This window comes from Fringilla coelebs (assembly GCF_963513975.1).
Source record: "Fringilla coelebs genome assembly, chromosome: 1".
NCBI lineage: Eukaryota > Metazoa > Chordata > Aves > Passeriformes > Fringillidae > Fringilla > Fringilla coelebs.
Genome location: NC_140028.1, coordinates 48,425,275 through 48,496,573, shown reverse-complemented (window position 1 = coordinate 48,496,573; position 71,299 = coordinate 48,425,275). Strand labels below are relative to the sequence as shown.

At 45.2% G+C, this 71,299-nt stretch overlaps 1 protein-coding gene and 1 long non-coding RNA gene across 2 annotated transcripts; one reads left to right on the top strand and one right to left on the bottom strand.

Moving 5' to 3' along the window:
* Positions 1 to 23,032: 23,032 nt before the first annotated feature.
* Positions 23,033 to 32,313, bottom strand: LOC311153399. Its single transcript, XR_014616145.1, has 2 exons — positions 32,202 to 32,313; positions 23,033 to 25,207 (listed from the first exon to the last, which is right to left on the bottom strand). It is a non-coding gene; the product is annotated as an uncharacterized lncRNA (long non-coding RNA).
* Positions 32,314 to 33,185: 872 nt separating this feature from the next.
* GATA6 (GATA binding protein 6) lies at positions 33,186 to 54,135 on the top strand. The gene is made up of 7 exons (XM_084205236.1): positions 33,186 to 33,310; positions 34,627 to 35,549; positions 38,916 to 39,082; positions 42,347 to 42,472; positions 43,781 to 43,868; positions 43,997 to 44,103; positions 52,515 to 54,135. The coding sequence occupies exons 2-7, from the start codon at positions 34,646 to 34,648 to the stop codon at positions 52,680 to 52,682; spliced, it is 1,560 nt and encodes a 519-aa protein (XP_084061362.1). The 5' UTR covers positions 33,186 to 33,310; positions 34,627 to 34,645; the 3' UTR covers positions 52,683 to 54,135.
* The last annotated feature ends 17,164 nt before the right edge of the window (positions 54,136 to 71,299 follow it).

Here is a 71,299-nt window from a genome sequence, read left to right as displayed (position 1 = left end):
CTGCTGGGATCCCAGCCCCAGCATCATCTGCAGGGTGCCTGATCTGCTTCCACAGGGCTGCTTGTACAATCCCAATATTGCCCAGCTCAGTGAGAGCCATCCTACAGCCCAGCAGCCTGAGCAATCTGGAAGATGCTTCTACAAGTATGAACCTTGGCCATAAAAGCTGACATGTGATTTACAGCCTGTTTTATGGCATCAGCTCCCTTATTCCCCCTCGGGAGCCCCTCCTCCCAAGAAACCATAAGCCACAAACCACAACTGAGGGAAGCCTGGAGTTTTGAGCTGCCATTTCAGCCAAGTAGGCCAGGAGGTGCAGCATCTTCCAGCCATCCTCCCTGCAGACCACTCCACCAGCTCCAGGCACAAGGGCACCTCTCCATGTCTCTTCCTCAGGAGCCTTCTCCTCGCTTTAAACCAGTGGAGAATAAATTAAAGGAGAAGATGCCTTCTTATGTGTCACCCTACAACCAAGTGTGCCCCCATGGTAGTTCTGTCCCAGGGCTCTGGGTGCTGACAGTGAGGTTGGTGTTATTTCTGCTGCTCCCAGGTTTCAGGACACAGCTCATCTGTCAGGGCTCCCACGTGCTATGCATTTGCTTTCTGGAGACGCGTTTAGGATGTAATTTGCATTGCAGATGTGTGGCTCTGTTGCACTCAGCTTCTGTCCCCATGAAAAGCTATTGACAGAGTGAGATCAAGTCCACTGCCATTGCAAGAGACATATGTTTTGAACAAGTGTGAATGTGAGGGATGAAGGGAAGCCCTCTTTTGGAAGCAACAATTACAATGCCTTGCTTAATTGGAGTGGTTAGGCAGAATGTTATAACAGTTGAAAACCTTTGCAGACACATTTCTTGTCTATAATGGCAGTGTGACACCTGCCAGCTCTCCAGCTGTTTCCCTCTCCTGCAGAATGCATGCCTTCAAGTGAGTGAAGAAGAGAAGGTATGCAGCAGAGCAGACCAAGGTTCAGATTTTCACAGGTACAATTGTCAATTAAAATAAACCCAAACAAAGCACATAAAAAATTCTGAGAATGAGGAAAACTGTGATGATGGCACTCAGAGATTCAGAAAGAGCCTCTCTAGGTAAACACTTCAACACCATAGTGACCAGCTTTGTGTTTGTCTATCCCTTTCCATTCACTCCTTTTTTATGCAGACTTATTTCCTTTTGCACTTAGAATTATGTGACTCCTTTGCCTGACAGCTTTGTATCTTCTAATACTTTTCCATAATAAGGCTCTGTTTCTCTTCTGGTGAGAACTGTTTTCTTTTCTCTTAAAAAAAAAAAAAAAATTCACTTAAAAAATGGCACCAGGATTTTGCACCTTTCTTATTTCAGGGAATATCTGTGGCCAGATCAGCTATTACTTTCCAAAACTGTTTTCACAGGCATTTCCTGAAGACAGACTATCAGATAAAATGCTGACTTTAGCCTTTTCTTTATCCCTTGCCTAGGGTATTATTTTGTTGCTCTTGTTTTTGCAGTTTCCCTCTCTGGGTTTTGCTGAAAGCCCTTTTGCCAGTACATGTTCTCCTGCCAGTAAAGGAGTTCTGGTGCCACTGTCAAAGATGCTGTGCACATCTCTGCTGGATAGATGCCTGAAATTTCTTTATGAGTTACAGCCAAAATAAATGAAACCACTCATCAAAATTAAGGAATGAATTTGTTGGGTTTTTTGGGGTTTTTGTTTTGTTTTGTGGGGGTTTTTTGGTGTTTTGCTTGTTTGTTTGGGGGTTTTTGTTTGTTTTTCGTTTGCTTGTTTGTGGTTTTTTTGTTGTTTTTTAAGACAGTCTTTGCAAGGATTCCTCTGCTTGGACATGTCTCTGATGGACAAAGGCTGCTGCAATGTCTCTTATTCCACCTTCAGTCTGCAGGAATGCAAGTGGAGAGTGGAAATAACTAATTCTTGGTGCTGTGCTGGGATCATCTCCACTGGCTTGCCAGCCTTGGAATGTCAGAAATATTGTCACTCTACCTCTGAGCAGGTCCAGTCAATATTTAACTATTTGGTTGCTCCTGAGGCTGCAGGTCTGCAGCTTTTCCACAATGGTCATCATCAACTGAATGCAAGAGGATGTACAAAATTACTCCTTAAACACAGTGCTGCTTGGTGTGGAGTAAAACACCTGACAAAATGACTCAAACCATGTGAAAGAGAGGATATAGAATAATATATTATAATATTAAATATTTTAGAAACAGTACAGTTTCTCACCTCCCCAGTAGCCTTCTCTTATTCTTTCTCCACACCCTGTTCGGTTGATAAGCAAATTTTTTTGCATTTCCTGAGGAGAAGACCAAACATAATCCTTGTGCTGGGCTACTGGTTCAGTCAGCAATAATTGCTTGATTTGCATGAAGATAAAAGCATTGCTAAAGGGAAGGGTGCACATGAGGTTGACAGTCCCAAAATGCAGCCTCTCCAAGGAGCTCCTCTTTTTCTTGGACAAATGACTGCTGCATTGTGCCTCTGAGCTACAAGCTAACAGAAAATGTGCTATGTGGGACATGAGAACTTTTGAACCACATCTGAGCATCTGGATCCCAAGGGAGAGATTCATTCCACTTGCTTGAAATCTGGATGTTTCATTTCAGCTAATTGTGTCGCTGTAGGACACGAAAGAACACGCACACACACACCGCTCTCCAGGTGAGAGAAAAAAGAGAGCGTTTATTTTCTGACTGCATCATTTATAGTTTTACAAAGGTGACAGTGGATTGGAGGGTGACAGTGCCACCTCTCCACAGACACTGGTTTAGCCAACAGTCCATCAACTCTCTCCTCCTCCATAGAGGAATGTAAACAATGAGTTGTTTACAGAAAAGTGTGTGAGAAAGTTCTTCACAAAAAATGTCAATATCAGAACGCTTAGAAAGTCTCAAAAACCCAGGGTGACAAATTGTCCTAATTAGTTGATGGCCACAGAGATTAAATAGGAGGAGTGATTTGAACTAGTTCAGTCTGGACACTTATAAGAGGCAGAAAAGGACAGTGAGGAATGCAATGAGAGGAAGAGTATCAGCATCTCCCTGAAGATGAGCCTCTGAGGTGCTTGTGCTCTGCACGTGTGCATTACTGCTTCTACTTAGCACTGGCACTTGTTACCTCCTCCACAGCCAAACTGGCATCCCAACACTTCAGATTCAGTCCTGATTTCCTAATTATGGCTGTGCTGTTACTTGTGTAAGTTCTGTAAGTGCCTGTGGGGGTGGACCCCTCCACAGAGAAGGGCTAGGTTGTTGGTGTATGAGAAGAATTCCTATGCCTCTATGTGGTTATTTTTCTCCTCTGGGTCCTCTATTTCAGCCCAAGCACAGCCCTGCTTGGTGGGGAGATTCCCAGCCTCAGGCAGAGCCTAACCCAGGGGACAATGTCAGCTGTGGCCACCACAGAGGACCCCTGAGGCTGGGCTCACATTCCCTGGCTCTTCTAGACACTGTGCAAGATGGGGAAAGCCTGTCTTGGGCTTTTGTGCTTGCAGAAGCGTGAGTGGCTTTTTGCCTTGGCACAAGCAGAGCCAGGAAGCCTCCAGGGAGGATGGAATAGCAAGAAGAAAAGTCTGTGCAGCAGTTTTTACAATGGAAAGTTTTATAAGTTGAGGTGGTTCAGCGTTGTTATAACGCCTGTCAAGGGTAGGAAGCAATACCTTGACCCTTCCCTAGTGCTGCTCACTCAGGTGCTGATACAGTGATGGATGTTACTTACTCAGGGATAAGGGGGAGGCAGGAGGAGGGGCTCGTTCTTTCCAGAGAAACATGTTACGAAAAAGGTGCAGATTTAGCAAGTCTGGAAATTCTGGGCAAGAATAAGAAAGGATAAGCATGTTAAGAGGACAAAAATGAGTACAGCTCAAAAATAAGCAAGTAAGCAGAGTTAATCTAAAAGCCCAGACTTGAACCAAGCTTCAGTTTGTTTGGTTTTGTTTGGTTGGTTTTTTTTTTAACTTGAAGTTAGCGTGTGCATAGATATCTTATATAAAATATTTTCCATTTTAAGGAAGGAGGTCATTGCTGGATCTGACCAGGACTGGCTTGCAAGGTGAAGCACCGTGAAATGTTCAGGCAGGATTGGTAACCTGCCTCGAGATGGGAAATACTGGAAATCCCATGAGAACTTGTGATTTTTAGTTCCATTTAGTTCCATTTTGGAGATGCAAGAAATTGTATCTTGATCCAGCAAGATAAAACGTGTCTGATTTTTACATGCATGAGTAGCCATTTTATTTTTGTGTAACTAGTGCAGAGGCTCAGAGTTACAATAAGTGTTACACAGGTGGAGAGATACCCCACAAAATCCTTCCTTCCTGAGATTCAATTAGGTACCCAGGTGTTTGTGAAACATGCAGAGTGAGGTGAATGTCACCATCTTGTGAAGTCTGTTCTCACCTCACACTGCCTGGGTTCAACCTTTTGCCCAGTAAGGTGTCACTAATATAAGTTATGCAGGTAAAACAAATAATTTCAATTTAATACCAGCCTCTCTTGTAAAGCCTGTTATTGCCCTCATGCAATTAGCTGGTAGCCAGCAGGGCTGTCTGAACCTCGTGCATTATTTGAGGTACCTGCATATTAGCATTAATCATACGCTGCTCAAGACAAATCTTTAAAGGGATGGGGAAAGGTGTAATCTTCTGCCTGTCCCTTCTGATATTAAGAGTTTATCTTTCTGCTTGATGTCAAAGACAGGAGGCTTGCTGTGCATTGTTTTCCCCCACAGATGACTGACATAGGCAGTGTCCATCATCAGCACAGCCATCTATTATGCTCTTGCCCTTCCTGAAATGTGCCTAAGTGGTGGCATGCAGGAGGGAAGTCAGCTGCTGCACTCACAAAGTGGAGTTGTGGTGGGCCCTGGCATTTCTCTTTGCTCCCTCATCTTCCATTTGCTGGTTTCTGTTGCATTTGGAGCCAAGCAGCTCAAATCACCTTCACTTCCCCAGTCTGAGTTTTAAAACTTACCTCTTCCAGTTGGCTGCTCTTCAGAAATAAGCAAACCAGTTCTGCCAAAGAGCCAGTGGTGGAGGCTGTAAGTGGAGGTCCTAGGTAATCTGTGCCTTTTATCCAAGGCTCCTGTAACCCCCATCAGGAAAATGGTCATCATGGCCTTTATTTTGGTCACTAGTGTGGCCATAGACAAAATCCAGTTTGCCACAGACCTTTGTGCTTTGGGCATGAGCTCTGGGAGCCTGGTATTCTGCCTTGCTTGGCTCTCCTGTGAGCTTAAACAACAACATAACATTTCAAGAAAAAACAGAGGGCTTTTTTCTTTACTTCCCCCAGGATAAATGGCCTTCCATGAAACCCATCTGAAAATTCCCAGGAGGCCCTGTGGATTTTAATCCATCACACCCTGTAGACCCAGAGTTTTTCTACTGAGAGCAGCTAAGGAGGTTTTCTGTCTGCTTTGCTTCTCTCCTGCCTTCCCCCACATCCTCCATTTTCCCTCTTGTATTATTACCTTAAACAATGCCTTTTTGGAAAGCATACCCTTTTGAGAGGTGCTTTGTTAAAAAGCAAAACAAAAACACAAACCCAACAGCAAATAACAAACTTCCCCGAAATTCCCACAGAAACAAGTAAGACAGCTTTGAAATTGGAAAGCACTGGCACACGGTGGGTGCCACTGAGCCCAGATGTTACAGCCCTAGCAAACCACAGTTGCCCTCCAGTTGCCCTGCTGACTTATTTTTCAACTTCCATTTGATGCTCTTCCATCGAGCCCCAAGGTTTCCAGGCTCAAGTACCAACATCCACAGAGACCCTCTGCTCCTTCCCTCCCTCCCTCCATGTCTGGCATCCAGAAGGGTTCCTGAGGGCTGTGGCTACAATGGGAAAGGTGCATTAGACACTATGTGCTCGTACCTGTGTGGACAAAGGAGCGCTCAGAAAGGCCCTGCTGAGCTGGAGCAGCTGGCACATAGGAGGACTGAAGGATTTTTTCTGTAAACCAGGAGCTGCTGTTCTTCCTCCCTCAACCCTCACGACCTTCCTGGGAAGAAACAGAGTAGGTGCCCCACCTGCACAGTGCCACATGCCCTTAGCTAACCCTCAAAACTTTTTACAGGCAGAGAAGAGCTGAGCTCTTCCATTCCGGGTAGGAACCTGGAACCCCCTCTCTCCCTGTGTCTTGACTACCACATAAGTATTTTGTGGTGGGTGCATCAAACTAACCACGCCAGGAAAAAGTGTCCTCTTTGCACTGCTCAGTGTTTGTGAAGAGCAGAGAGATGAGGGGCAGGGAAAAACAACACCCATTAAGTTGTTTCTCATTTCCTTTTAAAATTGTTCCTGACCCTTAATGTTACAACCTCACCAATTGTTTGGAGACCGTGTTTATAATCTAACTTTTGGAAGGACCTTAAGACTACTGGATTCGTTATATCACTGCTTCTAGAGGAATTTCTGTATTTTAAGCTATCCTCTGGGCCCAGGGCTGTATAAAGAGTTCACACACTTTCATTGTGTTCAGTCAGTACAAGCCTGTGTTGGGGTTTTTTCATGTCCTGCCACATCTGCGGTGTTGATATCACAGGACTGATTTCTCCTGCCAGATACTCCTGGGCAGAGCAGCTTGTGTGAGTATCCTGCAGCACACGCAATTTGTGTGGAGGGAATTGTTTGTGACCTTCTTTGCATTGTCCTACTAATGACCCCTTCTGTAATCAGGCAGAAATCTTGCTCCTGAAGAGTGGGAGGTAGGACTGCTTCCATGCTGGTCTGTTCCTGGGCCCCCTCTGCACACACATTGCCAACAGTAACAAATTGCTCTGAGTTATGTGCAGGGCTTTAGTGATGTGGACCAGTTATTTATTAGAGAGGGAGCTGAGACATCAGCAAAGGGCAAAAGAGTGAATAGAAGAAAAATCCCAATCAAATGAAACGAAGCTGCTTTGTCAGGCAGGCTTCTTGCAAAACTGCTCTCTCTTCTGGATCACACCTTCGTTATCTAACGGGGGATCACATGAGGAGTTTTGAAAGTAAACCCCTTAAAATAAAGGAACGTCCCCAAAGGCTGTGGATAAAGGTGACAGAGTTGGACAAAACTGCATTTCCAGAGGTGGCAAATCAGTGATTTATTGCTTCATTAGTCACAGTTTCCTAAGCACAAACCTGTCTGTGATACTGATTGCCTTGCTCAGAGGCACCTTTTGAAGATATATGATAAAGATAAGGGACCTCCTCCCATGCACTTGGAAAGAAAAGGCAGCTCCAAAAGAGTGAGGGCCCTGTCTGGTAAAAGCCAGACCAATGGAAGTCACTGAAGCAGCGTTCATTGCCAAGAAAGTCCTGTGTTTGTTTTGACTTGGAAAAGAAACTTCCAAGTTTAACACCATGGGTCTATAATGTGGGCATTCCAAAAATGGGAGGAGAGGTCTTTAAGGTGATTCTTTATGGCTTGGTATTCCAACAATTCTTTAATGTTGATGTGCAAAAGTGATGTCATTAGACTACTAGTCTGCAAACATAATTAAGTTTCACCCTCATCAGCTGAATTCAGTTTGCCCAGTGTAAGTTTCTTGCTCTTTTCCTTCCCTTCAGTTACTTAATGGTCACCTATATCAATACTCAGTACATTTTCCTGGTGCAGAGTCTTGAAGGGCTGGAGGTGTTCTGGGGAGGACACTGTCAGCTCCTGGGAAGCAAAGGACTTCACAGTCAGAATGGGATGTGACAGCCACAATACCCAGACCTGGGAAGATCTGGATCAGAAGAACTGGTGGGAAGAGGTGTTGATGCAACCTCCAGTGCAAAAAGGCAGGTTATGCTGAATTAGGGCTCTCACTTGCTGGGCCTCTGCCTCCTCACCAGAGAGGGTTGTGCTTGCCTGATGCACCAGAGAAGTTAAGTGTGTGTTTCAGCAAGTGTGGCACATGTCCCTGGGAACAGAGACCCAGGGAACTGGTGCTATTTGCTGAAGTTATCCCTCCAAAATCCCCCAGCACATTGGGGAAGTGACTTTCCCCAGGCTTTTTCCATGAAGAGAGAGAACTAAAGTGGACAGTTACATTTATAAATAGATGGTGATCTGTGAATTCTACTGGGGAAAAAATAAATCTGACTTTAATTATGGCTGCAATCCAGATTTGGGTCTACCTAATCACTGAATTGTATCTTCAGGATAAGCGTTTGAATTAAAAAAGGAGATTGGCTCAGCTCAGGTCTGATCAGCTCCTTCTCAACAAAAGCATTGTGACAATACCCTGGGAATCAGTGAGGCTTTCAGTTTTGAGCTTCAGAGGGGCTGAGGGCTGTACCTGCAGGGATTTGCTGCTAAGAATGCAAAGCCATGTTGGCCACCTGTATGCAAGGCAGGGGTTGTGCATGCTTTCCACAGGAGCAGTCACTAGCAGACCTCTTATTTGTGAAATTGTTCATTCTGTAAAAATAGAAATAAATTTTTAAAAATTTGCTTTTTTAAATTATGGACTTCTGAAATACTGGATTAACTTTCTTTTCCTCTTTCCTTTTTTTTTTCCATTATCTTTTTCGTTGATTAGTGTAATAAGTGGACCCTCTTGATTTCCCTCCTTTTGCGCTTCCTGATATTTCAACATTTCTTCAGCTTTGGAGGCTTACCAACCAGTTAAAGTAAAACTAGGTGGATCCTGGATATGTTTCACTCACCAGAAAAGAAATGGCTGGGGAGGAGGGCAGAAAACTTTTCCAAGTGATTTAGGACAGCTCCCAAATTCAGATGAAATTAAAATCTACTGAGACCTGAAAACTAAAAACAACATTGAAAGTCCAGCTCGCCCGAGACAGTACTTCTGCTATTTGGCTACCTAGAGCAGCAATGCTTAAGATGCTTTTCACCACCTTGCAAGCATGTGGTGAAAATTTATGGGAAGCTGCAGCATTTCCAGTCTGACATAATGGACATTAATGCTTTTTTTATAGACATCAGTAACAATGTGTCTAGATCCACCCAAAACCCTAAAACCAAATCAGCTTCAAGATGGAAAAAAGGAATTTCATTTTTCCTCACTTTCACTGCTGGGACAGACAGCCTTCCTCCCTTATGAGGTAATTTAATTTTCACATTATGCTTTATGGGATATCCTTTATTTACCTAATGTTTTCCTGTCAAGTCTTTTCAGACTATGAATCTTGTATATTTTATATAGACAAAGGTGACTTTTCCTTCCTTTAATGACCGTGGCTTATCAGCGCAGGCAACCGATACTGGACTCATAAATATGTCACTCTTGGGTTTGCTGCAGCCCCTTCTCTGCCGTAGGGCTGCTCCTTGCTGCTCGCTCCTCCCTTCGGCTCCCTGCACATCCCTGGTCCGCTCAGCCCCTCGGTGCTGTTGGGCTCACCATTGGCTGGTATAAATAAATCCCTGATTCAAGCTATAGGTGAAAATCATTGTGAAAGGAGCACCCAGAGGAATGCAATACAAGGTCAGCGGAGCCAGCGCCTTCCGACTCCAATTAAACATTTCCTGTAAGTCGGTGCCAATTGTGCATCGTGTAAGAACATTTGAAAGCAGGAGCTTGAACTCTCGGGGACCCTCTCGCCTCGAAACCTGTTTCCTGTTTAACAAGATTTAACGAGCACAACCAAACATGCGCCATCAGCAACAAAAGTCATTGTGAAGGGCCCCAATGTGCAAAGGTGCTGGGCTTCCTCTCGGCCCCGTCAGGCAGTCGCAGGGTGGCTGCAATGCCGTGGTGCTGTGCCCTGGTGCCACAGGACTGGAGAAGGCTCAGCCCTTTTGCTGAGAGAGCTGGAAGGAAAGAGGAAAAAGGCAGCCTTTTCAAAAGGGGTCAAAGCTTGTTGGGTGAAAGCTTCAAGAGTTGGTCGTGCTGTCCCAGGAGTTTTCTACAGAGGACGGAATAACACCTACTCTGTGCTGTCTGCCCCTGCAGCGTAAAACACAGCCTTGCTGTGATGCAAGCCTGCTGCACGATGCCTTGAAGATATCACTGCAGTCAAAGACATCACTGTGGAGCCTGCAACAGGCTATAGCCCAGGCCGAGCTCCCTGTCCAGGCAAAAGAGATGCCAGAAGCAGAGAGCAGCCAACACCAGCTTTTGATTGTGCAATCAAGTATGGGGAGAGTGCGCATGACAGCCCCGAAATTTAGAGAGTCCTTCTGGCTGAAAATGCAAGGGAGACACTGAAAACCTGTTAACAGTGGCCAGGCACTGAGAGCACAGCACTGCTTCCCAGAGGACTGTACAGTGATAGGAGGCATCTATCTATCTATCTATCTATCTATCTATCTATCTATCTATCTATCTATCTATCTAGTTTATATAGATATATATATAAAATATCTATCTCTCTATATATATTATATATATATATATATTAAAAATACATATATAATGGTGTGTACATATATATATACACCATTCCTTATATATATATATGTATATATACACACACCATTCTCTCTCTCTAAATATATAGATATATATACACACACTATTCTTTTTTTGTATATATATATATACACACCAATCTTATATGTAAGATACATATGAATGCAAAACATGTGTGTGCTTATTTGTCTACGTGCATCCAGGTGTTCTACATTTCTGTGCGCTATGCACATAGCTCATACTAGAAACTGTTACAGCACACTCTCTGCATGTCTCTGTATCTCCCTGGTTCAAAAGGCCTGGGACTTGGGATGAATCCTCTGGTGCTCCTGTGGTAACAACAATAACAGTAACAGGAGCAACAATCCCATCAATGTATGGAAAACCATAGTGTCGTTCTACACCGGAAAATACACACCTGACTAAAGTTTCCAGGTGCATAGCCTCTCATCTGCAATCCTCTACTCTTTCCACCTGTGCCATCCCTACAGTAGCCAACAACCAGGGCAAGGTCTGCTAGCAAAGGGAGGATGTGGGTGGAAAAGATCCAAAGAAATAAAGTGGAACTTAATGTGATGCAGAGAGCTCTGTCCTCAATGTTGCTCACACATTGAAAATGGCATTTCAGCCATGGATGTTAAAATTAAATCTTTAAGGAGGTCATGAGCTTGAATATAAGATTAATTTAAAACAATTTTCTCATTGTAAGGGAGGAGGAAAAGCCTGGGAATTTGATATGGGCTCCTCGGCTAAGTTTTAAGTGGGTCATCCTTTATTTGACATCTGTCACTATGGAATATAATTCAAGTTCAGGAAGGACAGCACTTTGCTGAGAGAAGTCTCCTAGGTCTTTTTCTAAACTCCCTAGGCCATGCTTAGACAGGAGCCAAATCTGCCCTCTCTGCCTACTGCAGCACATAGTGTCAAAATAGTGAGCCCATTCTTCAAAGGAAGGTCTGCACAAGGTCCTCACCACCCAAAGCAAAGATGTGCTGGTGCCCTGCCTTGTGACTGAGGAGTGGACAACCCACCACATCCACTGGGTTGGTCTTCTTTCCTCTGCAAGCTGCCCATGACTCTTCACCACCCTGCTTGAGGCAGCTCCCATGCACCACATCCCCAGATCAGCCTCTCTTGTGGCTGTGTCATGAGGCATCTTTCTTCATCGTCCTCAACTGCCTCCAAAATCATTCTTGGTGTGAAAGCAAGACATTGTATGATGCTCTGTGGACTTCAGCAAGGCTATCTGTTCCCACTGTCTTATCACAGCATAGGGGCAGAAGCGCAACATTCTGGGATCTTGGGATCTGGCAGAGCAAGTGAGAGTTGTGGGCACTTCTCCAGCAGAGGAGTGTGCAGGGGGAAGGCAAGACTCCTGCTTTTGAAATCTACAGCTTAGCCATGCAGCTTGGAGAGACCTTACAGAGTGCCCATGGGCAAAGCAGAGGCACAGGGCAAGACTGCACTGTGTGCCATGAAGGGCTCTGATTCAGTGTGGTAGACATGCTTAGGGCACCCTTAAACCAGGACAGCTCCTGTAAGCTGAGGCTGAGGTGGCTCACTCGGTGTTAGATGAGAGAAGGAGCTCCCAGCCTCAGGAGCCTGGTGCCTCTCTAGGTAATGTACTGACAATGCAGAAGAAAGAAAGCTGTAATGTATTTCCCTCTTAGAGGTGGGAAACTGAGGCAGGCTATGATCTTGTTCTCCAAGGGTGTGACTTGGATTTATATGAGGTCTCTGGAGCACAGCTGGGCATTAAAATCAGAAATTATGCCTTATGTCAGTGCTCAGGAGGAGGAGGAGGGGATGAGTTGACTGGCAAACATTTCCAGACAGACGGTGGAGAGGATTAGTACAAAAGAGGATGCAGATTTGGGCTGTTCAGCTGCCAGCAGAAAGGAGGGGAAGCATGGCTAGGCAGCTGGTGGAGAAACAGGTGCAGAGAAGGTTTCTTGATAGCCACGCTGTCATCCTGCTTTGAACCCTCAGCTCCTCAGTAAATCTTCCCTCTTGGAACTCTCACATCAAAGTTTCATTTCCTCACGTTCCTAAAATAGTTCTTGATAAGCAACTTGTCGTGCTGGTAAAGCCCTTTTGGTTACTTTTCTAGAAATCTATTTTCATGTTTTCTCACACTGGGCTTCAGCTGCTTGCATTCCCATGAAGACAAAAAAAAAAAATTGGTGAAAAAAAAGTGCAGCCAAGGCTTAACACAACAAGAAGGTGAAGTGTTTATGTTTAGTAGCACAGCAGGACCTTGTCTGTCAACTGATTTTCCAAGCAATGACGTAGAATTATAGTGGTAGAACTCACACCTAACCAGAGGGACAGGGGGAAGAAAATATGAAAATATATATATATTTAGCATGTAAAATATATGCAGGAAGTACATACTTTTGCACTTTCAGTGGCTTTTTGTGGGGATCTTGTCTTCACACTCCAGTGAGAGATGGAATAAAGCAGAGGCGGTCAAGCTGCAGTTTTCAAGGCCCAAGGGGAGCCCTTGTGCAAGGCAGAGGCTCTTGCCATGCTCAGCTCAGAGACACACCGGGGCTGCGCTGGCACGGGGCTCCTGGGAAATCCCAGGTGCTAGGGCAAGAAAACTGGCACAGTGCATTTGGTCTAACATGACAAAATGACACTTTAACCAGTCCACATCCAAATCATCCCCATCTCAAAAGAACGTAGTGGGGAATGCCTGTTATCCCAAACAATGAACTTTTGCCAGAACTTCTCCCTCAGTGTTCTGATGCCCACGGCGTTGTGCTGTCCCATGGCTCTCATCTGGAAAAGATTTTGACACATATGAAAGCTTGCCTGGGGGAAAGTTGGCCGTCCTGCTTTGTAGGGCAGGAGATTTCAGAGACCCATAACACTGTGGGAAGAACCCAGGACTATTACAGGAATGGGGCAACTGAAGGGAATAAAAAGATGCTGGGTGGGGAAGCACTTGGTTGTACGTGGTATTTTCAGGTCAATTAGCTACCATTCCTTGGGGCAAGTGCAGAAGTCCCTGTATAAAAAACAACAGCAAGAGAAAGAGAGGTGATTTTATTGGCATGGCACCAAGACAAAGGATAAAGAATTTGATCTGGAATGATTGGGATGCATTATGGTAGAAGTGTCTGATGAGAGCATCCAGGGAAAGACTCAGTTCCCTTCGTTTGAGCTCAGACAAAAGTTTTGCAGCTTCCGAGGATCAGGAAAACAGATGTCAAAACTCTTGGTTTTTCTTCTGGGTGATTCTTAGCTGATTTTGGATGTCTAACAACAAATGAAATGTCTTATGCCAAATCTGTGTCTGTCATTAGAGAATTTATTTCCACATGATGTGCCAGGACTATTTCATAGGGTGAGAAAGGCACAATGAAAATTGTTCTTGAAGTGACCTACTCACAACAACCCTTCTTTTACATCCTCAGCAATGTGGAAAAAAAACCTGGGCACTAGATGTTGTATTGATGCAGTTAAGTGCTGTCTGGAGCCCTCAGAACAATTTATCCAGCCTGCCAGCTGGTCTTGGTAGACTTTTTTTTTTTTTCCCTGAGAACCTATTGGCATCCCAGATGAGCTATTCTGGCGTTGCAACCACATTCACCATTTTTTTTCAGGACTCCTTTTTCTTGGACAGAGAGTTGCTAGGAAGAAGTTGCTACTTTCCCAAAGGATCAACATTTCCAGGGCTGATTCCCGAACCATTCCACCTTTTCTCACAGGTGACAGGCAAGGGACACGTGTGTGCACACATGCATCAGGTCTGCAGCAACTCAGTGTCTCCAGGAAGCGTAGGAGGGACAGTGCCTGGCTGTGTGGGTCTTACAGCTCACGGAGGGGAGGCAGTGCCCAGACCTCTGCTCATACTGCAGGAAAAAATCAGAACTTTTCTGAATGGAGACGTGGAAAGAAGTTCACAAGCTTTGACAATATTCCTAAATAGATAGGTCATCACAGTGTATCTACCCCACGAGCAAACAGCATATTTCTGTTTGATTTTCATGTATTTCTTCCCACTCAAGTCTGACACAAACAGAAAACACTGCCCCCAGCTTTGCCCAGAGGTGACCTCCGGGCAATACAGCCTCAGAAGTACCCAAACTGCACACACCCTAAACACAGACACACATTTTTCTAGAGTCAAGAAGTCTTTTGTGTGGGTTTGCAGCAACTTACAGGCATTTGGGAGGGAATCAACCAGGAACCAACACAGTAATTCCTCTCCTGTACATCAGATGTTAACAACATAGGCCAGTACCCTGCTTTACCCTCTGTACTCAGACAACTGCCCTGTAAGCAAAAGCATTGCTTCCCTGGGATCCAAGAGATCCACCATCCTACAGATTGTACTAGAAAATCACATTCATTTGGCCTGACTACAAACTCTGGATCAAATCACTGTCTCATGCGGGTTAATAGTAGCTTCTCCTTACTCAGAATCTCTCTTTGAGTCTCAAAGCACCACAAGAAGGCTGCATCCCAACATGCACATAGGAGTGATATTTATGTTATCTTAGAATTTAAACATTTCAATATGGAGTATTTTAGCATCAGTCCTGTATAATTTTCCAATTTGCAGAAGATGGGTTCCCTAGTGATGCGAGGGGCTCCTCTCTGGTGCCTGACCATAAAGAATGTTTGCTCCCACTAGTCTTAACCATAATAATTGCAGCAAATTGATTTTAAATAGTGGACCAGGAAGGCCTGCAGAAAACAATTACTTTTTTGTCTATATTCCACATATTAAACATCCAGAATGAAGAAAATTGAGAGTCATCAAAGCACAATTTCCAAACAGACTTGCATCATTAAAAAGACATTTGGCTTCGTAGTTCAAGGTTAAGTTTGTTCCCAGAAGATGAGGTAATTTAGTAAAATAATAAAGCTCCCATTAAACAAACCCTGTAATAGAACTGAGCCTTAGCGGCTGCAAAGGAAGGAAACTGTAACTTCTGTCAAAGCACAGAGATGAGATTAGCGCTAATAAAGCATTCCTCACAAAGCAGAGTGATAGTAGATGGGGGAAGGCACATCCAAATAGCTCTCATTTCCACAGCATTTCCCTTCAGATATGGGCCTTTTAATTAGCCATCGGAAAGAAAACTGAAAGTGTACTTTCTCCTTCTCGCTTTCTCCCTGACTATTAATCTCCGTGCTGAAAGCGGTGCCACCGGTCCATCTCATTGTTATTAGCTAGTGGGGACGTAAAAGAGCCACATTCATAGTGCTTATCGCAGCCCAGAGGTATTTCCTTTGTGTTATGAGGAGTATTTTGATTAGTTTTGGCTGTGTCTGCAGGGAAGACACAGTTTATATTTTCCACAGCTAGAATGATTTCTAGAAATATAAAGATTTGTTCCAGCGCTCGCCAGTATTTGTTGGTAGGGTTTAATGATTGAAAGAGTTTCACTGTTGTGCCACAGTCGTTCCTTTTTTAACTCCTCTTGGCTTCATGACTAAGTTTGAGGCAAAACATTGATAGTGGATTGTTCCTGGAGTAGGTTGCTGATTTTTAATGAATCGTTTGTTTGAGGAATGCAGCTCCTCTCCGCTGTGACTGCCCTGTCCACTGGCAGATAATCACACATTTGAAGAGCCACAGAGGGGCTCTCTCGGGAAGGATCTTAGAGTGAAAAAGGATCCAAATCCTTTTTTCACTAGGTCTTGACTTCACTTAAAGGGTTTAACCTCCTTTCAGGAGCACAGGTGATGACAATTCTCCAGTTTTTCCTGGTGAATCCCATACCTTCCATCTGTCAATGGAGACAAAATATTCCATTTCTCTTTGCAGCATCCTAGTTTGTATATTTGAAGTCCATTACCTGAAGACTCATTTATTTTCCCTTCATTTCATGAAATACTCCATTTCATTCCAGCCAATGCAGCAGGTGGGACCTGGGGCCACGCAGCAGTTTGAGTTGGTTGCCACTGGCAGACGCTCTCAGTCCTGCTTGTGCTCCATGCTCCCCCAGAGCCAAGTCTGCTTGGAATTGGTGCTTTGATGACTCTCAATTTTCTTCCTTCTGCATGTTTACTATGTGGAATATACACCAAAAAAGTAATTCTCTTCTGCAGGGGGAACCATGCATGGCACTGTGATGGGCAAGAGCTGCTCTGCACACCCCATTTCCCACACACAGCCCAGGGTACATGCACAGGCAGATGAGCAGTCACAGCGCTTTTTCTTTCCAGTAAGAAAAGCTCCCTGATAAATCTGGTCATAGCAATCCAGGATGGCACAGCTCGGCGGTTCCCTGTGGCTTCTTACCACATGGAGGTGAGAGGGAGGAGTAATGTTCTCCTTCCTTTCTCTGCAGGAAGATGAGGTGGCTGGGCTGACAGCCCCCAGGCAAGAGCCATGACAGCATTCAAAAGAAAATTTGCAGCAAACACGGCTGCTCACTTGTTTCTGAACTCCCATCAAAGGGAGACAAGAAAAAAAATACAGTACTTCCCAGGTGTGCAGGTTTTGCTTGAGGGAACTGATGGGAAATGTAACCCACTTTTGGGTATAACAGGAGTAACACACAGGAATAACACTTTTGGGTATAACTGGAGTACCACACTTGCACTTTCCTTCTTGAGGTTGCTAATTTTGCATGACTACTTCACCTGAGGAAACCAGATTTTTAAAAGATCAAGTGTTGGCAAAGTTGCCGTTGACTCAAGGAAACTCAGAACTGCATTCTACTTTGGTTTATCTTTTGTTTCACTCACAAACCTGAAGCAAGCAGGAGGTTTAGGAGCGCTGATTTGCGATCATTAGAAGTCCCTAAATAATTTAATTATGACCTCTATTGTTTTGTATGGGGAAAATTTAAAAACCAAAACAAACCAAACCCAAAAAACCCCAAAAAGCCACACCAGGGTAACCATGGAAAATGGCCCCCTGATTCATTGATTCCTGTCACTTCAGACATTTCCTACTCTGACAGACTAGGAATACAGCTCCAGAGGAAGGACCAGGGTACACTTCACTGTGAGTTTGTTTTCTGTCACTGTTGTTAAGCTGTTGCCATTACCCTGAACCAGGCAAGTCAGAGTTTTGCCTACTTTGGCTACTGCAGGGCAGACCCTGCTTTACTCTCTCAGCTGAGCCATTGCAAGTGGCATCTCACAAGAGGTAACAGCTACACAGGAGCATCAGAGAAGAAACACTCTGCACCTCAGGGCTGGGCAGGGAAATGTCAGGCTGACACTGGCACCCAGGAACTCAGACACTGGGTGCCTGAAGCACCCTGCTTCTCTTTGCCTCCCCTTATGTCAATAGGGCAAGAACAATATTCCTCAGGTTGGGACACTGAGATACAGTGAGCTAACTCTGTATTTATGGAAGGTCTGGAGCAGATTCCTTCCACTGTTATAGCATGTGCCTCAGAACAGCCTTTGTCTACTGCAGAAATCTTCCTGCACCCTACAATCAAGGGAGCAATAAAGAAGGTATCTAAAAAATGTGGCAACAGTGCACAGTCAGCAGTGCTTGAAATCATAACAAGGTCTCCAGGGAGCAAAACAAGCTTCCCACCCTGGAAAAATTCCTGAACCCCAGTTTCCCAAAATGCCATGGCAAAACATGGTTGTCATGGCTCTTCCTATCTCCAGCATCTGTCATTGAAATGGCCTGAATGAAGCTGTTATTTGTAGTGTGTAGCTCATCCAAAGCCTCTATCAATGAAACCACTTAATTGCTTTCTTTGGGATATGATGCAGCTGCCTTTTCTGGTGTAGTTTTCCTTGTCAAGGCGATAATCTTGTGACTCACTGTCATGAGGGAGGCTCCTCTTTCCTGCCAGCCATAATCATAATCCGCTCACTCCTGGGTCAGTGCTTGCTCCTGCAGATGGCAAGGCACCTCCTGTCTTTGTTGCTACCTTCAGGAACCCATCAGAAAATATTGGATTCAAATGAGGGTAGTGAGGTAAGGCCCCTAAGAGAAGCTGCGGGATGGAGGTAACGGTAGATAAAATTTCTTGTGCAGTTCATTAATATTGAATCATTTATTGGATAGCTATTTGGGAAGTATTGCTGCTGCTTGATTTCAAGCAGAGTGCTGCCTGTGGAACTCTTCATAAATTCAAGCCTTCCCAGGGGCTACCCCAGACCTGAGCCATTCTGCCACAAAATCTAACTGAGGAGCCCTGTTCACGAGGGTGGGGTTCCACCCATCCCTCTCACTTGCTGTAAAGCAGGTGCTTTAAGCTCTGTGAATGTAAAAATTGTGTTCCTGAACGAGGGCTGGCGTGAACAAGCTCCCTTAAAATGTTAAAAAAGTAGTTGTTATGCTGATTCCATTTTTTAGATTCTCTGTCCAACAAAGCACTGCAAAAATTCAAGAGCTTGCTTGAATTAAAACTGGAGGCATTTAGATTCCAAGGTTTTTAACATGCTGGAGATAACAACCAGCCTTTTTGGAGGAGGTTTCTGTAAGTGCCTGCTGCTGGCAGCTCTCAGGAATGGGATGTGAGGTGAGGGAGGTCTTTGAGGGTGTAGTGCAGAATTTCTCTTCCTACTGCAGATGTTTCAGGTCTCCCTTTCTCCATGCTCTACTCTTTCTCTTTTTACCTTCTTTCCTTCTGGCTCCTCTCCTCCTCACCAGGCACTGAGGCTGTGTAGCACCCCCCACAATCCATAAGAAGCACAGAATATCAGGTTATAAGTATCTGGCAAAGGGTGTTTAGGTGGGCAGTCAAGCCAAAACACAGCTTTTGGAGGAGATGTGCTGCTTCAGTTTACACTGAATTTTATGGCAGATCATGAGTCTGCTCCATCATGGCTGCTCCCCCATGGCCAGGCAGCTCCAGCAAGCCAAAGGGAGTGGGAGTTTTACTTGTGAAGCCACAAAAGCAGCCTTCATCTCTTGCTCTGTCAAAGTTTGCTGCCTTTGCCAGCTACCAGAGCTCATTCTGCTGCATACCTATTAAAAAGAAGTCCAGGATTTATTTTTTTAATGGGGTTGACCCAAGCTGTCAGTCCAAGAACCAACTTTACAAGAGGTGTGTGACGCACACCCACCTCAGCGGTGATGGAACAGAGCCCAGCAAAGCTCTGCAGGGTGCAGATGAAACATTCCCTGGCTCAGGGTGAGACAAAAAGGTGATAAACAGCAGCACCTGGGGAATATTCCCCTTCCCACCTACCGCCACCACCTTCTCCCTTTCTCAAAAACACAAATAAGCCAACTCAATTTGCATTTTCGTAGCTGGGAGTGATTGCTAAATTAATGAGCACTGCTATTTATATCTAAATAATAAGCAGCCCTAAACAACTGCTTGGAGGCATCAGTTTGAAAGGTAAGATTCTGGTTTCAGGCAGCACTTGCTGTCTGAAGAAGGAAAATACGCCCCAGCTACCAAAAAAAAAAAAAAAAAAAAAAAAAGCTTTACAATATTTCAGACAATCTGAGGGAAACTGGAATAAGAAAGTTATGTGAGCAGTGTATACAGACTTGGCTTGCTTACCAGACTATGCTGGCCCTAACATTATTCAGAGGAAATACTTTTGCTAAGCAGCTTCCTTTAACCATCTTAGTTGCCACAGCCTTGCTAGGGACTTCAGCATGAAGCTGTCCTGCACAGGGCACTCAGCATTGTTCCCAGAGAGTGTGAAGAGCCCTTGCAAGCCAGCTCTGTCCTCTCACTGCCTTTGGCTGAGTTTCTGCAAAGTGAATCTCCTGGCTTAGTGCAGAGCTTGTGAGGCCACTTAAATCTCTCTGACCCCTTAATGAAGTTTTTAAAAGGGCTTCATAAATCTTCATCACTAAGAATTGCTTAAAGCCCTGCAGGGTTTCTCTAGTGTCATTAACCACTAAAACAACTAGACAGGCTCAGGTCTATTTATTGCATTCATCTTCATTATTTCATGGGTTTTCCTCCTTTATAGTCTTTTACATAAGCTGGAGCTGAGAAAGGGAGCTCAGTAGTGGGAGCTCTGAGTCAACATTGCCTGTCTGGCAGTTTGTAGCCATCCACTGTGACTACATCTGATCAGTCCTCTTCTTGGGAATGTTTTCTGTGCAGGCAGCAACTGAATGTTGGTCATTTATCCTTCCTTATTTAGATCATTGTGTTGTGCCTCATTAGGGAAAGAACCTCATTTTTGCCTTTCCTGTGAAAACATATCTCAGGTCACAACCTGACAGCTTCAAAATGGATTAGTTACCTGCCTGCCCCTCCATTTTCTTTTTTTTTTTTTCTTGGAATTTTGGCTGACTTTGATAATGGCTTTTTATGAATAGCATGAGAATTCTCTGAAATAACTTCCACCTAGATGGATATGTAAAGACTGCTAGGAAAGTATGATGGTTTTTTAAGACTTTTTACATACCATGTATTGTGCTCTCCACAGTGAGTCTGTGGATTCTATATATTCTGTACAGGTTGTTTTACTCTTCACCTCTGCAAAGTGAGGACAGAAAAGTCGTGACTGAGGGTCACAGACAAACAGAAAAAAACTCCAGTGAAGGTAAAGTTATTTAAACCAGTGAGAGATTTTAAAGAAATTAAGTCTAATTCTGCACACAGTTAAGGACTAAGACTCTACCAAGCTTTTGAAGGATTGGAGATCCTTGTGGTCCAACATGGTCCAGCCAAGCTTGGGCTGCCCCATTCCATCACAAAATCATACTTTTGTATGATTTGTATGTGCTAGATGATTTTCAAGGTTGCCTTTTCAGTTGGCATTTTGTTTATGCCATCAAGATATGGTGGAGTGCCACGGAAGCGCTACTTTCGAGCCATTGTGGTGTTATTCTATTTTGTTTTACATTTATTTGCATTACAAGAAGGTCTCAGGGACACAACCTCAGGGAGGACTGAAACAGTGTGCACGGAGCAGAAGAGAAGCATTAGGCTTCTGAAGGCCAGCAAGGTCTTTTCATTGAAGGGCTTGACACTGAAATATTAAATCTGCCAGAAGGGTCAGTTTTGATTAGAAAAATCATCCAGGTTCCTAGTGTGGTTCAAGACTGGATAAAAAAGTATATCTGATGAACGTGGGGGAGGCTCAAAACTCAGATTGTGACGTGTGAAGTGGGTAACTTGAGGCATTGAAGGAGCTCCAGTCTCAGCTGAATTGGTATCTCTTCCACTGAGGTCAGTGCTCTAGATGATGTCATGCTGTGATGCTTTCACACATGAGCCAGTCAGATAATTGTTTTTAGTACAGGGAACTGTAGGATAGGTTAATGATGCACTGATGTCTGCTCTAGAAAGCATTGGTCAATAGTGTGCTAGGGACACTCTTTTACCCTAACAAGGGTAAGATTAGATATTATCTGACTTCCTGGCTGTTAAAGGCTATGCAAATTCACCCAAGTGCTCACTTATATATACAGTTGTTAATAAAAATCCAAATTAGGTCACAGCTTTCAAGTCCTCAAATGACCAAAATCAAAGGCAGGGGACAGAAGAAGTCAAGAGCCACCATAGCCTGAGGTATGTAAAATATCAAGAAATTGGAGAGAGAGGAAAGGTTTCAGCAAGTGGCTCATGCCCTGTGCTGTAAGAAAAGATGGAAGAATCCTAAATCGTGGCCCAAATGACCTGCCAAAAGTTCTCACTTGCTCCTGAGTCCCACACACAGCTTGATCCTTTGCATGAAAGCCAAACACAAAAGGTCTCTGCTGTGAGCAGGGACCTGGCAGGGTGGGTGGGTGGGTGGCCACTGTCCTATGGCCAAGGCATTGTCACTGACCATATGCTTGCTCCTAACCCTGTCCATTTAAGCCTTCCACTGCCTGGAAGTTGGCTGTCTACATGGTTTAAGGGTATCAGCCTCAGGATTCAGCTGAGGCTTCACATATACTCAATTTCTCGATGATGCAGCTCACGTGTGGTATGAGCTGATGTAAATGAGCCAGCCTGGGGCAGGAAAACAGCACTGGACCAGCTCTCCTATACTGGGAATTTGGAGCAGAGATGCTTCATGGCTATGAAAACACTCAGGAAAGGCAAAGTTTAAGTTCATACAGTGAACTATCACACCATAGTCCCATGATACACTGCCTTTGCCAGCTAAGCTGCTGCAGCCAGCTCCTGCCCCAGATGCTTGTTCCCACCTCTGGCCTGCAGTTTGTCACCTCCTCAGCTGTGCCAAAACAACTGGGTGTAGAGCAGTGCTTAAATCAGCACACTGAGATGGAAGTTAAAAATAAACTCTTTGTGGGAGGAGCAGAGGAAGAGCTATTTTTAATTGTAATCACTTCAATGGTCTTTCTTCCAGTGTGGTCCCACAAGGAATTTCATTAATACAGCTGGGAGAAGGCAGTGGATTGCTGTGCTGGCACTGGAGTGACTCCTCCAGGCAGAAGAGTCCTTCCTGGTAGGGGGAAAAGATTTTTGGAGCCAGGATTGCACCAGGGCTGTGTGCTGCAGAACTGTACCTTCCAAGATGCAGAATTATGACTTCCCTACCCGAGTCAAAACTACACACAGGTGTCCCAGGCTCTCCATTAGCTATTCTGCCTCCTAGATTCTCAGAGCGTTCATTAAAAAATTATTGCATGCAAGCCAGCATTACCATTAATAAAAACAAATAAAGAGACACTGAGGTTTTTTCCTGTTTTATAAACAAATACTCCTTGTAATCACTCTGAATACTAGCCTCCTCCACAATTTACTATGGTATGGTTAGATGTCACCCACTAAAATCTACTCAAATACAAAATGCACAGTAAATCAAGAATTAAAAAAAAAATCAGAAGAGATGCAAAACCAGATTTTATTTAATAAAGTTTCTTACATGATGAAGAAAGGAAATATTTATATGTTCCTTAAAAAGCATTAAAAGTTCAAGGAAAAACATCTGAAAAGAGTTCAAACAGTTGCAGTGCAGCTACAACATGAAAATTCACAGAATAATTCAGCAACTTTTGTTTTGGCTTTGGTCATTTCTGTGCTTAGATGATCTTCTCTGTGAGTGAGGACATGTGCAAAGCCTTGGTGATGTTGTGTGCTCAGGCACCTCAGTGATTTGGTTCTGTTTGAACATGAAAGTCCTTCACTTGCATTCAAGTGTTCCTGATGCATTTCTCCAGAAGCTTTGTACCAGTGAAACACATGAAACACAAGCAGATTTCAAACTGCTGTCACCTTTTGAAATAAATAATTAATTACACTTCTTTTTGTGTGTCATTAACGCTATTAAAAGTTTTTTTCTGTGATATTGACTGAGTTTCAAAGCACTCCTCAGGGAAATGGGGCAGTAGTTTAACTTCCATCGCACAGGAAAATGAAGTCGTATCCTGAGTCCCACATCAAGGCATCCTTCCTTCAGGACTCATGATCTGTGTTCTGCATCCCACCAGTTCCTGGATGCTTGGGTGTGCAGGCAGGATTGAAATTTAAATTCCTAGACTCTGAGTATGTTTAGTATGTCCTTCAATTCTCTTCTAATAAATAGAACCAAGGACATAGTGAGTCAGTTTTGTAATTAGATTATATAATTGTTTCATGAACTCTGTACAAATTACCTCTTCTCTGTATTGTTTTTGCAGTGTATTGTTTCTCTTGAATAATATGGCACATATCCAGTATATATTGCAGTCAATAAAGTACCCCAGTTTATAGTTTGATGGCCCACAAATGAATAACTGGCATCCACAAAAATAATTAAGTCATTGCCCTTTTTAGTAATATCAGTACTCTTAATTTAGACCACCAAATTTATTTTTAAATATGAACATGTTTCCTTAAAAGCATCTCTACATTTTTTTATTACCAAGAGGTAACCACAGATGAACTCTATTGCTCAGGTTTGAACAAATTTGTGATTCCAAGGTAGACATTAGCATGTAATGATGTAAAGGAAATTGCATTTTATTGCATTTTAATTAAGCAGGTCAACTTGAGCAGGCCTTTCTCCACGAAAATTCCCATGAGAGTTTTGTCCTTCATCACCACATTTTATTTACTTCTTGAGCTTTGCACAGCAGGTTTTAGCCTTCCAAATGGAGGACTAATAAAATAATTTAATCCATTAAACAGTGCATTTTTGACACGTGGAAAAAGTGCTGGTTTGGGTCCATACTCACATTTAGCATTCACCCAAGGTCTTCCAGGTTTGTTCCTGTTCATTTGGTCCAACACCATTAAATTCAGGGGGTCTCCTTTTCCAGCTGAGAAGTTTGTTTTCCAATTCTCTCCCTAACCCTAGGCTCAACCTAGTCAGCTCTGTGCTCCACAAGTCCAAATGCTGAGCAATGGTTAACTTACTTCAGCACAGAATATTTTTAATCTTCTGGTAGCTGCAGCACACAGCAATTAGTTTCTCCTCTCTACGCTTATTGGAGGAATCACTTGTGAAAGATATGTCGCCTTCTGGACCTCAGAGGTATTTGTAGTTCCAAGCAGGCACAAGGAAAATACATTCTTTCCACTTCTCGCAAGCAGAGATGAAGTAAATTTGTTTGGAAAACTCCTGCTGAAGGAAATGTTATTCAACAATTCTGTTGAAGCTATCAAAACCAAAACCAAATGAATCGGAAAACTTAGCTCAGGTCACAGACACAGATTGTGATTTGAGTAGTAACTATTCTTCTAGGCAGTAGGAACTAAAATAAGAGTGCAGCACAAATCCTGGTTTCAGGCTGAATTACACCCCTCTCCAATTCCCTGAGTGAAATACCTTGGAGCATATTCATGCAAGCCCCTACCTTTAAAGTAAAAAAGTTTAAAACCTTCAACTCAGAGCACAGGCAGCAGTTTCAACCAGCTCAGGGGTTGTTTCTTTCTCTGTGCCCTGCTGACCAGGGAGAAAACAAGAGGTTTTTGCTGTAGTTTCTGGTGGCTGAGAAAGGATGATATGCTGAAGTTCTGGCTTCTGGTCCAGGTGTGACAGACCTTTCCTACCACTCCAGATGTGAGCCTGTTACCAAACTGAAAGAGAGAAAAAAAAAATACAGAGCGCTTTTTCTGCCCTCTCAAGATGAACTTTGTTGCATATTCAATTCCAAGTTGATTTTCTTTAAGGGGCTAAATACTTCAAAAACCACACAAAAATCTTAATTTTGGATAATATGAAATGTTTTGATTGATACAAAATTTTTTGGAGGGAAAGAGTTTGGCTTAGTGTAGAAGCTGAAACACTTGATATAAGTAGTGGCAGGTAAAGCTGCATCCCTAGAGCCCAGCTGGCAGTCTGTGGGGAGTGGCACTGCATAGGGTGTCACCTATGGGGCATTTGGGGGAAAGCTGAAAATAGCCAGGGAAAAACCCTCCAGCCAGCTAAGCATTGCTGAGTTTTCATCTCCCAACACTCCCAGGCTCTGACAGCCCTACCTCTGTTGGATTTATCTGTGATGCCATGAGATGCCACTCATGGCATCACAGATAAATGATGTCAGTACTCGTGGTTGTCCTTTCTGCTGGGGTCACTGGCCCCCAGAATTAAGGGCAATGGAAGTTTGTAGTGGTGCGCTGGCCATGGAGCTGGACCTGCCACCTTTAGTGTCCAACAGCATGGCATCTGTGTCATAAAGAAGTGCTGTTAAACCTGCCAGAGCCTGACAGAAATAACAGAGAGCACTTGCATCACCTTTACTGTTAAGTTCATTACAAGAGCTATGGTAGTTGCTGAGCTAGTGCTGATGAGGTCTGTTTGGGACCAACAGCTTCCAAGCTGTAATGGCAGAAAACTCTGCATTAGCTGACCAAATTCCCTCTGAAGTTTGTATAAGAATCTGCTTAAAGCCAGTTTAGTGACGCTGAAACCATGACTTGAAGGGCCAAGCAGCAATTCTTGCTGGTAACCTCAGAAGTGAACCACTGGCAAGGTTTATTTCTGCAGGAGGCATTTCCATGGAGGTCTGTGGCACTGGCTCTTCATGTTTAAGTCATCGTGAACAAGGACAAATTTCAGCTGAATGAGTAGCCTTAGGCTTTTTTAGGATCTGGCTAAATGAGCAGAGACGCAGAAGCAGGGCTCCTTTGTAAGCCCTGTTTCACACATCCTATCAGAAGGAAAAAATCTACCGTAACATTGCAAAGAAAATATGTTGCTGCAAAGCAAATAACCTATGTAAATTTATACTGAAGCTGTGTTGTTGGGGAGTTTTAGATTATTATTTCAGAGTTGAATATTAAAGTTGTGTGCTGCTAAGCTGATGTTTGGTTATCATTGGCAAATGCTAAATGCATCATCCAGGTATCATTCCTGGTTACTGATGAATGCTAACAACTCTGAAGTTATCCTGTAACACTGTGGCATGGTATTTTCTTCAGAGTTTATTGAAAGGGCAAAGGTTCATTTTTTTTTCCTTTGGAAATAGTAGTCACTCGATACATCACATTGATTTACTCTGATAATTGCTTACTCAGAAAAGGCTGCTAACTCTATCCATATTAAGAATACAAAAAAAAAATATTAAAATCTCGAACCTCAGTAACATTAGGATTACTCTATCTCCTTTGTTACAGTGTTCCATCTCTAACACTAAAACTGTTTTGTCCGTCAGGAAAGACAAAACAAGAAATTATTACAATGTGTGGACATAAAAAATGTAAGAAATTACAGCGAGAAAAAACCTTCCATATACTAGACTATGGTACTTCTTGCTCATCTAATTGGAATGAAAAGAAAGTTATTTGACTCTTTAATGTTTAGTCATCTGGGACCTCTTAAAATCAATCAATACCAGCAGGGGAACAATATCTTACAGCCACCTAGTTTTGAGACGATCGGCTTTTTAATTGTTCTTTTGCCTGTTTGCAGACACTGGCGTCCTTTACTATTGAATTGTAAATTCAATGTGAGCAGCAATAACGGATGCATAAATCCAACCTTTTCCTAAAGTAATCGAAAAGCGCGGATTATTTGCACGTCCTCTTTGGTCGTGGAGGCTTAGGCGAAATGGATAAACACTGGCAGTGATTACATGAACGAAATGGATATTGAGGTATTCCCACGTCGAACGTATATATTTATACTTCTAACTGCAAATAGAGGGCTGTGTCCGCGAAGCCATTAACACCAAGGGTAAAAAAAGCAAAAGGGGATGAAGGCGTCGCCTCCCCGGAGGTGAATTAGCAGCATCGCTTATCTTCGGGCCGATGGGGATGGGACCCGCCCGGCCGGGACCTGCCTCCACGACTCCCTCCGACACCTCCATCTATCAAACGGAGGGAGAAGCCTGCGTCTGCGGGGATGACAGGCAGCGCCAAGGGGGGTACACGCATTTTTTCTGTCCATGGGGCCCCACAAGTCTCGTTGGAAACTTCTCCCCGTCTCCTCGGTCCCCATCCTACCTCCCGTGGCATGCTTGCTCATACCTTCCCGAGGCAGGAGCCGTTCACTTACTTTTGATAGCAGCGAGGAGCAAGGCTATTAATAGGCTATCTAATTATCCCGAGCTGCTAACTCTGAAATCTCTCATTCTGTGATGTGGTTGTTTTGATTTGATTTTCCAATCTAGTAGTGCTTGCATGTACAGAACTGGTCAGACTCGCTCTGGAAGATATTATTTTAACGTTTAAAAATCTACTTTCGTTCCAAGCAGGAACAAAGTCCCCAAATTTTGACATTTCACACGAAAGCAGCAAGTTGAAACATTATTAGTCGGGATGGAAGGAAGCGGTTTGCTTGGCTAAGATTACGAGTGTTTGGGGGTTTATTATGATTATTATTCGCACGTGTTCTCAGACTTTTCGGTCAGGCAGGTAAATGGGGGGGAAAGCGGTTTCGAAAGGGAAGGAGAGAGGTTGCCACGATGCCAAGAGAAACGGAGCGGCCCCGCCGGAGCTCAGCGTGGACACCATGAAACGGAGCTTCTCCCGAAAAATGCTTCCAAGAGAAGGTATTCATTTTGGCCTGTGGAAAACATTTCACTGGAAAATTGTGACCTGTTCTGATGGTTTCTTTTATTTCTTGGACAGAGAAGTAAGAAGACAACTGTGTGGGGGGTTTCCCGGCAGGTTTCGATGCATGCATAAACCGATATTTCCTTCACGGTGTGCGGCAGTGGCGACAACCATTCCAGGGAACAGTCGGTGATGGTTTTTGTTCGGTTGTTTTTTGTTGGTGTTTCGTTTAGCTTAGTTTTTGTTGGAGTTCGTTTGGGAGAGGTGGGTTTAAGTGAGAAAGAATTAGCTCTCTGTGCTGCGGGCGTGGGGGCGGAGGCAGGGTAGCTAATTGCAGATCGGATTTGATATTGCCTAACATCCGTGATAGGAAACGGGGGAAGGATGAGGAGAAGCTCGGCTCTAAAGCGCTGGGGAGGAGAAGCGCGGCTCCGCCGTGCCCGCGTCCCGCCGTTCCCCGACCTCTCCCACAACGACCTCTCGCAGCAAGAAACTTTTCCCTGGGTTTTCCTGTCAGATCCAGCAGAAGAGAGACCTGAAAGCCTTCCCCAGCGCCCAGACAGGAACGGACAGTGATCCCCACGGCTCCGGCCCGGGCGACGCGGCGGTGGGAAGGGCTCTGGGCTCCCACCGCGGCTGCGGGCGACGGCGGCTCCCAGCCCCCGCCTCCCTGTTCCCCTCGACGGGGCGGCGGGAACCAGGGTGGGGGCCTTTCCTTCTGGCCTTGTTGTCTCGAAACGGGTTCTTTCACTAGGTGTGAAAGCCGCTTCGCACTCAGAGTCGAGGTACTTGATTTATCTACAGTTGTGCGCAGAGAGGGGTTCTGCAGTTAAAATTAATACATAATACTCCTCACCCCAAGCAGTGAGTGGAACACGGCCGCGCTGCTTTGTAGCAAAGGCACTGAGGTGCCCGTTGATAAAACGGTCAGAATTAGGCCATTTTAGTCACCGACTCTCAAACCTTTAAAACGGCCGAGGAGCAATAAAAGTAATCCCTAACTCATTTTCAAAGTCCCCGTGTGTGTGTTGGAAAGAGACAAAACGTGTATGCGCCTGCTGGACAGAAGCAGCTAAATCGTGCTCTTTAGGGTGCTGCGTGGGTCCCGCTCACCGCGGGAGCTGGAGGGCATCGCCTTCGTCCTGCGCGCCCCACCGGGGCTCGGCGTGCGGGTACCGCGGAGTACCGGCTCCGGGAGTCAGGTTACGCGGCAACAGGAGCCTCCTCCGCGCGTTTTGCTGATTTTTGTTTGGGTTTGTTTTTTTTTTTAAGGCTGAAATCATTAACCAACCGGACCTCAGAGACTGGAGGGAGGGCAAATAAAAAGAAGCTACAGATCGTAGTATTTTAAAAAAGCCCCCAAACCTAAAAAAAACCCCGAAACACAACAAAAAAACCCCAACCACACAGAAACCACACTCTTGGGCACATATTGCGTAAATGTCCGTGCGGGGTCTCTGCTGCCTGATGCTTACTTGAGAGTCAAGTGTTTAAAGACACGGTGGAAATCACCCAAAAGCACGCAGCAGCGGGTCACCAGCTGACCGGGAGGCCGCTGACTGCAGTGGGGAATATCCTTCTGCTGCCCCGCTCCCCGTCGCCGGGCACGGCTTCAGCCTGGGTGGGAGCCGAGCGGCCGGCAGGGAGCGGGCAAGGTTCCGAGAGCCGGGTCAGGGCGTCCTGCTCCCTGGGGCCCGGAGCCTGCCACCAGCCAGGACGGCTGGAGCTGAAGCTCGGCCTCTGAGCACCACGCAGCCCTTCGTTAGGAATTTCGGGGAAAGAAAAAATAATCCCTCCTTATCCTTGATAGTTTGGGGGTCCGTCCTCACCGTAGGACACATCTGATCTATCGCAAAGGGAACTTTCACCGTGCTCGCCCCTCTCCGTGCTGTGGTGTGTAGGGGATATTCCTGCTTTGGGAGTCAATTTTGGCTGACCACAACCCTTAGCCCCCCGGGCTGTCCCACCCCGCCCGGGACAAAGGTGATGGGTGATGTCAAAGGCCTCTATCCCTCTGAAATCCATCTCTTCCCGGGCGGATGCGGATTGTTCCGGCCGCCGTTCCTGAGCGGGGGCTTGAGCCCTCCGCGGCCGGCAGCCGGGAAGCGCGGCCGGCAGCTCCCCGCTGGGCTGAGCGCTCCCGAGAGCCGCCGGTGCCCCGATCGATATGTCCGCTTCAATGTCACAGCCGCTGGGCAATGGAAACAGTCCGTATCGTGGGGTGGCCTTGATAAAAGTATATTTTAAGTAGCGCGGATAAGCGAAGGGGAGAAGAGAGGGGGAGAGGTGCCGGCACGTCGCCCGTAATAACCGCGGCTCTTATCAGCCGTACCTAAACTCCCCAGCAGTTTCTAAAGTACATTAAGTTACATAAACACGTCTCGGAAAAGAATACACTCCAGCCCGCGATAGTCACCAAAGTGACCCCTCGCACCGCCTCGCACCCGAGCCCGCCGGGCCCCCACGGCCGCAGAGCCACGGGAGCATCGGGGCCCGAGCCGGCGGGCCATGCCCGGTGCTCCCGAGACTGTCCGGGCCGAGGGGCAGCGAGGGTGCGGCCGGACCGAGCCTTCCCCTCCTCCCTAGTGCACCCCTGGTAAGGGAGCACGTTTGCAGAGACCCGAGAGCGAGGGAAGGAGCAACAGCTCTGTGCTTGCACACGGCTTACCCCCAACCCTTTTTTGGGAGGTTGAAGTGCCACCGAGGGAATTTGCCTTAATTGGATACGAAACTTTTTTTTCTCCCAATCGGCCTTCTTCCCTCTTTGGCCACAACGACCAGGAGCGATGGTCACCTCGTTGGCACCTCCTCCCCGGCTGTGTCTTCCCGCAACCGAGCACCCCTCCTGCCTTCAAAATGTCCCTGCACATGCACCCCAGGGTACCCAACCCAGGCACGGTGCAGGAGATTCCTGGGAGCCTCCCGGAGCCCCGGGGTGAAAGCTACGTCAGCAGAGCGGGATTTGGGAAAGGAGTGACGTAATAAAGAGTTAGGAGGCCATTATTTGAGCGGTTGCACAGAAAACCCGAAACGAAAAGGAGTGGAGAATAAAGGGGTGACTGGGAATGGTTTCCCACGCTGGTCCCAGTTTAAGCCAGGTTTTCTTATCGTGATTATCGGAGGAAATAAAATGAAGTTTGTAGCCCGGCTATAACGTAAACAGGCTAATCGGCAGGGGAAAAAACCAAGGCGCCTGAGTGTAAAACACGGGTCACTTCGGAGCCAGGGAAAGAGGCGCCTGCCAGGCCAACGTGGCCGCTCTTCCCAGCCATCCTCACCTTTCGGGCAGGCACCCTCCGGGCCCAGGCGGGTCCCCACCGCCCCCCATGGGCTTACAGGAGCACAGGCAAACCCCTCCCAGCGAGCAAAGCCCATCGCTTGAAAAAAAACCTCACGGTATTTATCGCTTTATATCCACCTTTACACGTGTTTGAAACACCCTCGTGTTTAACTGGAGAAGAGGAATCCAAAAGACTGAAAGGAAACGCGAGGTTTAAAGCTCGGCGCTTTTCAGCATAGAAATTTCTAGTGGCAGCACCCAAGCTGGGGAGAAGCGGCGCGGGCATCGAGTCCCGCGGCTTCCACTGCTCTTGTCTCTCATTTGCAGGTTAAAACCACGGCAAAAATGTTTTACGTTTCAAACTAGGATCGGAACACGAGCCGGGCAGAAAACAAATCACTGCCCTCTCTTGCAAAAGCTTATTTTCTATTAAATATTGCACTCACTAAAATACACCTACAAGTAAAAAGGAAAAAAGTCACTTCAGCCTGGCAGGGTGACCGATATTTTTTAACGATATTATTTACAGACAACAGACAAGAAAGAAGTATCACCTTTAATCATACAATTTAATAAAGAAACGGTTTCTCGGGAAAGTGTTTGTTTTCCGATCAAACCCCTGCCGCGCTATACCGCAAAAATTAAGGCGCACAATAAACTTCCAAGTCCCAATCAGTTCACCCACGCCGGCAGAGCGGATCGCTACAGCCAGTGTTTTACCGTACCCCTAGCACTGCAAATTCTTCACCTCCCGTTCACCTCGCCTGGAAAGACCGAAAGAAAAGCCGTGCCTACCCCAGGAGCGACAGCACCGCGCATCAGCAGGTTTGGGCTCGGTTTCTGTCGGGAGGGCTCATGCCTGCCGGCTGCCGAGAGCCCGGCTCTGCTCTAGTCCAGCCCTTTGCCGCAGATGACTTTCTGTACAAACTGATGATGACAGATATCCAGCTGATAACCTCTGGTGAACGAAGTTATTTTAATTTCCAGTCACTTTCCTGCTAAGTACCATATCAGTTTGTACACAGCTGAGATAAGAGGGTTGAGGAGCGGGGGGGTAATAAGAAAGAAACAGAGGAAAATGCCTACCGCCAGCTGTTGGGATGGACACATCCCACAGCTCGCTTTGGCTTCACCTGATGGCTGGGGCAACTTCAAGGAGGAGCCACATTTTTTCATCTCGGATAGCTCGGATTTTGACGAGCGCAAACTAAGGAGATTTGATAGAGGGATACGTTCGCCTGGTTGCTTAGGGCGAAAGCCAGGCACACATCCCCGCCGGGCCGCTGCCAGGGGACATTCGCTGAAGAAAAGAAAAAACCTTACAGAAGTTGAATATTTACCATAAAAAAAAAACAAAAACAATAAATTATCCGGAAAGGAGGGAAGAGTGTGTATTATTTCTGGGTTAAAATAAATTTAAAAAACCCTCATCCAACCAACCAACCAAAAAAAAAAAAAAAAAAACCAACACCAAACCAAAACAAAAAAACCTAAAAAACAAACAAACAAAAAAAAAACAACAAAGAAAGAAAAAAGACTGGGGTATCTGGCAGAGCCAGCCCTCTGTGCTGGTTCCTGCTCTCCGAGCAGGGGTCCGTCGCCCCTTCGCTGTGGGCGCCCCGAGGTGCCCCCCCGCCTCCGCCCCCGGGGCTGCGGCGGCCCGGCTGGCCCCGGGACTGGCACCCCTGCGGAGCCCCGTGTTTGTTTAGGGCTGGCCGAGCCCAATCAGGGCCGGCTGCCTGCAGTTTTCCGGCAGGGCTGCGAGAGGCGCCTCCTCTCTCCTTTTTATACTTGAGCCGCCGGCCGCCGCCGCCGGAGTCGCCGCCGCCACTCGCCCCCGCCGCACTGGATTTACCGCCCGACGCGGCCCCGCGCCCCGGCCCCATGCGGGCCACCGGCATCAGGTTTGGCCCCTCTCTTTCCTTGCCTCGCCGCGGTTTCGCTTGCTCTTTCTCGGTCTTCTGCCGCTGCCTCTCTGCCCTCGGGCGCTCCGAGGGGAGCGCGGCGCGGCGGCGGCTGCCCTGGTTGGGGGAGCCTGAGGGAGAGAGACTATGTGGGCAAACATCCGATGCCGCTGCCTGCAGCTCTTATCTGCCGGAGCCTTATCTTCCAGTTATCTCGCACGAGGGAGAGACGTATTTGGTGCCTATCTGCGAGGGGGCTCTGTGTGTGTCCTGTATTCTTGTGCCTGTGGTTATCTGGAGTGCCCCGAGGTGGGCTGAGAGCGGAGAGCCTCGCCTTCTCTTGCTGTCATTTCTCTGTGTCCCCTTTCGCTTTCTCCCCCTTCTTCTAGGGGCTAGGCAGCGGGCTCTCTATGTCTGTCTGTCCGGCCTTCCTCATGCTGGCAGCTCCGAATTGACACCGCTCGGCTCGGGACGGGTGTCACCGCTGCAAGGTGTGCTGGGGCTCGGGGCAGGCCCCCAGCCAGGGCTGGCCGCTGGCTCCGGCCCCTGCGGCAGGCACATCCCGCCCGGCCACGGTCAGTGTCCCGCCGCCGCCGCGCACACTTCGGGCTCTGCCCGTGCGCATCCCCCGTCCCTCAGGGGCCTTTCCCTCCTCCTCCTCCTCCTCCTTTCCGTGACCTTGGGCTGGAAATAGGCAAACAAGCGAGGCGATGCGCGGAAGAGCTAACATCGCTCTCCGGCGAAGTAACCTTAAAGGGATCGCCTTACTAATTGTTTTCTCGGTGGAACCGAGTCAAATGACTCATTCATTGAAATAATCATAACAACGACAGCAGCCAAGAAAGGGCAGAGACAGGGAAAAATGCCCCCTCGCCCCCCTCTGTCCCCACGCCCTTACGCCCACCTTTGCCCCGGCGTGCTTCATGTTCAAATCCGCAGCCCGGGATGCGAAGGGAGAGGGGAGCAGCCCTCCCGCCGTGCGGAAAGCGGGGCCGGAGCCGCAGCCCCGGCCCTGCGGGACTGGCGTCTCCCGGCTCGTCTTGACCTGGGCTGCCTGATCCCATTCCCGCCAGGGCGAGGGACAACACAGCGCCGAGGCGACATGACTGATTAAGCGCTCAGAGGGGCCAGATAAGCCCTGATGAATCTCATTACGGGAGGGAGACGGGCTGTCCTGTTTGCAAACTTTGTTATTATTATTTCTCTCTCCCCCACTTCTCTGCTCTTTTGTGTCCTCCCTCCCCGCCCTGCCCTGCGGATCCCCCCCTCCACTCCTCCTCCTCCTCCCCTCCTCGCCCTTCCCCATCCACACCCAGCGGCTAGAAGGAGACCTGGATGGCCGTGGCTGAAGGCGGCTGGTGCGCGGTGAAGCGGTGCGCTGCGGACGCCGGCGGTTCCTCCTGTCCCTTCGCGACCAGGGAGCCGCGCCCGTCTCCTCCTTCGCCTTCCTCCTCCTCCGGCTCCCAGGGTGAACGCGGATCCTCCAAGACTCCTCGGCCGGAGACCGACGGCAGCCACCGGCCGGCCCCGCCGCCGCCGCCCCCCGCCGCCGAGGGCAGGTCGCTGCTCGCCCCCTACGTGCACTTCGGGACCCCGCACCCCTCCGGCCGTCCCAGCTGGGAGGACATCCTGCTCTTCGCGGACTTAGACCAAACCAACAAGCTGATCTGGTCCAGCCGCGGCCCCAAGCTGAGCGCCCTCGGCGCCGAGCAGCCCGAGGAGATGTACCAGACCCTCGCCATCTCGGCCGCCCAGGGCCCCACGCCTTACGACGGCTCTCCGGGCGGCTTCATGCACTCCACGCCGAGCTCGCCCGTCTACGTGCCCACGACCCGCGTGGGCTCCATGCTGCCCACGCTGCCGTACCTGCAGGGCAGCGGTGCAGCCCAGCCCAGCCACCCCGGCGGCGGCCACGCCGTCTGGTCCCAGCCGGCCGCGGAAAGCCCTTCGTACAGCAGCGGCGGCGGCTCCCACCCCTCGGGCCGCTTCCCCTATTCCCCAAGCCCGCCGGTGGCCAACGGGGCCTCCCGGGAGCCCGGCGCCTACAGCAACAGCCTGGGCGCCAGGGACCAGTACAGCCCCCTGGCCCGGCCGCTCAATGGCTCCTACCCGGGCCCCTACACGTCCTACGTGGGGCCGCAGCTCGCCCCTGCCTGGCCCACGGCGCCCTTCGAGAACTCCATGCTGCACTGCCTCCAGGGCCGGGCCGCCCCCATCCCCGTCCGGGCACCCAGCGCAGGTAGGAGCCTCGGGCAGGGCAGGGCAGGGCAGGGCCGGGAGGGTCGCCGCATGCCGGGGCTGCCCCCCGGAGGGGCGACCGGGGTGCCGGGGGCGCGGGGAGCGGCGGCAGGGCCGCCCCGGCCGGGGGCCCCGCTGTCGGCGTCAGGACGGCGGTCCCGGGACCGTGGCTGTTCTGGGGTGGAGGTAACTCCCGTCGTTTGTGTTGGGTTAGGGGAAAAATGCACCTCCAAAAATACACCTCCGGCGTTGTTTGGAGTATGGCAATCGGGGTTACCAACCCAAAGATCCCAAAACGAATTGCCCGGTGTAAACTTAATTTTTAATTTTTCCATATCAGTACATTCCTGCTTTCCTTAAATGCGGTCATCTGGACAAGAAAAGGTGACAAATTCACTGCAAGTTAATCGTTCTCGTATCATAGAGGAAAATTACAGGGGCTCACTTAACCTATTTTGGATTATTTCAACTACAAAACACTTCGTTGCTTCATTAAAAAAGAAAAGCAGCGAAGCAAAATCTCGTATATGAATGAGGAAACGTAATTTTTAAACTGCTGCTAAAATACAGCACCTCCTGAGGGGTTTTGCTTTCATTTCCGAGGTGTCCCATCCTTGTTTTTTGTTTTAGTTAAGGAGATTCTCAGTGTCATTAAATCAATTGTAGAAGTGTAGTTTGAGCTGCGATTTAGTCAGGGGTAAAAAGATTAACGATTATTGCAATCTCTTCAGCTTTAGAATAAATCTATGTATATATAAATAGAGGTTTATAGAGAGGTGTGTGTGGCTATGTAGATGTATTTATATATACATGCTCTGCATATATTTATTATGTATATATACATATTTATGTAAATATGTGTGCACACACAGATTTGATCATAATTCACTTTAAGCATAAACTACCTACCAGATGCATATATTTTTATAGACACCGTGATTTTCTCTTTCAGTGCAGTGTTGCAGAAAATTACCCCATGGATTTTTGTCTTTCTGTAGGGCTGTACACACACACAATGGTCCTCCCGTCTGTCGATGACACCCTGTAGATTTAATTATTTTAATCCTCCCGCTTGGTGTTTTATATCCTGACAGAGGGAAGAAAATCAGTTGTAGCAGTGATAGGAGAAGCCACATCTCAGGATAACAAGAAAGTTGAGTTTTAAACTCAACTTTTAAAAGTTATAGTGCGAAACTAGGTGATGGAGAGTAAAACAATCAATCGTGCTTTTAAATTTTTTTATTATTATTATTTTTTTTATTTTTTCGGGAGAGACGTGGGGTTGGAAAATCTTACGGCAGGGAGAGGAGAGGGGTGAGTAAGAAGGAGCAGAGAAGTGCAGGAGCCAGGCGCTGGAGGAGGTTGGGGCAGGAGTGTCAAGGCAGCCGAGGAGCACGGCAGCTTCCCCTGCTCCAGCGGGTCTCTCCCGCCCTTGTGCCTCCCTCCCACCGGTGCTGGGGGCCGGAGGGGTAGGGATTAGCCTTCCCATGAGGGAAAGGACGGGTGCCAGGGCAGCCGCAACGCAGTGTAACGCGGGGCGAAGCAGCCCGGAGCTCCAGGGCCAGGCGAATTTTCTGCTCCTGCGAGGCAACACGCGGCAGCAAAGCCGAAGCCACGCGTTGTCCCGTGCCAACATTGCGGAAAAATTGTAGCCGAAATGTATTTTTTACGGCTAAAATATTAGACAGCTTGATAAAGCTTTCGTAACGGTACTCGTAGAGATGCTAAAACAGTGTCTAAAATTAAAATTTTATTTTGGTTTTTTTTTTGGAAAACTCACTCTCTAAGGGGAAAATATTTGAAAATGCCCGAGAAATATTGTCACGGCAGAATTTCTTTCTGCAGGCACGAAGGCAATGCCATAAAATAAATAGCCGAGACAAAATGCTGCTTAAGTTCCCGCGTCCTTGACGTCCCAAACATTTTTCTGGTTACAGTCTTCAATGGTGCTTTTAGTGCAAAGATTAATAAATCTTAGCGATGTGCTAAGAGCTAGGAGCTGACAACGTAAGTTGAACTGTGCTCTCTGGACTGTTCCTCTTTAGCGCCTAATAATTCGCAAACGAAGGGAGGAGAGAAACGTGTTTGGGTGGGTGCGGGCCAAAAGGCCGAGTCTTTCTCAGCTCAATGCCCGCCGTGTCACCGCAGCCCTGTCTCCAAAGCTGCTCGACCTTTACGAGCTCTCTTTCGCTGTCCAGTGAAACCTTAGAGAATAACCCAATGACGAATTTTAGGCAGGTAGCAGAGGGAGGAAACAAAAAAATCAAAGACAAAGCTCTGAGTCTGAAACATACATTCCCAGACTCGACTCGAAAGCTGCTGTAAAAATCCGAACATCTCCTTTTATTATTTCTGCACAACGTGACACAGAATATGTAAAACAAGTATTTATTCCCTCCTCCCCCGAAATATGGAGAGGTGAATCAGAACAGGGATTCGCATGGGTGAAAGTATTAGCTTTTATAGGTGGGGTTTTTCTTTTTTTTTTTTTCCTTTTTCTTTTTTTTTTTCCCCGTGCTTTTATACCTTTTTTTCCCCACTCGGTGCTCAGTAACTATGAAAGCAGGAGTCACAATACCGCTTATTTTTCCATTTCCTCTGTTTCCTACAAATCAGCTCTAATTTGCCCAAATAGCCGAGGCGAAGCGGCCACTGCCCCTCGCTGCTTTGTCACACCAGGGAGGGCCCCAAACGCTGCCCCTAAACTAGAAGCTTTACTAGTTGTGAGGCATTTAAAAGAAGAGTTAAGGTAGAAAAGTTCTTGCCAAGCTTCGACCCTGGGGAATATTGGGCAAAACGACAGCTCCTTATATCCCTCTCCCAGGGTGGCTCTGGAAGTGGCTATTCTGACAGCCACCTCACTCCCCACTCTGCTCCCCTCTAAAGGCAAGTGCGCCTCCCTTTCCGTCTTGTGGGCACCACGGAGGGGGTTTCGCCCCTCGAGCGGACCCCAGGCGGATTTCCCAAGGGTGAAATCCCGCCGGGAGTGGCCGGCGGGCCGGGGCTGAGCCCTGCGGCGGGCCGGTGTCCCGGGCGCACCGGCTCTGCTCCGGCTCGGAGAGCGAGAGCTCCGCCGGGGCCCGCAGCGGCTCTGGCACGTTTAAATTAATAAGGAAAAAAAACAAACAAACAAAACAAACAAAAAAACACCCCCCAAACAAACCAAAAAAAGGAAAATAAAATCCCAGGGATTTTGTAAAAAAATCACCGCATGGCCGCCGTCACTGCCGGGGAATTGCTTTTCCGAGGGCTGGTAGCTCGCTCGTCCGGGCCCTGGGTTTCGGCGGGGCCGGGGCCGCGCTCAGCGGGGCTACACCGGGCTCCGCGGCCGTCCCCCACCGCCTCTCCCCTCTGCTCCTGCCCCCAGAGCTGCTGGAGGACCTGTCCGAGAGCCGGGAATGCGTCAACTGCGGCTCCATCCAGACCCCGCTGTGGAGGAGGGACGGCACCGGCAACTACCTGTGCAACGCCTGCGGGCTCTACACCAAAATGAACGGCCTCAGCCGGCCCCTCATCAAGCCCCAAAAGAGAGTGGTGAGTCGGGAGGGAGGGGAGGAGGGGGCCGAGAGGAGCTTCGGCCCAAGGAACCCCAGTCGGCTGTAGCCAGGGAGAAATCTGGGGCAAAGATAGGGGAGAGCTATCAGGGTATCAGCCTGGTGATCCTCTTGGCTGCAAAACTGTAATGGGGCTCCTGAGCAGGTTTGCAGGTCAAACTGGTCACTGTGAGGGGTGACAGGGCTGGCAACCTTTAGGGAACCGCTTCAGACCCACTTCCAGGCAAAATCTCTCTCTGCCCCCTTATGAGCTGCATACCAGGCGTGGGCCAGCCTGGCTTTTTGAGCTATGAGCCCCATCAGTGAGGGGGATTCAACAGCTTGGAAGAAATTTGGACATTTCCAACAGAAAAAAAAAAAAAAATCAAGGTTGGAAAATGTTTGTTCAGAGGGCTAGGAATTTCTCCAGACCTGCTTTGTTTGCTGAGAGCTCGATCCTTGGGAATGTAAGCAAGTTTTGTATATAATTCAAAGAAAACCAATTGTTTAAACAATGATAATAGCCTTTGTTTTGTTTTACTCCTAAGAAATGAGCGGCAATTTTTCTAAAAATATACTCCTAAAACTAGGGGGGGAAATAAATAGTACAAGCCAGAACCCCTGTTTATAACTCAGGCTGGCACTGAATAGGCAAGGAGAAAAATTAACAAGCGGGAACTGCACATTATGTTTAGCAAATCTGGGTGGAGGTCAGCAGACAGAAAGAATATGCTCTTCAGTAATGGCTGTTACCGAGTGAGCCACAATAAATCACACCACTATAATCCAAGCTGATGTTTGGACCCTTGTGTATGGAGACAGTGTATCAAACCCATCAGCCTTTCAAGCCCCTTTCAATCATGCCAGCTGCTTTGCTCCATGCCTGTTTTGCTTGGGCTAAAACACCTAGTGTTCTTTATTTCACAACCTTTTGAATTTAATGCTCTTATGGGAGCGAGGGGAAACGAGACCCAAACACTCGATGGTCGGAACAGACAGTAAGCGCTTGGGAACCAACCCACCTCTGCTTAAAGACCCTTCTTTAAGCCAAAGAATTAATTTAACTTTAAGTCAGAGGTTTACTGCTGCTAGGTGTCTGTTTTTTCTAGCTGGCCGTCAGGTAAATTTCGTGCCACAAGGTGTTATCTCATTAGCGGGGGCAGATGCAGCGGAGGGGCCAGATCTGCCGATTGTCTCAAGCATCGGAGCCCGAACTGCTGTGGCACTCTGGCCCAAGGCAGATTTCAAGTAACTGACGCCCTGTTGTAGCATTTCTGCATCTTTTTAAAAAATTTTTTCCTTTTTTTTTCTTTTTTTGAGGGAGGGGTGGGGGTGAGAAGACTAAAGCAGAGTCAAACTACAGCCCGATTTCAGTCTGACACCTCAGCAAAATAACTCTGAAATAGCTCTGTGTAACAATCCCTACCGAGTACCCTGGCCATAACTATAAATCAACCATGGCTCTGTGTTCATACAGTTGGAAATATGTAGGTGAGAAGGGAAAATGTTTTGAAAACGCTAAACATGTTTAGATTGCCCTGAAGTTTCTGATAAAATTCCTGCATCAGAAAAGTCATTTTAGCTTCAAAACATGCCAAAACTCCATGTCTGTTTAGATACCGGAATGAGCAAAAGCTATTGAAATAAAATGTATGAAGGTTCAGACCAGGCTGCATAGAATTTAACAGAGTGAAACAGCTGACAGCATTTCACTTGCAGAGAAAGAAAACGAAGCATGTGTGTTACGAGTTGAGGGCATAATTTGAGAGCTGTGTGCGTACATATTTAATAACTAGGTCAAAATTTTGTTTTCATGGTACTTGGATTTTTAAGATTAAAAATTGTGTTTGTGTACTTCAGCCTATATAACACTTGGCTGGCTGGTTAGCTTTTTTTTCCTGCGCAGTTAATAATGGATTACTGATTCAAGATTACAAAATTTGTATTTAATCTGGAGCTCTTTCTGAGTTGTGGTGTAAAATGACGGCTTACTGCTAAAGACACTCAAACAGACAATATTCAAGAAACTCAGTTATTAATCTGGAATATTCTTCATTCTCAAAACATTTTTATCGGTTTCCCCAGTGGCAGGCAGCCCTGTGGTATCAAAGGTGACCCAGTTATGTCTAACAACCCAGCAGTAAATGATTCAAGAGGAAGGGCATTGTACCCTTAAGTTAGTAATTTCGGTTATGGGCACTTTATGGTCAGAATAAGATTAATGCAATCCTCTAAAACTGACTTCTCCATGTAAACTTGTTCAGCTGCCAGACACAGAGCTAGGCACAGATTTTTTTTGTATTTTTTTGACAATGCGATACTTTGAAAAAGACTAGATTTATGATGTAGCTGGAATTCTTTGCTTGTGATGAACGTAAAAGAGATCAGTTGTTACAGGGACTTTTATAACCCATTCACCTTCATTTCACATGTTTATGAGGACTGCCTTCACTTATGATATACAGCCTGTAGCCATAAAGCTCTGGGTTATACGGTTATTTCTGACACAGAGTTGCTTCATCTTGGCTCCAAACTCCACGGAAGAGTGTCATAAATGGCTTGTTTGCAGTGGGAACCTTGTTGTCACCCACCAGCTTTTCTGCTGGCCGAGGGAGGCTCTGCTCTGTAAAACATACTCCCAAGGCATGCCGTTTTTTTTGTATGAGGATAAAATGGGTGGTGATAAAAAGATCTTTATATGAAAGTAATGCTGTTGTACGTGTTACCTCTGGGATGCTCAGGAAAGTTTTCCCCGGATGTGGTGCCACTGAGGGCAGGTGATTAAAGCGGCTGATTTTTCCAATGAGTCAGGAGTATCAGTGGCAGGATCAGAGCTGCCTCTTCACCCATCATACAGGGGAGAAGTCACTGAACTGGCTGGAGAGGTGGCACAGGAGTGATGCGCCTTCTGTTCATCTCGATGGAGCTGTAGTGGAGATATTTCCTAGCTGGCCTGCTGGAAAATGACCCAGTCCCTGGTGGTCTGAACAGACTTCTGGTCACCAGCTCCCAGATGAGAATTTTGCCTCTGCTGTGACTGCCCAGGGCTGAAAGACATGTGGTACCTCTTCACACCGTCTTTCCGCTCTCTGATATGAGGATAATTCCATTCTAATTCTGGGCTGTTGCTGACAGATACTATAAAAAAAAGGCTCCTACCACCCCCGCCATGTGTTAAAGGACTTTTTAGAACCATAAAGGCATAAATCATTCTCTGCTGCCCACCTGTTGATACCCGTGTTTGCCTGTGCTTGCCTCCACCCAGCCTTCGTCGCGGCGGATGGGCTTGTCCTGTGCCAACTGCCACACCACGACCACCACCCTGTGGCGCAGGAACGCCGAGGGCGAGCCCGTCTGCAATGCCTGCGGCCTCTACATGAAGCTCCATGGGGTGAGTGGCTGCTTCACCGAGGGGGATCCCCTGCCAGCCCTGATGCTGCTTTGGGGAAGAGGTGGTCCTCAAAAAAACAGCCAGCGAAACACGTAGAGCAACAGAAAGATGTGTGACATCAGAAAATGATTGTACCACTTTAGCTTGTTATGCTTTTGACTAATTATGTGTTTGCCACTGTAGCTCTCTCAATAGATTTAGATAAAGAAACCACCTCTGGATGAGCAGCGGTGGTGTTTTTGTCACTGGGATTTAAACCAGCTCTTTAGTAGGGAAAAAATCCCTCATCCTTTAATGAGACAGTTTTTCATGGACAGACATAGCTATGCCAGCAAAAGGGTGTAATTCAAGCCATAGCTATGCCAGAAAAACTTTAAAGGCAATTTCAGCCTTTGTTGGGCAATAATAGAGAAAAAAAAAGCTCTATCCAGAATGTGATAGAGCGTGTTTTGGGTGAGACCCCTGTGGATTGTGTTACAGTCAAGCATAATGTTTGAAGAGCAAGAGCATTAGGAATGATTGAGATGTGGTCTAGCCTTCAATAAAATGTAAATTATGTCACAGGTTTAAATATTATAACAATAGAGAACACATTAATTTTCTTTCCTCAAACTGGTGTTAAAATGTATTTTAAGCCAGTGTTTTTGTAGAGTGATTATCATTGTGATGAACAGAAAGATGATTTTTGAGCACATTTAAATATAAATTTATCCCTTTAAATATAAATTTAGGTACTGTAAAGCTTATTGTGGGCAGACCTGCTTATAGGAACAAATACTAAGTCAATTCTTCTATTCTAATGCTTCCATCCTAAGACTTTTCCTCATGATGATCTGGTTTGCAGAGCTGGTCCACAAGATGAGGATGATTTTTTTTCTCATATACATTCTTCCTTTCTAGAATCAGGCACTGGAGATAATTCCTAACTGACTGGAATAATAAATCAAGGATCAGATATACCCCATCCAATTTAATTTCTTGTGGCTTTCTGCCAAATAATGCTGGTTTTTCCCTAATTCTGTGCTGTTTTCCTGTGGATTGATTGAGGGGTTGAAAAAACAATGAAGTTTGCATAGAGAAAAAAAAGTTTTCCTATTTTCTTAATTCATCTACGACTCCCCTTGAATCAAACTATTGTTTTGCCCAAACAAAATGCAAATATTTTTTAGAATTAGTACTATGAAACAGAGAAAATTGACTCGCTATACAGACATTTGCAACATCACATCTGGTCTTGTAGTGAATTTTGATTCTTGATTAGAGTACATATGCAACCCTGTGATTGGTGTGGAAATTTAATTTTTTCAGGTTCCTCGGCCTCTTGCTATGAAAAAAGAAGGAATTCAGACGAGGAAGCGAAAACCTAAGAATATAAATAAATCAAAGGCATGCTCTGGTAAATATAAAATATAAGAAAATGTAGCTGCAACAATTTGTAGTTGTCTTGGTTTTTTGTTTGTTTTTTTTTTTTCTCTTCTCTGTCTGAAAAATACTTATTTTTAATCCTAATTCCCAATTTTCCAGGTAACAGTACTACTGCAGTTCCTATGACTCCTACATCCACGTCTTCTACCAACTCAGATGACTGTAGCAAAACTGCTTCTCCCGGCGCACAGACTGCAGCCTCCGGGGTGAGTGTCTGTATCTGCAGGCAGGCTGAGCACTGGGCAATGTTATCACAGCTTTTATCTTATCTAGCAGAACAATAATCTAAACAAACTTTTCAGTTTTGTTAGCTGATACTAGAACAAGATTTTTGGAGGATATTACATATAGCTGTAAACAGAACGACACGCTGAAGTACTTTGCAAACCTTCTTGATTAAGATCTATATAATTTTTATGATAGTTAGCCGCAGCTTAACCGCAGACATTTTGTTTTTAAATATTCAGGTTCTTTCATTTCAAAGGTTTTCTTTTGGACAGAAGACAATAAAACATGCCCAACTGATCCTTTCAAGAAACAATTACACATACATACGTACATACATACATACATACATACATACATACATACATGCATACATACATATATGTGTATATATATACATGCATTATCCCAAAGGGTAAAATCCAGAAAAACCTTATCCTGCTGTATGAAGTAAATCATACAGGCTTTTTTAAAAATTGAAATGTGCAATTAAACCCTGATCCAAACTCAGCTGAAGCCAGGCTGGAGCACCCTGCTGATTGCAGTGCATGGGGGTTCAGCCCTCTGCCCACAGAGGGTTTTTCAGGGGCCAGATGCTCAGCATCTGGCAGCACCAAGCTCCAGAGCAGCACCCGAGGAGTGCTGATCATCCCCTGCTTAAGCTTTGATCCTTATTTTACATCATGTACTCTAACCATCTCAAACTTCCTTTCTTCACTCAACATGTGTGATAAATACTACTGCTAAAGTTGTGAAGCTTAATGTAGACTAATTTCTAACCCCTTGGCTGTACCTATCCATATCCACACTCACTTCTCAGCCTTCTGTATCCCTTAATCTGCCACATCACTTCTTTGAGAAACTTTTATAATGTGGCTTTCTTTAGTCCTTTATTAATGAAAAGAAGACATTGTTTATAATAGCTATTTTTCAGTATGTCTTGGATTTTCTACATTCAAATTACTTTCAATAGTTTAATTTCTGGTGTACAAAGTTTCATTGTACAAGGGGAAGAAAAACTCATTTTTTAGCAAATGCGATTGTTTGTGGACTGACAGGGCCACCCATTTTCAGAGGCACTGGATTTTGGGTTTGGATCCTGTGAGACTAGGATAGTACTAAAAGGGTTTGTCTTTGACATGAGAAAACCCTGTCAATCCAGTAAAATAAACAGATCACATTAAAAAAAAATAAAAGAGAAACACCAACTGAAAAGTGAACTGCTGTGGTTTCGGAATTGGGTTTCAGACTCTCCCAAGGAACTACTATGCACTGTTTAGGCTCTCCCTTGATATTTGCGCAGGAAAAAATGTAGCCAAATTTTCCTTAAATTTTCCTTGCGTTACCTTAAGCAGTACTAGTGATCCTGAGCAATGTGGTGAGATTTATGTAATAGGTAGAACTGGAAGCACAATCCCAGGTTAGACTGAGGCAGCACAGCCATGTGCTGCTCAGGGAAGGAGAGGCCATATAGATGAGATCTCATTTCCACTATGCTGCTGCCTTCTCGGCTGGCTAAAACCTGACTTCCTTTCTGTGGTATTTCTCCCTAGAAGGGCACATCAAACACGTTATGAATAATCTTTATGTTATAGTTTTAGTAGTACCATTTTTAATATGGTTTTGCCAGATGGAGTTGTGTGGGTACCAGAGGAGAGGGGTGCAGGGGCATGGATTGAGGGCTAAAAGATTCCTTGAGAACTCTTAGCAACTAGGAGCAACTCCCAGGAGGGACTCTGAAGGTGCTCCTAGTTACATGATGGCATCCCCAGTGACAGGACTTCAGTTCTCCCTGATTTTTCTACAGCAGATCAGACCGGGAGAGGACACCTGCGCAACAGCTGGGAAAATCTGTCCCCTTATATCCAGCAGGCAGCATGGTAACATCTGCATAGCCTTTTCCCCACCATGATTTGATCAGATGTGCCTTGCATATGCAGAGCACTTGCAAATAGCCCGAACGGAAGTGATGGAGAGGGGCTGTGACATGCGCTGAAGAGAGGAAGCTGCAGTGCACCGGACGTATGGGCATCCCTCTGACTCCATCCCAAATTATGTGAAGGGCTACTGATCTCCCACCCCTGTGCCCCAGTCCCAGATGTATGTGAATGAAAAGAGGATATCCAAGGGTGAAGTTGTCAGGATATGTCACGGGCATGGTCACATTCTTCACTCGGGCTTCTGGCTTTGCCCAAGCATCTGTAATTCAAAGGGATGAGGACTCGGGAGACTGGAAGTTTAAAGTAGAATGTGGTGGCTGTTAAGATGGGCTCCCATTGTCCCAGACATAATTTGGGAACACAGTCACTAACTGCAAAGATGCAAAATAATTTTTTAAGGATCTAAATCTTATGGAAGGGAATGAGCACTCGTAAAGCCCATTAAAGCTGTTGTGAGTGAAGGGATGTCAGCATTTCAGAGCAAGGCAGCCTGTAACCTGATCACATGCTGAAGCAAAGATGCTCTGCTAGACTTCTCTTTTCTTAATTATTTTTCCTTATTCCTTTTGAGTTGATCTATTGATAGATTAAAGGTTTGTAATTATTTCTAGAATAGGCAATGGCTTTGCACAAGGAGAATAACCTCCTCCAGCTCATGTCAGGAGGGAAAAAACCAAAACCTCAGATGGATGAATCCAGGCTCTGTAATCTTTGGCCACTTTAAAAAGACCAATGTTGATTCCTGACAGTGGTGTTGGTGATGTTGCTGAAAAACAGGCACCTGCCTGAATAGTGAACCTGGCTCATTCCGGTGCCTTTCACAACGGGCTTGGCAACTTGTTTATGTTTTGCTCTGTTTTTGCTTCTCTGGCCTTTATTCTGTGAAGAGGGGGAAAATGCCAAATTGACATTAGGCAGAGAAATCCGATGACGTTTTAGAAACTGTTGTGTGAAATTCACAGCAATGTTGTTGCTAAATGAAACAGAGAAGATGAATTCCTCTACTGGTACAAAAGCAATTTATTATGCCTTTTTGTGGGAGGCTGCCAAAAAAGTTTCCAGTTATGTAGAAATCTAATGGAAATGAAATTCAGCAGAATTTGTGTCAGTAACATTCACTTTTTGCCCTACCTTTCTTTATCTTTTTTAAAATAAAATAAAGAAGGGAGGGCAGAAAAAGAGGAGGGCAGCAATTACTTTTGGCAGTGTCTTTGACACTATCCATTTCATGAAGGGAATCTTATATGATGCCAATTCTGAGACAAATTAGCAAGAACCTTAAATGTTGATTTTACGTTCTAGCTGAAGTTTAAACATTTAAGTGATACAATTAATGAATTGCTGTGGGGGCAAAGTTGATTTCAAACATCCCAAAATGTAGAAGTGTTTGGATCAGAGATATTTTGTTGTCCCATTGTAAAGGGGCTATTTGCCAAATTCACATCTGGATCTAGGATCTAGGCCCATTTCTGTTTTCCTAAGCAGTATAAGTACTGGGTGTCCAGTGTTACTCATATGGAAAGGGTCCAGCTGCATGATATATGAAGTTGCCTTACGTCCCCATAAAAAGAAGATTTGAAGGTTTCAGACAGCCTGCATCTGCATCTATACCTGCTCCCCCTTTGATGCTGCTGAAACTGTACAGGGAAAAACTCCACCAAATAAATTGCTAAATGAAGGGCATGGTCTGCAGTGCAAACCCATCCATTTCCATGCAGGGGCTCCAACAAGTGTGATAACCAGAAGGACTTTATTCCCTTATTAGGATAAAAGCAGTATGAAACCTGCAGTAAAATCTGCTTTTTATGGCAGGGCATGGAGGCTCCTTGAGCCACAACTCATGTCAGAAAAACTCAGCAGCACCGGGGCAACTCTTCTTTCAGAAGACTCTCCTGTGTCCTTTGTGTCCAGTTTGGAGTTTTCTCAGAGGAATCATAATCTCACAACACAGAAAAACTTAGGAGGAAAAACTGGTGCTTGGAGGTTTACCTTGGAGGTTTACCTTGAGAAGTGGTTCAGGACTGGCTCTTCAGTTTTGTAGGGTGAGAAATGAGAGAGCTGACTCAGATGGTCTTGGCATGGGGTGAGCTAGCAGGGAAAATGCAGTTTTAGCTATCTCCAAAACGCTGGACAAGTGGGGCTGGATTGGATTAATGGCTTCTCCTGCATTTGCTTTCTCTTTTTTTTCCTGTCAGAAGAAGAGGAGTGAGCTGGGTAGAGGTGGTGTTGTTTGCCTCTGTTTAGGCAGCAAATTGGTAGGACATTCATTCTGGCTACAGGGAAATCAGCCTCCATAGAGTACGTCCTGAGTCTGGATGAACCAGAGATTCAACCTCTTAAAACAATATGCTAACCACCCGGATATAGGGGAGCTGAATGTCCAGGGATCCTTCAGATTATCTGATGATAATGTTCCAGTTGTATGGAATAATTTTGTAGGCACTGGGACAGAGTTTCCATGAGAAAGGCTCACCAGCATGGTTGGTAGGACTTTCACCTGGAAAACGGGAACACGGTGCCTCAGTCCTGGTATGAGTAAATATTTATCTAAACCAGGTGGAATAAGATCAACAGGAGGCATGAGGAGCGTGGCAATCTAAAATACCAAAGAGCATGGCAGACAGGGCAGTATGCTGGGAGACATGATACTCTAGACTCTAGTTTAAATTTTTCTTGCTCTCTTACCTCTTCTGCATCAGTGCACAGTCCTGGACAAAATGGGAAGCTACTTTCTTCTCCCCACTCAGTTTCATACACTGAGTCTTTTTCTTTTACATTGAGCAATTTTCTTTGCTCTGTGTATATGTATCCAAAAAAAAAAAGGCATTTCATTTTTATATCAAACAGAAGGAAGCAATCCAGCTTTTTTGTTTCAGTGGGGAAAAGCAAGAAAAAGTATTTTTGCTTCTATCCCAAAATTCTATATGCACATGGACGCATACCTTTTGCTTGGTTTTGTCTTATTGCCAAAGCAATAAAGACAGTTACTCATACAGCCCTTGACAGCAGTGGGTCATCAGTTTTCCAAGCCATGCTGGAAGTTGCCTCCCTTAGGAAATTAATGAAGTATTAACCACAGATTTATGTTGCTATAATACAAAGGAGAGATTAGAAGATATGTAAACTTACACGTCTGCAGTATAAACAAAAGGATCAATTGGACTAGCAAGAAATGACAGCTTTGTGTACTAAGAGGGTCGTTACATCCGTAAAAAAAAGCTGTCATTTTGCAGTGCCAAGACTTGCTCTTTGGATCCCAGGGAGTGACAGCGTTGGGAAAACGTGCTCTTTGTGGGGATGGAAGTTATTGCAGGGAGGCTGAGGCTGGAAAATTAGGGACTCCACCAGTTTGCCACAACACTTCATGTGTGAAAGAATTCTTTGCAAATGTATTTTATCTGACTATAGATATCATTGAAGTGTTGCGAAAGTAAACTAGGCTGAGGAGGAAGAGAGTCTCAGCTGAGACCCAGCTTATTGCTGACTTAATGTAATGTCCAAAATTCATGGAGCATTTTGAACGTGTTAAGTGGATAGAGCAAAGATCTATCTGATAGACCAAAGGTCTAGATCAAGGCCCTTTGCCCCCCCTCCAGCTGTTCTTGCCCAGCGCATTTCCCTCTTGGCTGCAGAGGTGTGGGGGAAGACCAGAGGGGAAAGTGTCCATCCCCTCTCCCTGCTCTCTGTGGTGGGCAGATGGTGCAGGAAGGAGTGGGTGGAAGAAAGCAGGAGTCTTTCAGCCAGAGCTGCTGCTGCTGTTCCCTGAGTGCTGGCAAGGACAGCCTGAGCAGCCTGGTTTTGATGTGGAGCAGCTTTAGTGGGGGTTAATTTGCCTCTAAGGTCCTGGTGGCAGGTTTGGGTGCAATCTAGTTGTCTCTGTGGCTCTGGCAGAGGTCTTCCTCTGTACATGGTGGGCAGGTTTTGTACAGAAAGGGCACCTCAGATACAAACAACCTGCCTGGGGTCTGGCTCATGACCAGCTCTTCCTGGTTTGGGTAAAAAGAAGAATGTTTGCAGAGAGAAGCACAACCTCCCTGTTTGTTTGGGAGGCAGGCTCTTCCCAGTGGACTTCATTCATTTTTTCTCTGGAAGCTGACCTTCAGTTGATTATCTGTTATCTATTATCAGATTTCACCAATAAAAAATAAAGTCATTTCCTTCTTATAGATAGAGCCAGTAGCTGTGAATTAGACCCCATTGACTTAATCAGCACTGCTCAGCTCATTTATTTCAGCTGGGAAAAGTCCTCTAATAACTAAGTGCAACTTCTGTCGTCTTTCATCCCTTAAAGCTGGAAAAGTAAGAGCAAAGGTAGGGAGGCTCAGGAACAGACTTGTGATTCTGTCACGTCCTTTTCATGAGCCAAAGTTTGTTTTCCATGTCTCACTTTGGGAGCTGCCCAAGCTGCCTGGATTTGTCATGACATTACTGGGGTGGGGTTTCCAGGGCTGGCAGTCCTGCCCGGGTCCTGCCCGTCCTGGCTCAACAGAGCCAGAATCCGGCCTTGGACAGGCAGGGATGGGCAGTCTTCAAACAGGACATGCCTCCATGTCCTCCCTTCTGGGGTGCCCGAGGGAGGGGTACCTGATAACCCCATATGGAAACCGTGGGTCCCTGCACCCCACCTTTGTAGGGCTGAATCAGGAAAAGGCGAATTACACTTTCCAAGCCCGGAAAAAACAGGTACTGATAAGATATTTGCCTACCCGAACAGCAGTGGCAAATATCGGCAAATGGGAACCTTTCAAAGCAGCTCCTAGTATTTTTAGCTCAGGTTTAACAAACACTGCTCAACTAATTTAAACCCTTCTTCCACAGTGGGGAGACTGAAGCTGTTAAAAATTATGTCTATTGTGCTAACAGAAATGTTTGAGGCATTATAAATAAAAGGAAGGCTTTGAAAAGCTAGGCTGATGCAAGATCAGGGTTAGCATGGAACCTACCTCACTGAATTCTCCATACACAGTCACAGGGAAAGAGGATACAGAGATGCGTTGTCACTGATTGGCAACTGTATGTTCAAGGGAAGGATGAAACTTATCTCTTAGGATTAGAGCTGTTGCAGCTGGTTTTGGGGGACAGCTTTTTTTTCCTTCCTTCTCTGCATTTCTGGGTGGTGACTAATGGAGTGGGATCAGGGTTGATGACTGAGTGAAAGAATACTGGCGGTCAATCATTTTAATAAAAGGTTAAGAAAATACTGAAGCCCAGGTTATTTCAGACAAAAATGACTTCTAGCAGTGAGTATCTCTTTCAGAAGGTGAGGTTTTCCGTGGGTTAAGCACGGCAACAAGAGCCCTGCTCTACACCATTTGGAAATTACCTTTGAATTAATGAAGCCTTGCTTTTCCTATGTCAGGACTGCTCGCTTGGCACAGCTCCAGGAGAGCCAAGAGCTCTACTCTTGTAAAATGATTAAATATGTATACTTCGTACTTAAACAGCAGGCAGGAAGCTTCTGCAGTCACAGTTTAGGATAGCCTTTTTCTTTTCTTTTCTTTTTTTTTTTTCCTAAGGAATTTCATCCAAAGACTATCCATTAACAAGTAAATTAAGGCTTTAAAGTTGACATATCCAAGAGTTAATTTTGCATGAAGTCAGCTCTTAAACATTTCCTTTATCAGGTGAAAATGTTGCCCCTTCTCCGTCTGGCACAGTGAATTTTTCCTCTTTAGCGGATCTGCTCAGCCTCATGGAAAAAATGATTGTTCCTTTGTCTTTTTAACTCTCCATTTCTCTGTTAAAATAAATGGACTGATTCCAGTGTGGTTCAGAGGTTCATCTCCGTGCCTACCAGGGCTTCCCTGCATGTTGTCTTGTGCAGTCAGCAGAACAAAAATACTCCTGCTTCAAAGGCGTAGCGTTTCTCTGCTGAAGATTAAAAGAGCGTCTCCTTTAGTGGCCAGTCCTACAGGGATAAAGTGGTTTTGGCTAGCCTTTTGAAGGGTCAGGAATGATTTTAAGCATTTCAAGGGCTGAAGAGCCCAAAGAAAGCTGCTTTCCAGAAGGTGGTCCATATCTGCTCCTGGAGAATTAGGATGTATTGGGCTTCTCCCATGGAGACAAAAAACTAGAGCTGCCACCACTCCCAGTGCACGTTTTTGGTGCTGGCAGCTGTGTCTTTTCAGTAGGGGGCAGTGGGACACATGCGCATTTCCTTCTTCATCATGAGCTGATTTCCAAGTTTTCTGCACATCACATGGTTTAATTTCTACCTCTCCAAACACAGACATTGCTGCCATCAGCAGGGCTGGGTAGCTGGGCTCATGCCGAGACATTTTTTTGTTTCAGGATTTCAAGGCACAGGGGCAAGCGGAGGGCAAACCCTGTTTTTGAACAGAAATCCTGTTGTGATGGCTGTGCTTCAGGCCCGCTGTGCTCTCACTCACGCCCCAGTGTGTGCCAAACTCGCCTGCTCTATGAACCTCTCTTTGCTCTCCCCTTCCCTGCAGGCGAGCTCGTCAGTGATGTCTGGCCCAGGAGAGAGCACCAGTCCCGAAAGCAGCAACCTTAAGTATTCAGGTCAAGATGGGCTGTACACAGGAGTCAGCCTGAGCTCCACGGCCGAAGTGACAGCATCTGTGAGACAGGATCCCTGGTGTGCCCTGGCTCTGGCGTGACCTGGTGGGAGGGAAGCTGGATCCTGGCAGCCCCCAGACACCTGCGCGCGGTTTCCTCTGTGGAGCAGTCGCAGCGGCAGTGAGAGTGCTGGCAAAGACCATTCCTCTGAAACAGTTTTTGAGCCTTGGTGGCAGAGGTGTTTTTCTACTTCCCAAAGAGGCTTTGCCAAAGCATCCAGTTCCTCAACTATGCAAGAAAAATGTAGGGAAAGCAAATGACCACCGGGGATAGCTAACGCAGCCTTACACTCTCAAAAAAACCCCTTCAAAGCCCCCCTCAAAAAAAAAAAAATCAAAAAAAAAAAAAAAAAAAAAGAAAAAACAACAACAAAAAAGAAGAGATAAACCCACACCTATTGATAGATTCCAGAAATACATCCTCAACTTACCCAGCAGCGCTGCCTTTCTGATTATATAGTTTTTTTCACTCTCTCATCACCTTTTCCCCTAAGAATTTGGTGGAAGTTGTCAGTGTCGAGGAGGGAGCAGCAAAGACTTTAATTACCAGAGATAGTGAGATACTTTTTAATGAGTGTCAGAAGTGCTTACAGCTTGAGTTGACGCAGACTTCTCGCACCGAAGATTTGATGTCTTCACGCCGTCAGACCTCTTCTTCTGTGCTCTCCATCTTCAGCGTGCCTTGCTCTGCTCTTCAGAGCCCAGCTATGTCCCTGGAAGAAATCACAACGTTTGGTACAAGTCCCACAAGGTCCAGCTGGTTAAGGAGATTTTGGGATTGGTCTTTTTTGGTTTAAAATATTTACTCATTTTTCAAGACTGCGATATAACTTTTAAAGTACACTGTGACTGAGATTTATGAAAGTCCATATTTCCTGGCTGAACTGTGTAGAGTCAGTCAAAATTTGTAAACAGGGTAGCAATCAGATATTTTTCTTCCATATATACAATAATTTTTTTAAAGAAGTGCAATTTGCGTTGCAGCAATCAGTGTTAAATCATTTGCATAAGATTTAACAACGGTTTTTATACGAATGAATGAATGTAAACATTTTAACTTAATGGTACGTAAATAATTTAAAAGAAAAACTTAACTAGGCATCCTTAGGCTTTTTAGCGCAACAAAAATGCATCCACCTTCTGTATTTCCAGTTGTTAAAGCAAGAGTTTCAAAGAACAAGCCTTCTCTCAGGAAAATTGCCCTAGCCATTTGCTCCGAAGTGTTGTACAAAGATGCAAATGCATCCCCAAGGGGTTTTTTGCCATTGAGTAAGTGTGTGGTGGAAAGAAACAAATTGCAATGAAACTTTACTACCTAACTGATACATATGTAAATACTACAGAAGATATCTAGGCATCTCGAAAATGTAGGATGCAATCTGTATAGTGTGACTGATGCATAGTTAGGTTGGTTTTCATTGGTTTTTAAGTGGGACATCATTTGGAAAGTTGTTTCATCAGAGCTTTACAAATAAAAGGGTATCATTTTAGATTTTTTTTGTTTTCTGTACAGTGTGCCTTTTCCTTTGTCTCCAACACAATTGTTAAGCTGCATTTAAAGCTATGGAAATGTACCTGGTGCAGGTGGCATATCTGATGGCTGCAAGGAAGGTCTCCAGCTGAGGTGCCTGCTCTGCCTACCTAAGTCTGCACTGTGGGCTTTTTCTGCAATTCCCTTTACTACACCTTCTGATGATCTGTAAAACTAAGGCTTCCACCTACCAACACAGTCTCCTCAACGCAGGGCACACAAGAGATTTCTGTGATGAAAGTCTGGGGAACTGAGCCCATGCCCTGTGAAGACTGTCATTGTTTTGCTTGCCCCTCACACCATAGCTAAAGGGTGTCACCCAGGTCCCCTAAGTAGGCAAATATCAGAATGTTACCCACTACAGATGCAACTGCTGAGTGGCAGAGGCTTTGAGGGCTTTGCTGGCATCCTCCTGTGGCCAAAGGTGAAGGGCGGCAAAAACTAAAGGCACTGCTGCTGAAAAGAGAAGACAGTGGATTTTAGCTACTAAGGGAAGTGGAAAGCCTTTTAGTGGCTCTGAGTTCTCTGCATTGCTCAGTTCATTGGGGCCAGACTAATTGCCAGGTGTGATTTCCAGATATGGCAGCAGTGCTGTTGGACTGGGAATGCCCAACCTCCATACCCGTGGAGAGGCTGCAGTGTGTCCTTTTGTCTCGCTATGCCAGACCTTCTTTTGGAGTGAATTGGGTAGGTCCTTGGCCTCCAGTGAAGCTCTGCTGACTTGCACCAGCCAAGAATCTGCCTCTTGGTTTTCCAAACCTGGCAGCTGGGGCCGCCTCCTTATGCCAGAGGTGTTGTGAGGGCCATGGGATGAATGCTGCAGCACAGCCACAGGAGGAAAACTGATCCTAGCAAAAAGGGATCAGCAAAAACTGAGCCTTGCCTGGGGTTTGGGTTGCTGTGCCCAGCCAGGAGTGGGGATCAGTCACCTTTCTTGGCGGGGTTGTCGTGCCACGCTCACTGCTGGGCCACCTCAGGTCCTGGCTAACTGTGGGTTAATGCAGCCAGGTACCCCAGCCCTGCCAACCCTGGGGCCATGTGGGTTTGGATCTGGTGATTTACAGAAATAGATACCTATCTAAGTGCAAACTGAGCCATGCAGAGAAACACTGGGCTTAAAAAACAAAAGATGCTGACAAGAATGTGGGTATCTTTCTTCTTGAAGCATCTACTGGCTAAAATGCCCTTATTTGTGATTTTACAAGTGTTGGCACTTAAATGGATAAAAAAAGCTGGTGCTAACTGGTGTTGCAGTGTTCAGCCTTAGCTAGGGTCAGCATCCTTTCTTGTTTCTCTTTTTCTTTTCCATTTTTCTTCCTGGGGAGACGTTCAGTGTGCCATTTCTGAAAAGCCTGGTGCTGCTGGGTGTGTCAGAGCTGTCTGCTCAGAGTTACCATACAACAGGAGGTTTAGACCAGCGTGTTCCAGTTTCAGGCTGCTGAGCCAGCAGCAAATGTTATCTGGCTGCTGATGCTCTTGCTGGTGGCCTGTGGATGCCAGAAGCCTTGAAACCCTGTGGCACCTTTTAGGAGGGCTCCTAGGAGGCCCTGTTCCCTTCCCAGAACCACCTTAGCCCAGGGTCTATCTTAGGGGGGTTCCTGCAGATAGTAAGTCCTGCAGGGGGTTTATAAAGATGCCCTATATGAAAACCTTCCTCTTGGATCTGAGGATGAAAATGCTCTTTTAGGTGATATCAGGAGAAAAAAAACCTAGAAACCTCCAATATATCATAGGGAAGGTGTTTCCAATTAATTCTTATCAGCAAAAAAATCAAGAATGGAATGCTTTTCCTCCTTGGACCAGAAGCACAGCTGTCAGGTTTTCAACTCTCTGTAAGAGAGTCAAAGGGGGTGTAGCACTAGGTTGCCTTAGTGAAAAGGTGCTGAGGACCTCAGAACTAGGTTCTGTGATTTTACATAGAAAAAGACTGCAAGAAGGTACCTCCATACTTATCAAATCTGCTCTCCAAATGTACTGATTGCTGGACCTGCTACTCCTAGACAAAATAAAGTTTTATTTATTTATTTATTTATTTATTAAATAATTATTTTACATTTTAGTCCTGGAGAGCCAGCACAACTTCGAGTGTGTGAGCTGGATTTTGCTCTGGCTCTTATACTGCAGATATCACTGCTCCTGCTGAATGGACTGGCCAAAAGCTTTCCTCACTTATCACCATTTCTCTGCAGTGACAGCTCTAGGCTGGGCTGCAAAAGAGCAAAGAAAGAGTTTGACCATGAATTTTGGTTACTAGTGAGGCTGAACAAGCCAGGTTGACCCCAGAGCATCTTTCTTGTACCAGAATGAAGCTCTTCAGAGTTGACATTTTGAGGAGGGGGAAAAGGCATATGGCCACTTTTCATGTTAGCACCTTTTCTCTGGAAAGAGTAAAAATTTAAATACCAAATGTCCCAGGGCATCTGCTTCAGAGTCCCCCATCAAGCAATATTAGAAGGCTCAAATTTGCTTGAGTGGCCTCTCAAGATCATACTGCTCCTGTCCATGTGTGTTACCCTGACCTCCAATCTTCCCAAGATCCTGTTTTAGTAGTATTCCTGACACCCTCACCCAGAATCATATTTTCTTCTGAAATGAGGTCCCTGCTGTGGCTCAGAGTGGTATTTTTCAGCACGGCAGTGAGGGTGTGTGCTGGTATGGTATGAGTGGGTGCAACAGCTGCCAGGCTTGGGTTGGTGACCTGGAGAACCACCCCAGACCAAGAGAACCAGCCTTGGACAGGCTGCCCAAAGGCAGTAAAGGGTGCCTGGCTGTTTCCAGACATGCAGGTGGGCTTTGTTTCCTGTGAATGATCAGAGGGCAAAAATCTGGGTGTCTTTGTTTTGCTGCTGCAGAGCTGGACAAAGGCATGCATCAGCTCTGTAACATTTGCCATATAGAACTCAGGTAATTTAGTGTCTATTCCTGCACAAAAAGAATATAACTTCTGCTCCTTTCTAAGAGAAGAAGGGATTTTGGAATGATATCCTGTCCTTGCTATTGTGAGCCTTAGCTGAACACCGGCTGCAGAAACCCAAAATGGACTTCAACTCTTCCTGTGTAATCACAGCTCCAGATCTTCCTTTATCCATCTGTCATGAACTTCATTCCTCACAGATCCTCCAGTTCCTAAGTCTGTATACACTGGACATTCCAGGGTTTTGTCAAACACACTGAATTCAGTATTAAAATATAGGGCAAGGGTTGTTGCAGTGGGCCAGTGAGAAGGAAACTGAAGGCTTGAGGAGCATTTTCATATGCCTTCTGCTCCATATGTTGCAAAAGGCTTGAGGCCTCCACTACATATTTCTAACATGTTTTGGAAACAGTTCTTAATATTTCCTCAAAGCTATCTGATGGAAGTTGGTATATCTAGGAGAGGGGAGTAGAATTTCACAGAATCATTTAGGTTGGAAAAGACCTTCAGGATCATCAAGTCCAACCTTTGATCTGTAAATTTAGATGCCTGGGTGGACGTGCAATCAAACAAGAGTTGCCAATGTTGTAGCCAAAAAGTGTTTTTGTGCTCCTTGAACAAATAATCAGGAAAATAGCGAGTAGGAGTAAGGAGGCAATTCTACTTTGGAATTCTGCATCCAGACCTGGCATCCACATTTGAAAAGGCTGTTTAAAAATTGCCGAAGGTAGGGAAAAGAATCACTAAAAGGATTTATGAACTGAGGAAAATATCTGGTCTTGATAAATTTCAAGACCAGTCTGCTTAGAGTATCTAAAGGAAGACTAAAACTGATGGGTGTAGTAAGTTCCTTTGTGGAGAGAAAATGATAGATGCTAACAGCTTTTGACCTTGCAGAGAAAGACGTAACAGAATCTAGTAGCTAGAAGGTGAAGCTGGGTTACTTAAAAAAATAATATAACTTAAACTGAAACAATGAACAGAATTAGTGATGGGAGCAATAACAAGGGAAGAAGACTAGTGCTCAATCTCTTGTTGCCTTTGCAACAAAGCTGTCTGGAAGATCAGCTTTAGCTGACCAAAAGTGACTGGGTTCAGGACTGAGCATGTTGCATTTACTGCATCATGATTTATAGGCTGGATTAGTTTCCATTCGGTCTGAAACCATATTACTTTTTGGGATGAGACCCAATGCTGAGATCTTGAATTTTTGTTGTTATTAAAAAACCCATGGCACCCTTCCTGCGAGCCGTGGTAAACACTGTGGCGTTTTGACCCAGTTTCAGCATAAGTAATTATTTTTTTGCATATCTAAAACATCCTACTTCCTCTCCAAAACTGTCCTGCATCTGTACTGTTTCCTAAATACATCCTGAGTCCCATAGAAGAAAAGTTTCAAAGTTGAACAAAGAAGACTTGACAATCTGTCCCCTCTCACAGCACAGCACAGAGACAGGGGCTGCTGAGCCTGTCTCTTGGAGAAGCAGGAAGGGAACCTGCTTTGAAAATGGCAGTCTGCAGTCTTTAGTCTGTGACCTTTCAATGCTGTGAAGATCACAGCCTGAAGAAGGAACAAAGGTGTGTGTGTCACCTCACAAATGTGGCAATTAAAAAAAAAAGAAAAAGAGTGCAATGGGAGGTTTAGTTAGTGCACTGAACCCCAACTGGAACCCAAATTCTACTTGCTCTTCTCATGGGAATAAAAAAGATTTAAAATAGTGCTGCTTTTTTGTGCCTTGCTTAAAGAGGACCCAGTCTTGTGGCACGAGAGGGAGGGGATGAGCTTTGTCTGTTTGGCTGGTCGTGTATCTGATCCTTTTGCAGCAGAGAGGAGCCCAAACCATCCAGGCAGATGCTGGTGAGTCCTCACTCCGAGGGAGCTTTGCACAAGCTTGGCAGATGTGCCTCCCAGGAGCGTCCTTCCTGGCAGGAGAGGATGTGCGTGTTTGGCCAGGACTCTGGGGAGGGGAGAGGGAAGGAGGCCTGGTGGAGGGGAGATCTGCCCTGCCTCAGCTGCAGCATCATGAGGAGCTGCTCGTGGGCAGCCTCTGCTCACAGTGACTCAAGGGGCATGAGGACCAAGGACCTGAAACTAGCCTTCTCTGAGCCTGCAAGGACCTCTGGCAAGCTGTGGATCCTCATCTCCTGTGTGTGTGTGCATGTGTGTGTGCATTGTCTTCATTTTCTTAAAGTTAGATCTTTTACTCTATGCCTTTTTTCTATCACAGTCCACACCTGCCTGTGATTGTTCCATTTTACCTGAATAGAAGCTCATTGGAAATGGAACAGTGGGGATATAAGCTCCCTCTAGATCAGCGACAGAGGTGAAAAGTGGTGCCCGTGAGGTCTGGGGAGACCCACCTGTCCCAGCTTTGTGCACACTGTGCCTGGATCTTTCCATGGCTTGGATGAGATATAAGGCATTCCCTCTGTTCTTCACAGAGCTAATGAAGTACCTCACAAAATTAATTTGATACAATTTTATTTTGAACTGTTAGAAATCTTTCAGCCTGAAACAGGGTCCTAAAGCAGCAATACTCCCTTCCTTATGATAAGGTAATGTTCTGTACTTTCCTGTAACTTTGACATGTCTTTTTTTTTTCCTTTCCAGATCAAGGCAAGAGCCTAGAGGCTGAGAAATAGTATTACTATTTTAACCAAAGGAAAAGTAAAACATTGCTCAGAATTTTGACTAATAAAATGTTTATTCTTATTGCAAGCACCAAGTGATACTTGAAAGATTTTTAAAAAATGTGGCTGAACCCAGAATAGGCATAGAATAATTTTACTTTGTACACTTCAGGGACTCTCAGAAAATTAAAAGACAACTTCTCATAAAAAGAATTAATAGGATTAAATGTGCTCTAGGTGGAAGGAGGTCAGCGATGTCTTTAAAGTTAGAGCTCTCACTTTGTTACCCAGTCTTTTGCTTTGCTCCAGGTAGTGATAAAGTTTCTGGGACTAAATGAAAGCTTTGTGTAAGCAGGAAATTCAGGGGAAACAGCTTGTCTTTCTAAGTTTCAGCAAAAGTAAGAAACTTCAAACACAGATTCCAGCAGATTTGGGCTTGATAAACAAGATGCTGATCTCTTAAAATTTCTGTGTCAGAGCTCATCAGAGAAGACATGGATAGGCACTGACTGCTGTGTGCTGTCCCCCTTCTGCAGTATAAACCAGCCCTGATCCTTGTGCAGGTAGCTAGGGATACAAGCTGGAGCACTTACTTCAGCATTGGGCAACAGGATCAAATCTGTCCCATTGCAAAGCTCTTTCTTATCTAAAGCAAAGGATTAGCACTTCTGAAATGAGCCTCGTATAAAAAACTCAGGGAAAACCTGAAAGAAACTCATTTTTCACACCAGTTATGTCCAGAGGCACTGTGATATTGGTACACTCTACTTTTCCTGTTCCTGTTAGGCAACCTAAGAGGTGGCCAGGATGCTTCACTTGTGTTTCAATGTGCTCCACTGATGGGGAAACCTATGGGTTAACCCTCAGGCTTCAGCCATACACAATCCTGAGAAATCTTACTCTTGCCTCTCTATTCCCACAGATTTACACTGAGATCTTCCATATCCCTCCCAGCCCTAGGTCTGCTTCTGAGACAGCAGCTTGCACTTCAGGCCCAGAAATTCAATTTTGAGCAAAAATGTCCTGTTGAAAGGAGACCAGATACTCCCTGTGGTTAAAAAAAGAAAAAAGAAAAAAAAAATAGTGTGCTACCCTAATCAGCATGGGTGGGTGGGAGAAAAGTGAGGTAGTAAGGGTCAGTGGAGCTCTACTGATAGAAGGCATGGAAATGCAAGGCAGTGGGAATATATCTTTTCAGGGAGAAGACTCAGAATTAAGGACAGTTGCAGCACAAGGGAAAGGCAGGATGAACCAGAAGCTGTAGTGTGATCAGAAGATCAAGTCTTTTCAACAGAAGCTTTGGAAGATATTTAAATTGCTATTCTGAATTAGTGAGTTGAAAGTATCTGGTTTTCAAAAAAATTTTATTTTAATTACAGCCAGGCTTCTTTGACAGGAATACACACATTTTCAGAGCCTCTTTGGTTGAGAAAATGAATTTTTTTATTATATCTTCTATTGTAGATTTTCGGATAGCAAACTTCTTATTGGAGCTAAGGAAAATTTATAACTTTCCAAACTGTTTTTTGCAGTAATTTGGGCATAGTCTGTTGTTGCCCTGCTTGCATCAGAGAATGTTTATAGACACCCACAGGCATTGTGACTACACGCTGTCCTGAGGACAACTGCCCCCAAAAGAGAGTGCTCCAGAGGGCATATCCTGGCCCATAATGTCTATATGAGTTTGGGGATGTGTAGAGGAAATGGAGCCCAGATTAAATGGATCATTGAGGTAAAACCCCTCTAAGCAGAGAAGGGCCTTAGCTCTGTAAGCAGACAAGGTAGAAGCACTGATGAGAGTCAGCAGCGATATCTGAGCTCTCTTAATCACCTAAGCTCGTTAGCCATGCTGTCTTCAGCCTCATCAGGAGGGGAGTGGGGGAAAGGGGCAGCACCAACACTGCTTTTCTGGGGTGTCACCCTCAGCTGCAGGGTGGCCCCTGACACGTGAGCAGCGAGGCTGTGTCTCAGCCAGCAGGCTTGGACAGTGTGCATCTGGAGAGGGCTTCCCCAGCCCCAGGGAGAAGGGAGGTTCATTTTCCAGCCATAGATAAGATTAGATTCACTCCTCTGTTCTGTGTGTACTGTTCTGCTTCTATGAGTTAAACATGCAGCCAGGGAACAGGACAGCATCCTTCCACCAATAAATACAGAGCAGATAATTTTAAGAATGATTGTGAGAATTTCATTGTTTGAAAAGTTAAGCAGTGGATTTGAGGCATGCAGTATGTTTTTAATTAGCATTATTATTTAAAATGAGCAATACTGGACAGGCTCCTTGAGTTCTCTGATAGCATATTCATTAGCTAATCAGCAGAGCTATTATTTTCCTTGAAGTATGCCCTACTTTGTGGTACTAAAGTGCACACACTGATTTACTGGTAAGGGTAATTAAAGGCCATATCATAAACACCACTGACGTCATGGAATACTGCTCTTTAACCGCCTCTCCAGCTAACCCTTCCACATGGAAAAACAGATATTTTGCAGCTGACCCTCACCTGGAGTCAAGCATTCATTCTCCCTCTTCTAGCACACGGCAGCAGAGGATGCATTTGTGCTTTCCCACACCCATGAAATATATGAATTTGAAAGTCTTTCATACACCAGCCTTTGCAAAAGTCTCAATGCTGCTCAGAAGCTTTGTCACAGAACAGGCTTGTGCACAAGCTTCAAAGGAGAACCTACACATATCTAATCTATGTTAGTCAGAGGTACAGCCCTGATGGGGCTGGGCAACTCATCAGAAAATAAGAGCTTTCCACAACACATCCCTTGCACTTAGAGCTTTGCTGAAGGTGGAAATACAGCCCCTGGTGGTATATTCCTTTCAGGTTCTAAACGGACATCTAGTCTGTAAGGGGAAGGCCAGGGAGGTTGGAAGAACAGTAGCTAAACTATGCATTCCTAGCACACATCTCCAAGTAGCTCTACATATGGGCTGCAAAATTTGGAGGATCTTCAGCACTGAAGACTGAAAAAAAGGGGTGCTTTGCATCCAGCTGGGCTGCTGGCTTGTAAATGCTGTGGAGGGAGGTGGGTGCATGAGTGAGAAAGGGAGCATCAGCCCAGGTGTTGTTCCTTCTTCTCTCCTGCTTTCCCTCCTTCCTTCTTCCTCTCCTTCCCTCTTTTTGTCCCTCTATGCTTTTGTTTCTTCCTATGCATTTTGGTTTGTTTTTTCCCAGCTTCAGGTCTGTCACCCACATATTTCTGGACAGTCGAGAATCAGAAAATCTTTAAAGCCACAGCACTGAAAAAAACAACTTCCTGATTTTTTTTTCCACCCCATTTATTGGATTCCTCAGTATAAGAAAGTTTGTCTGTCTTTACTGAAGTTCATTTAGTGATATCATTCCTGATAGCAGCAATAAGTAGGTCATAAAAATAGAATGGATCATCATCTTTCACTGTCACAAATGAAAGAAGCAAAAAAGATATATACCAGTAAGAAACAAAATGCAAAACACTTTATTTCAGAATATGGCAAAAATATTTTTATATTTCAAAGTTATATATTCCTGTTTATCTTAAAGAGGCCTGTTTCCAGTGCAGATGACGTGCTTCATTTGTAATTTAAAGCAATGGCCAAAGTTCTGTTCTGATTATCAATTACTCACTTAAATGAGTTTGCTCTCTGTTCAAATGAAAATTACCAAACACAATGGGATAAGCCCCCTTGTCCAGCCAGGGTCTTGTCATGTTTTCCTGTTACTTTTGAGCTGGAAAGTGCTCTGTCCTCCCTACACAGCTCAGACATACAGTGGGGTTTATTATCCCCATTTTATGGATCAACAGGGATTTAGAAAGCCTCTGTAGTTTTCCTAAAATCTCACAGGAGTCATTCACAGACAAGACATTTACTGAGTATCTTTTAGATTCTGGGCAGTGTCCCAGCTGGGGACTCTTGTAATATCTCAGCAGTGCCAGGACACTGGCAGTGGTGTGTGACACCTCCTGTTAGTGACTACATGGCATGGCTTGGTTTTGGTTGGGATCACCTAGCATTTTCCCAGCTGTTGTCCCTGGAGAGGGAAAAGCAGCTGGACCAGGGACCGGTCCTGGTTTGGATTGTTGCCCTCCTGCTCTGGAGAGTGAGAGCTTAGCCACAGGGTGATAGGATGTGCTTTGCAGGGCTCCTCCTTTAGCTGTTCCCTGGCCCATTTTATTTCCCAGCATAGGTACAGCCACTTGGCATGCATTTGTGGTTTGTGTTTGTCTGCTGGCACGGAAGTGACATATTTCAAGACTGGTTGGTGAAGAAAGAAGAGGAAACATGATATGAAATGTGGATGAGTCTTATGTGACCCCGAGCCAAGCCCTGCCTCAAGACTGGGGATATGTTTTCATGAAGGATCATGATTCTCTGCCCATGCAGCGTCAGCACAAAGCAGAGATAGGCCCCAACACGTGACTCTTTAGTGACTAGTTTGAATGGAAATGTGTGATTTCTGAACAGATTTATTGTGCAAGCAAAAATGTATTTGCTAAAGATTACAGCAGGGTGTTTGCTCTGAATGCTGAGCCTAGGAAAAAAAGACTGCCCTGGGTGACTTTTCATAACACAGTGAAACAAGGTCTGTGGTGTCAAATACCTAGTTTAACTTTGTTAGCCCTATCCCATGGACAGGGATCAGGCAGTGGAAGCAGAGTAGAGCTGGGATGCAGAGACCACTCTCTGGCTCAGCCTCCAGCTCCTGCCCCTAGTCTGGATGGGGGTGATAGACATATTTACCACCCACACAGCTTCAAGGTCTGTGCCAGCAGTGGAATCTACATGCCCATTGTTCCCTGACCTTGCCAAAAGTCTTCTCTGCCCATGCAGGGGGGACATCAAGGAGCTCTTTGGCCCACTGGGGTCCCTGGAGTCCTTCCTTAGCCTTCCTCCAGCTTCTTTCTGCCACCTCCTTCTCAGGGTGTCAGGAACCCAGGACACTGCTGTTGAGAGCCAGGACTCAGCCTTGGACCTCTAATTAGTCATTATTGCTTCAGATAGCCAATATTATTGCCCTCATATTAGTGGTGTCACGTTGTATAATTGCATAGCTGGAAGGTTTGTGGAGGAGTTGGAACTGTGATTCTGCTATGGTGACCATTACCCTTGAAACGCAGCAGCTGAGGATCTGGGTCCCTTCCCCTTCAGAGATATTTTTCAGAGTGGGTTCATGAGCATTTCCACTGAAGATAACTCATGGACACATAGTTCAGCAGGCAACCAACCCCCCTGGGCTGAGACCATCTGTCTTCTGGGATTGGGAGCCACATGGGTGGAGGGCAGGGGTGTCTCAGGCTTTTTGATGAAGGAAAGTGGATGCAGAGTGCCATCTGGGGAATTCCATAAGTCTAAATTGACCCTTTTTCTTTTGTCTTAAAAAAAAAAAAGATTTAAAGCACTCAAGTGACTGATCTGCAACATGCAGACCTCAGTTTGGTTTGGAACTGAGATTCAGACGCACTTGTAGACAAAAATTTAAAAATGTGATTTTATAGGCATACTCGGGGTCAGCTGATAAAAATAATTCTTTTGCCAGTGTGTTGAATCCAGTTACCAGTTCCATCACTCAATTTCCCTGGCAGAAACATTCCTGGGACTTTCTTTTTGCTGATACTCTGCTGCACTGTTTGGACAAAATTTCTTGTTTGGAAATAGAAATGCAGCCAACTGGCAAGTTATCTTGGAGTTGTCCTTGTACAAGGGAAAATGGGGCTTGATTTGGTCTGGAAGTCTGCTAACATTTGCTGCCATGGCATTTTTGCCAGTCTTCATGACGCCAGCATATGGAGGAATGCTGCAGCACATGTATTTGAGGGGGTTTGTTTAGTGTAAGGGCATCTGTAGGAGGAGTAGTTTCCTGAGAGGAACAAGTGGAGTGGCTGACCTTGCACTGATTCTGCTGACAGCTCCCGATTGAAATAAGGTTGCAACGGTCTAGTGCAACATCACTCACCTCAAGTCAGGGAGTTTCAAACTGTTAGGAGACACAAAAGAGCTGTATGAGGAGTAACACATCCACAGGCAGCCCTCTGCACCAAACACGGGATCTGAGCACATGAAGGCTCTGAAGGAACTCAGCTCCAGACTGAAGGTTGCCATCGGTTTATGAAAGAAGTCTCTCAGGTCTGCACATCTTCAGCCATCAGAATTCAAATCTAGTTCTGGACCCCAAGTCATGTTAAAGGCAAGAAAATGGAAAATACCCTGAAATAGGAATCAAAATGATCTCCAAAGTACTTGTTTTTGCAAGGCCAGCAGGAACAGCATCTGCGTAGCTGTTACTCAAAAACATGAAAATCAAAAAGCATTGTTGAAAACTGATTTAAGGGGCTGGGCAGATTCAGGTGCAAGGCAGGAGATTGAATGTTTTGCCTCTTTGCCCTCCTCATGCTTTATGCCTTGGAAACCTACCTATGTCCTGCCTGTTAATGAACATCTGCTTTTGATTGTCACAAACCCATATATTTCAGTAAAATAAACATACCTGATCTCCACTTGGGAAAGAGCCTATTGTTTCTGCTGTGCCAGGTTCAAATATTGCTTTTAAATCAGAGATGGACTTTTTTTTCTCACTTGCCTAACAGTTACCTTTAAGTGCTAAATGACTCCATCAGGAATTATGCTTCTGTGTTTGGACTAGCTGCAGGACATGGGCTGAAATGTTGCCTTTTCTTAGGTGTCTGATGGATCCTCTGTTGAAGGACTATCTCCTGGCTATACCTGCTGTTGGTGTTAGAAAATAATTATATCTTTCCAAAGCTAATTCTGTGTTAGCCCTGCTGGAGACTGAACTAAATGCAAGTGACCACAATAAAACATGGCCTTACCAAGTCTGTTCATCTTACCTGGTAAATCTGAACTACTGTCCTTTTTGAAGCCAAGATAGTTGTTACCGTTGTTACCATTGTTACCATTGTCTATCTGCCTGTGTGATTTCATGCCTGACAAGGCTCCAGAAACCTGCATGATAAGTTGGGTAAAAAAACATATGTGCAGTTACCAAGAAAGCTGTGCAGGGCCAGAGCTCCTTCTCCCCAGAACAGATAGACCTTGACATGTCATGACATGGTGTTTGCTGCTTGGTGACCTGCCAGTCTTATTCTACAGTATGCAAATCACTCTTTCTACATGTAGGAGAAATCAGCATCTATTGGTTTCATGTTGACTATTGGACTATATGATCATGACCATTTTTATAAAGATTTTGATCTTGCTTTAAAACAGCACTGCAAGCAGCTGAGGTTCCTCACCTTTACTTTTTCAGTCTTGGTTTTAACTAGACTCTGCAATTAGTTGTGAAGAATTGGGGGTAGGAGTGATTTTCTACTTGAGCAAGTCAAAGGTTCAAGATTTAATCCCACTTATTTATTTATAATGTCTTACCTAGATGTCAGAAAAAGCATTTAGCAGTTTAGTTGTAGGGAAAGCATCCATGCAAATGTACTGGGTGAAACAGAATACCCTTCTAGTCCAGTACTCTCTTAAGAAAACTGTTTACAAAAAACTAGTTACATGTTTGGGAGGCATGAGGACAGGACACGTATGTATATTTTCATTAAAGTCCCTGGCACACTGACCATTTTCAGCTCAGAATGTTTTGGACTTTCCTAGACATCACAGTTTGTTTATCTAGTAGCTTGTAATAGATCTCTTGTCCAGAGCTTGTCCTGTTCCTTCCTGAGGCACAGGTTGCTGCACCTCCTGCAAGAGCCAACACTTCCTTAGGCTTGCTATGGACCCTGATCCTTTTTCCTTTATTTGATGGTTCCTAAGTCATCATTTGAAGACGCTGTGGACAGCTGATCCTTCTCAAGCCACTTCTGATAGATGACTGCCTTTAATGTCTCAAAACCTGGATCCTCCAAGAGCATGTGGTCCACATCAAATTGACGCTGCTGATTGCTATTTGAGAGGAGTGTGGTTGCCCACACACTGTGTTTTGCCATCAAAGGCTGTGTTCATCCTGGGAGAGCTAGTTGTGAGAAAATGGACAGAAGTGGTTTAATCCATAAGGAAGCTGCTGCAGAACTGGTCTGTTTGTGCACAGCAGGTCTCTCAGTGACAGCCAAAATCATCAAGCCAAAAGCACAAGCCCAATGAGACTGTCCTACACCCTGAACCTGCCCAAAGGCACAGGACTTGCTGCTGAGGAGAGCAGTTGGCCAAGGGCACGCCACAGCTCATAAGGAACACGTTCAACCTATGCCTGGACACAGGGCCAGCTGGAAAAAGAGGATTTCTCAAGGATTCCAATGTGTCTCCTGGTATGTCTGGTTGGGAAGAAGTATGTTTGGGGAGATGCATTCAACTCTCTCTGTTGTGTATTTCCTTTTTGGCTTGCTGCTCACCAGTCTGTCCTCACAGGAAGTTTCTGCTTTGCTAAAATTAATGCATGGCTGCCTCCTGGCAGATATCTCCAGTTTCCCAGGTATTGGAGGGTTCTTCACTAACATTTCAAATCCAGGTCAAATTAAGACCAAATCTGTGCTCAGATGGGTGCTCTTCCACCCCTTTGAGTTTCCACTCAAAGACAGTCCATTGTGCATAATGTTTTTTCTTTATTTTTTGCCCTTCTCAAGCATGCAACAAAAATGGATCATGACTTGTGCACAACAATCATGCATCTGCAAGAATACAGGGACTGTGGAGTGGGTAGTAAGGGAATACTCTGCCATTACTTATTACTTATCCTCAGCAACTGAGAATACTCCACAGAATGAGTCAGTGAACTCTTACCTCACATTTCTCATGTGAGCAGCATCGTGGAAAGGCTAGAACAGCAGCAGCCTTTACCTTCCCCTGCCCCCAAAGGCAAACGAACCATTAATGGTGCAGTAAAGCAGCAGAGCAAAGGTGTGTTTGCTGCACAAGGCTGGTCTCATAAAACTGAACTTTGCCCAAGACTGAACAAAATTGTAAGAAAGTCACAGTCAACAATTAAGGACATGTTTTTTTATATGGAAAAGTTATTTATGACCTTCATCTGGCATTTTATAAAGTTTTAATTTTGTTACACAACATCCATTCCTTTCATGCTTTGGCAGGAGAGATGTCAAGGCATTAGGATAGATGCAATAACCACATTTTTTTATGCTTGCTTGTTATTGAACTACCTTCTCCTCTTTTAAGTGTTTTATGGTCGAGTTACGCTATTTGCATAATTACTGCCACATCACCAGTCAATCAATTTTATGTGTTTCTCTCCTAAACCAATCTAAAATATGGTACGTATATAAAAACATCACCCATGATTATACAGACTTCACATTTATTATTGCTTGAGGTCAAAGATATATGATAAAATTACCCTCTGTTATTTCCCCCTCCCTTCCCGCTTCTTTAATGCACAACTCTGAACACTTCCTTTAGTATTGTTTATCAGCAATTTTATTTTTCTCTGAATGGGAGACAAAAGAAAATAAGTAATGGAGCTAGTCAAAACAAAGCAAGTAACTACCACAAGCAGCTATGAGGATTGCTCATTTTTACAAGCATGTGGAATCACGAGCAACTGTACAGATTGATAGACTTGTCACACACTTATCTGTAGGAAAGACAAAATATTCCCGCTTTCTGGGTAAATTCCAGGCTTCAAAATAAGTGGTTCCAGTGGAACCTGGGCTCCTGTGACAGCTGAAACTTGATGGTTCTATTTCACATCTTGATGAAATATAAAAACCAAGAGAACCCAACCTCAAGTTAGATGATGTGACTGACATAAGCATTATCAGAAGCCAAGATGAACAAATCCCTTTCTGCATTTTACATACCAGTTACATAGTGTTACACAATTTGTTGCTGTTATAAGTTGCACCAGTTGAATCTTGCCACCAGTCCATGTACAGGGAGAAAATTCAGAGACAGTAGAAATCATTTATAAAGAGGAGAAGTGCTTTATTTCTTCATGGCAGGAGTTAGCTTCCAGTTATGAATTATCATAGAATAAACAATCTGATATGTTCTCCAGAATTTTTTGCTGATCCTTGCTAATCTTCCATCCAAGGTACACCACAACGGACTTGACTTTTCATCCTTCTTACTGCAGACTTACTGAGTGCAAAAATCACTCCTGAACATTTGAAGGAAAAATGAAAAACTAGCTTGTTTCCTGCAAAAAGTAAAATATAACAGTAAGCATACTTATCAAAATTTTCGGCTCCAGAAGATCCCAAACAGAGCCAAAAAATATGTAATATCTCACTTCTGCTGACGACTAATTTATCTTGTTCTCCTCGGTGTCCAAAGTATCAGTGCTGTGTTTTTGTGTTTAGATTCAAATTCTAATGGATCAGAGCACAGTGGTTTGAAGAAAATGGCAAAATTCCCACTTATTTTCATGAAACAAGAATTTACATCTGCTCCAGTAAAAGGTTTCTTGATTCTCACTACCCTGGTCTGGGTGGTGTGATCCTCTGTTTCTGTGTGCTCTACTTTAGCTCATTGTTGATTCAAACTCCGCTATCTGCATGCTGCTAGGAAATAATCCAGCGTGCTTTAAATTGGAAAATTCTAGAAGCAACTGGAAGGTGAGCTGATTGCTATTTGTGGTTTTAAAGTAAGTTCTTCATTGCTGACAAAATTTTTATAGGGAAATAGCGGTTTCTTTTAAGCAGCTTTCATGGCAGCTGTTGACAGCTTCCTTTAGAAAAGCTAAGCTTCACCACTGTACAAATAATGTGTTCAGTCTTATCCTGACAGGGACAACATTATCAACAAGCTCCTGTCTTCTGCTTGATAAAAAAGGCTTAATAAAGCAGTCTTTGTAAAAAACATACCGTGACAAAAGCAGTATGCAAGCAAAGACAAGGTAGATCATTTAACTCATATTGGGTGAAAATTTGGGGCAGATGCCTGTAGGTAGATGCTGATCCCTGCTTGAGCTGAGGGATTGGACCAGGTGACCTCCAAAGGTGCTGTTGTGGTTTAGCCCCAACCAGTAACTAAGCACCACACAGGTGCTCACTCATTTTCCATCCATCAGGGCAAGTGGGAGGAGAATTGGAAGGGTAAAAGTGTGAAAACTTATGGGTTGAGATAAAAGCAACTTAACAATAATAATATTACTACTAATAATAATATAACAACAACAATAACAGCAATAATATAATGAAAAGGAAGAAAAATTTAAAAAAAATTTAAAAGAGCAAGAGCAAAATAAATCACAGAAAAGATGAGTCAAGCAAATTAAAAAACAACTGCTCACCACCAACCAACTGACCAGCCAGCCTCTGAGCAGCTGCCCCTGGTCAACTTTCCCCCCCAGCTGAATAAGTTAAGCATGACACCATACAGTCTGTGATACCCTGTGCTCAGCTGGGGTCAGCTGTCTGGGCTGTGTCCTCTCCCAGCTTCTTGTGCACCCCCAGTCTCCTCACTGGCGGGGTGGGGTGAGGAGGAGAAAAGGCTCTGAGGCTGTGTAAGAGCTGCTCAGCAATAACAGAAACATCCCTGAATTATCAATGCCATTTCCAGCACAAATCCAAGCTGTAGTCCCTGTTAGAAGAAAATGAACCCCACCCTAAACCCTTGGGTGCTTCCAACCTCCGCCATTCTGTGATTCTGCAAGTACTTAATCCAAGAGAAACCACTAC

Coding starts and splice junctions, on each gene's coding strand:
- GATA6 (XM_084205236.1), top strand. CDS start 34,646: ATGGCCGTGGCTGAAGGCGGCTGGTGCGCGGTGAAGCGGTGCGCTGCG. Junction 35,550..38,915: donor CGTCCGGGCACCCAGCGCAG/GTAGGAGCCTCG, acceptor TCCTGCCCCCAG/AGCTGCTGGAGGACCTGTCC. Junction 43,869..43,996: donor TAAATCAAAGGCATGCTCTG/GTAAATATAAAA, acceptor CCAATTTTCCAG/GTAACAGTACTACTGCAGTT.